Below are 70,682 nucleotides of genomic sequence, written 5' to 3'. Positions count from 1 at the left end.
ACTTACTTTTCAATTTGTGAATCGATGATAGATTTCTTAGGGTGTTCTTGTGGTCGTGGTGACCGGATTTGCATGCCTGATCTACCGATGAGTATAACATGTTTTATTGATTGTGCCCTTAACCTGCTTGTGCTGATACAAATGATCGTGATAGGATCTTTCTTGTGTAAGGTGGGGGGTTTCGGGTGCCAAACCAGAGGTGTATTTTTAAAGATGCTTTTTACTAGGATCATATCTATGTTGCTTTGCTATCCATGCTCAGAATTACAACATATGCATAGTCTAGGTTGCTCTAGATTGGTTACCTCTGCTCTATCTGTTATCTGTCTGTACATGCTTACTAAATTGGATCTAAGTCTCTCATAAACACCAAATTAATACTAACAATGCTAGTTGAAATAGATCTTGTGCTATAAGTTCCACGGATTGATAAACCTTGGGAGAGTACTCTGAGGGAAAAGCTACAACTGATCTGTGCGCTTGCAGTTCAAACTAGCATGCCAACTACCATCAACAAAAACAACAGAATATTTTTAGATGTTCAGTAGCCCCATGAAGTCTACATTCCAATGAATTAAGAATCAAGGCAATCGGAGATTCCTACAAGCGGTTATGGCCAAATCATCGAACATCGCGGATCCTGAAATCAGTTCTGGACAACACGGATCCTCAAATAAAACGGGCATAACTCTCTCATTTGAACTCCGTTTTAGATAAATGACCACTCATTGGAAGGTAATTTAATAAAATTTCAGTATATGTTCTGTTCTAGACACAAGGGAAAATTCATGAAGAAGAGGTAGTCACAAGGCAATGAGAACTAGACGAAGGAGATGAGGATGACAACAATGAAGAGTGCTTGGATAATGCTTTCATGAAGCGTACATGATCAAATTAAGAAGCTTAGAATACAAACAAAACCTTTGGAGCACTGGCACATGAAGACACAAGCAGGCTACATCCAATACAAGGAGATGTTAGAAGCAAACCACGAAGGATTACAAAAGATGACATCAAGCTGCCTAGGCACTTTGAATTCTTGCGCAAAGGACCATGGCTTTGCATTAACATGATCGAGGTGACAAGTCTAGCTATATGACTATAACTAAAGTGCTTTGCAGGAGGCAACCCATCTTTTTTATTTACTTTCTTTATTAAGATGATGGTGTATATTGTGCTCTTTAATCGAAACCATCAGGTAATTTTGTATCATTGCTCTTACAAATTCTGCAACCACATGTTGTATGCTTTAAATAATATTGAGGGAGCGTTTTGTTATTTGATCTCGGAAAACTTATAGACCCTTTTTTGTGTGCTACTAGTGTTTAGAGTCTTTTTCTTTGTGTCTTTTTAGAGAGAAATATGAAGCATGGCACCACCCATTTTGATTCTAAACTTGTGGCTAGTTAATTTAGGCTAACTTTTATTTTTTGTTAGATCACCATCACATCATATTATTTTCCACCTTGCATTGCATTGCATGATTTATTTTGTTTATAACCTTTTGTTGTAATCCTTTTCCACCTAAGCCTTCCTATCAACCTCGTTGAAAACCAGAGCCAATAGAGGTAGGGTTAACTTGTGTTGATCACTTTGCTGCACCATTCAGATTGGCTAAGTCTATTTCTATCTTCTGTTCTAACTGAAATTTTTTGACAAGCCTACCTAATACCTTTAGCCATCCTAAAACCTTAGGTTTTGTTTTTCATAAAAAATAACCCTTGCTTTTATTTTTGTTTTGAAATCACCTTAGATAGAATTTCTATACTTTATTTATCTCTTCAAAAAATTTGTTTTAAGCCAAAAATATAGGATACCTATGAACCTACCCTAAGCCTTGTTAGTCTATTTGTTGGGGCTTTTCGATGAATGATTTTCTTGTTGATATTTCTTGACTTCTTATGGCCAGCCTTGCAATGTCATTCTAAGCAGGTATTTTTGAATCAGCTAATTGTAGAACAACATTGATAGTCTTTTTGACCTTGCTAACCCTTGTTTTTGCTAACTCTTTGCATTTGCATTTTGCATTTCACATCATCAACACTTTTGTTATGTTAACATGTTTGGTTTTTTGAACTTTTGGAGTGCTTGGATTCTTTGGCTTTAATGTGGTGTCTTATTCAAGAATTTCAGCAACTTAGTAGCAAACATAGTGTTTAAAACTTTGTGTAATCTCTATCAAGTTTGGTCCCCACCTTTCATGTTACTAACTTCATGCATTCACACTTGCACGCACGTACACTCATTAGGTTTTTGTTATTATTTTACTGAATTAGCTATGCCACAAGTTAAGGTCTTAGGGATGTCTTTGGTCTGTTAGCAACTATTTCTACTCCTGACAGTCACCTCGGGGGTAGTATGTGCACTTGAATTGTTTTGCAGACATGATGAAGTGCTTTCATGAAAGAAAAAGTGAAAAAATTAAAGGACAATAATGGTGACAAAAGTGAAGAAGCGTAAAGACAAGCTCTGGACGTGGAGCACAAGAATTTCAACAATCATAAAATGCTTCATCTTCTTCTTCCATGCTTAGCACAATGCTTAGCATGGGGGAGGACTTGGCGGATGAAGATAAAAATGCTATATGGAATACAAGGATCACGGTTGCCAGAAGATGCTCCTTTTTCTTCTTCTATGCTAAGCACAACGCTTAACAATGGGGGAGGCTACCTACAGTTCGTTATAAGCATCGAAAGGATGGTAAATTCTTCCTCAACCTTCTCTTTGTTCATCTCTTTCTAAAATGCATGTGTATATAAGCATTCAACCATAGATTCAATGTAACCTTTTTTATATCTCTCAATAATAACATGGCTACTAGGAGTACAACCTAGTTTCTGTTTTCAATAAATCATGATCACCATCACCTTGTGCTTACAACGATGTTAGTAATTTTGGTATAATCTTGCTTATGGAAAAATGATGAAGGTTGCCGCTTTGTTTTACCTACACAATATTTTATATGACTTGACTATTTGCTCTCTATTTAATGAACCTAAATTGATTAATTACCAGCTCTTTTAATTGTGGAGGTTAAATGGCTAAATTCTAGACCCACAAACTCAATGTTGCTCTTTGATTTAAGTTTTTCTGATAACTTGATAACTTGATTTGTTTTTATTTAAAATTAATTCATATGCTATCTACATTTGTGAATCTCTTACAAATTTCTACCTACCAGAGCCTATATATATGCATGATCTTTCATGATGAAACCTTTAGATTGCAAACTTATATTTTGATGAGTTAGATTAAGATTGATTTATGTGGTATGAGACATAGAAGCTAGCAATCTCCTTTATGTAAACATTTTTCTTGCTAGCCTTTCTGTCCATGCATTGTAAGTTTCTACACTGAAAATTTCACAAACCTTGCTAGGCATCCAATCTAAACTCAAATTATCATTTTGTGACTACCTCCTTAACCACAATCTATTATTGAGTATCGATTTGGAGGTCCACTAGCGTGAAGAATAAAAATCGAAGGAAATAGAGGCCAGGAGGGGCCAGGCCGATTGGCGTGGGTGGTTTTTCCCCTAGACTTTCTAAATTTTGGCGTATCCATCAAAGGAATAAAATAATTTTCTGATGAAGATTGAAAATTTTGCTACTTGCCTTACACCAGTTTATCTTTCTTTCTCTTTCATGCTCGAGGACGAGCATCATCTAAGCATGGGGGCATCATCGCAGTATCTCTGACTACTGCCGAGTAAAGTACTAAGTTTTGAGAAAAAAGAAAAAAATGAAAAAGAAAGAAAATAAAAAGAAATGAAAAATAAAAAATAAAGGAGAAAACGAATAAAATGCTCCTTAGTTCTTTGAGACTCATTAAAGCTCCCAGGGCTCTCAAGATTAAGGATTGATCCATACTCATTTTCCAACCATGTGCAATACGATTACGAGAACTTCATTTGTGTCTCGCGATCACCCTATGCCCTTGCACATGTCCACTATCTAAATGTGTGTGTTTCATCCCTCTCCCTCTCCAACATTTATTTCCTATGGTCTTTTTGAAAAGTCTTAGTAATCCCAATAGATCTCTCTCTTAGTTTGACAATATTTCAAATATAATATTTTGCTAGAATTGATTCTACCTACCAAGCTCCACATAAGCCTCCCACTTTCATATATGAGTAGAATAGGTTGAAAACAATCTAGTATAGGCTTGAGTGAATTGATAAAATGAGTGTTTCCATGAACTGTTGCAAGAGAGTTTCACTTATGTTGGATTTGTATCTTTTTGAAAAACTTTTCACAACAGAACAAGGTAAAGGCCTGAAGATCACATAAGTTGAAAAGCATTGTATTTATTTTATTGTGGCATATTCTTTATTGCTAGTCTATCTTCCAGGATGAAAAGTAGTCGATCACAACTTGAACTTTAATACTAAATACTTTAGAGACCAATGTGTCTATGTATGACTAAGTGCAGGGATGACATCGAAGGGCAATGCTGATTTCTTGATTAAGCAAGTATCTTGGACTTACTCAAGAACGAGCAAGGTTTAAGCATGGGGAATTGTTGACGCTCGTTATTGCCACATTTTTAGTGCTCTTTAAGTAGTGTTTTCATACATATTTTTACTAACTTGCCACTTGATATTTAAATAACCTCATGTTCGCATATGTATTGTATTTTGGACCATATTGCAAAATCACATGAAATACAAGTCAAATTGGATGATTTGCACAAAGCCCACCTAGAAGTGCAAGCCCAAAGGAATCAAGCCTAGTTAAGGAAGCCCATGGAACACTTAATGGGCCATGTGTGCTTCCATAGCCCAACCCATGATCCTTAGGTGTCCACATTCAATGAATCTCAGGCTAAGGAGACTTAAACATGAAGAAATTGAAGTTTTGGAAAGTTATCCATGAGATCAAGTCAACCCTAGAGATATTCGCATAGCCCAAAATAGTTTGATCTTTGGTGCAGATTCAGAGACCTAAACGACCTCTAATGAAGAAAGTTTGACTACCAAAGTTGTAGCCACCATCGAGGGTTTAGATTTGAACATATGGAAAGTATAATTTGGATTATGGATCAAGGAGATATGGCCCCCGAAATACATGCTACGCAGAGAAGTCCGAAATCAGACAGATTATCTTGCGACACTATTTTAGGGACCTTACCTTCGTTTTCAGGGAAAGCAATGAATACCAAAGTTGAAGATCTTTTTGTGCTACACAATTTAGGCACCAGATTTGAAGTCCAAACGTGGGAGATATGGTGTCGGGAAGGAACGGTTGCGTAAAAGGAAATTTTGGGCGAGTAAAATATTATGGAAATCAAGTTTGCTTAACTCCCAAGAAAGGAGCTCATGCAAGGAAAGGTGGAACATACCCCAAGGCTCCCTAAGGGTATAAATATGACCCCTAGGTGCCCTTAATGGAGGATCAATCCACCTGAACTCGATGAAACTAAGGGCATTCACCAGAGGAAGCTGAGGGCTGCTACAAGTCTTCGAAGTTGTCTAGTAGATGGCTTAGGCCGACCCTAGCCACCATGGCCTCCCTGCACGGTTGTGCCATGGTGGAGTTCAGGAGCTAGTTGCGATCATTAATGGTATGTACTCGGAGGTAATGATCTAAATACATCTATTATATGAGCAATGTTCTTCATGTCATCCCATCTGTTAGCGACTCAATGGCTCCTTTTATGCTCTTCTATCTATGATGAATATCTTTATTCCTTAGTCTAATTCATGATTAGACTACATAGCATGCTTTATATAATCATGGTGATTAGATCTAGTATGTTGATCCTTCTTGATAGCTAGACATGTTCACCTGTGTTCGTGCCCTTAAACTGCCTGTGCCGATAGAGAGGATTGTGATAGAATCTGGCTTGTGAAAGGTGGGGAAATTCAGGAGGTTGACCAAAGGTAGTAGTTTAAAGATTGTTTTGGATGAGATGCATGTTGTTCTTGCCTTTTAGCTGGAACTACAACTAGAAGATGATAGGCTCTTGTTGCCCCTGGTGGTGTTATCTTATATATATCTGTGGATGCGATCAATCTGTATTTTCATGATTCATCTTTACAACAAGGTTACCCTCCATATGCAATCTATGCTTCATGTTAGGATTAGATCCGTTGAGCTAGATAGAATACCTTAGTCAGTTTCCTGCCGATCCATGGATTAATAAACCTTGGATGAAATAATCTAAGGGAAAAGCTATGATGATACGTGCGCATGTGGTTCATAAATTGGCACGCTAACTGCCGTCAACACACGCGCGGCTATGGGTGGCTACGGGGCGAGCCACGCTAGCTTAGCGCTGTTTTCATCCTCTGAAGTGAAAGGAGCAAACCACGCGGCGGAGAGGATAAAATTCTTATCTTATCCTTGAGAAGAATTTCTAGGGGTGGGTCACCCCGTGACGTGCTATATATATGGCATCACCCACCCCTAGAAATAGCTCCCATTTTTAGTGGCAGGTCGCCTCGTGGCCCACCCATGCAAACGCTTCTCCAAGGGCGGGCCAGATGCTACAGTAGCCCCCCTATTTTGTATGTGCAGGTGGCAATTTCGCCTGCCCCTAGAAAAACAGGGCGCCCTTACAACTCGTTTTTGTAGTAGTGTTGTCTATAGATGAAGGGCTTGCATTGACAAATTCAGTGCTTAGTAGTCTACCTCTGTGTATGAGGTCTTTCTTTGCTGTTCCTAGACTTTTTCTTAAGAAGCTATACAAATTCATATCTAGATTAAACTGCTAGCAAAGTGAGCAGTTGATTGGGTTCAGGAATTTGTGTCGTCCTTAACCAGCTAGATCAATTCAGATCCAGATCGCCTTGCAAAATGGAGTATTTTTTGTCGTCCTACAGAACATGAAGGTTTAGGGATAAAATATTGCTTTTGCTAATTAAATGTTTATTCAAATTACTTGCGACTGACGGGATATGGAAATAGTTTATTATATTGGAAACAAATAGTACTTAGGTTCTAAACCTTTTAGCATAAGTTGAGTGGAAAAAATGGAGACTTACATTTTTGGGATAGACTTAAGAAGGCTAAAAGGGATTTCCATGTTGGGACCTTTATAATGAAATTAAATTGCCTCCCGAATTAGGTTATGGGACGCATCGTGGGAATGCAACATACCAACAACAATATCCTTATTTGTACGACATAATATGGCACAAACAAGATATTGGGAGCATAAGTCCTCACTTTCTTTCCCACCTAATTTATTCTTGTGGCTTGTGTTGAGATATTATAGCACCAGAATTAGTACCATGGAATATGTTGCTTACATCATATTAAGTGATTTAGTTCAAATAAGTGTGTGTATGCATTCATACTGGTGCATTCTGGTGTTTCTTAAGTGCAAATTTTTTAAAAATATATGTTATGCATCTTTTAGATTTTTTAGAGAATTTATTCTCCTATTCCTAGAGCTTTTCCAATTTTTGGATGGTTCTAGAAGTCGGAATAGAGCTTTTCCAATTTTTGGATGGTTCTAGAAGTCTCCAAGTAGTTGATTTGGATTCCTCGTGTCCAAAACCATCTCAAGTAATTTTCCTGAAATTTTTGAAGTTTTCAGAGTATTTTTCGTGATTTAATTGCGACTTCTGGATTTTCTAGAATTGTTTTCAAATCCGAAATTAATTTCCCAAAATTAGAAAAATATGAAAATAAAATCGAACTCCAACCCCGTTTATAAATACTTTTTGGTGATCCCTTGACATCCTTTTTCCAACCCGCAAACCTCACCTCGTTTCGACAATCATAGCTCCTGCTAATGTCAAACTTATTAACGTTAAACTCCAACGAGAACTTGGCGAGCAACTCCGATGAAACTCTTCTTGGTCGAAGACTCCAAGGTGAGCACACCATCGAGTTGGCCTCATCATCCTCGTTTTGCCATTCAACTGCAATTTTGGATGCCGGTCCCTGATGATACCATATTTTTTCTCACTTTCTGTTTCCTTTTCCCTACCGGCTGGCCATGGCCACCTTCTCCTGAGATTTTGCTCGCCAGCCCGCTGCCTCCTAGCCCCTGGGCGGCCGCGCGCACGCCTACTGCTGCCCGCGCCCAAACCCCACCACCCCCACACGCCCGCGCCCGCCTAGCCTAGCGCCGCGCGCCTCGCACGCCCCGCCGCCTCTGCCTGAGCGCCTGTGCACCACCACCTGGTGCCGAGCCGCGTCGCCGCCCGGCCGCCGGCAAAGAATCCCATCCACTAGCGCACGGTCAAGATCGGGAAGAGGATGAAGGAAGAAGATGGCGACTTTGCAGTTTGGCTCTTGAAGAAAGTTCTAATCTTGCAATTCAGTCCAAGTTTAAGTTTTAACATGTTTGTGCCCTAGGTTTTCGCGGTTAAGCCCCTGAAAGTTTTAAAATCTCGCCAGCAAGTTCCTAAAGCTCAGTGAAGCCATATCTTTTGTGTTTTAGCTCTGTTTTGAGTAATTTTTTTTGCTCACATGTTCATCTTAATGTGTAGATTGGTTTTGTACCACTTTTTAGTTCTGTTAGAGATGTTTCGTGTACTTTTTTCTTATTTATTGTATTATTTTTTTTGCATGTGCTTGTGTGATGCGTAGAGAGCGTGATGTTCAAGGAATTTCCTAAAGACCAAGGCTCTGAAGACTCTGAGCAGTAGCAAGGCTTTGAGGAATGCAAATGTCCTTGGTCATTTATATTTATACCTAAATGATACGCAATTTATTCATAATATTTATTTATCGCTTGCATTAATACGATGGTTCCCGTTAAGGATGATGCCTAGCTTCTTTTGATTGTACCTTGCAGCCGGGTTGTTTAATAAACTTGATGGTAGATGATGCTTAGTTTGCTCAACTAGGTTGGTAAATAAACAACATGGTTTATTTATTTATTTACTCTATGTTCATGTATGTTTATTGAATTGCAAGACCATATCTGGTAATTGGAACATGGAGAGCTACCTAGGAAAACAGTGTAACCACAATTATTACATGGCTGACTTTGGCTATTAACTAGTAAACTGGGTACATTATGATCTTATATGATACATGAAAAGGGCAAGAGGTGTTGCATTGTTGGTGTATAGCTCGGTCATTTTGGGTGGTATTTTTAACTAAGGTACTGCACTCACTAGGGAGGATTATGTTATGCTTCGACTTGAAACCTCAGCGGATTGTCTTGTATTACAATAAACTCTGTGAAGATCTCATAGTGAATCCCTAGCCACTCACCTTGGCAGTGTTTAAGAGCCTTGCAAATCCGAGCAACATGGGAAACACGAATTGTGGGTAAAATTGTACAACCTTTGTAGAGTGTAAAATTATTATAATAGTTGTATTCGCGGTCATGAGCACTCTGGATCCTCACATGATTAATTCATTTGAATTTGAATTAACTTGTTTTTATTTTCTTATGTGCATGCCTTTGGTATATTGATGCTCAATAATGATAATTAGCTGTTGAATCAAACTTGACCAACTAAAAATGCTAATTGCAGTTAATCTTGTTAGCCTTCGACCATATAAAGCCTTGCATGTCATATTATTCTTTTCTCTTGTTGAGTACGGCATGTGCTTACGCTTGTGTTTTATATATTGCATCTACAACGTATGGATTGCTGCTTAGACCTAGAAAATTTAGAGGATTTTACAGGAGATTTTTTAGGAGTTCTAGACGAGTCACACGGTTAGTTGCCTGTGTAACTGGAGCTTTTGTTTACGTTTCTTAGTGAAACGCTCGTTTATTCTTCCGCTAAAATTTTTAAGTCATTCTGAGATGTAATACCTCTTTCGTTATGATGTGGTTGTGGTTATTCACATGAAAGTTTATTATATATGTGAAATTTTAATCGTAGCAATGCACTCAATTTTTCCATTAAAACCAGGTGCGACGTATCCACACCGACGAGGATGGGCCGTTAAAGGCCATTAGATTTTTAGTAGCCACCAAGAGCAACGTCCCACAACCAAGACGCATTAAAACCAACGAACGCCTCGGGCAACCTCGCCTAGCGTGCACATCGTCGAGCATGCCAACAGCTCGGAAACGGCATCTCCGACGATAACATCGTAGACCTGGGAAAGAAGCTCGCACCCCTTTGCTAAGATAAGACCAAACCTCTCTTCATCCCGTACACCGACAATCTGAAGGAGAGGAACGACAAACCTCGCAGCCAAGTCGCCGGAGCATGCTGCACGCGGCGGAGGGGACGACGCCACCAGAGATCTCCTGGAGGAGACACATATCGTCTGGAATCAACGACAACTCCATCTAGCAATCTAGCCTACTAGCAAGCCTATAACCCTGAACTAAGCCTATAACTGTAGATAAAAAACTACTTCCTCCGTTTCAAATTATAGATCGTTTTGAGTTTTTTAATTCATATATATTATTATACATTTAGACATAAAGTGTATTTAAGTGTATAATAAAATCTATAAATTAAAAAAGTCCTGTCGGGCATCGGCACGTCGATTTCCCGCCCCTCCGGTGTCCAGGTCAGTACCGGAGATCCGCTTCGCAGTGAGTCCACCACTCTCAGAACTATAGAGGGGAAAAGACAGCTCTGGAAATGAAAGACTTCAGCTTCCATATTGACGCCATCAGACAGCACAAAGATGCCATGATCAGGTGGCTACTCCCTCCATCATAAAAAGAACTAGTCATTCTACGAATTTTTGGACAGAATAATAAGGAAGTAAAATGATCTTGTTTAGTCCTATTTATTAACTTATTTTTTGATAAATTTTGAACCCTAAAATGAATTTTTAGGACGGAGGAGGGAGTATCTTTTTTGGAACAAGTAGGTTACACCACTCTATCTTCTATAAATGATGTACTCAACTAGCTCTGTAAAGATGTTTAAGTCTCAACCCTTGTTACAATCAAGCTTTAAACAGTTTTGAAGAATTAACTAAAAAAGGCAATCATGTTTGGAATCACGCCAAGCCTTCAATTAATTCCTACACTTGAACCTCTAAAGGTTAGTTCATTACAATTCTACCAAAAGAGAGCATGTCAATGGCAAGTCGAATTTTGGTTGAATTCATCCTGGCTTTGAATTCAAGTGAAAATTCAACTTGACTTTTACTTGAGTTCAAGTCTTCAGAACTGCATTATTTACATTCTCATACAGCAGGTAGCCATTACTTTTTATACAGAGACCCTTAAACCAAACCACAGTCCATTTAGCAGCAATGAAGACACACTCATAACTGAAAACACTTCACATTCTAATACAAGTAACCATTATTTCGGTCATTGTAAATTTTCCTACCATATACTAATTCATTTAGACGTCCATAGGTAACTATGAGATATTTATTTGTCTAGGGGCCATGATTCGATGCACTGTAAACCACCATTAAACTTGTAACCATGTCTACCTGAAACTCTGAACGTTGTAACTTGCCCACCATAATGCAGCTTTAAATCTGAGTCGCCCCTTCCAGAATACAGCAATGCTTCCTGGAGCTCCCCTTCCTCCCAGCAGATGCTCACAATCACATCCCGCCGAGCCTTCAACCCTTTAACACAGCCCCTGGGCCACTTATTGCGTGGGAGCGCAGGGAGCAGATAGAGATCAGTGAGAGTGCTCTGAAGCAGCATTTCAGCTAAGGCAGCTGTGAATCTGCAAGGGTACAGAATTAGATATTCCAAATAATAACAGCTCAGTTACAGGAACTGGATATCAGCAACTTCCTTATGTTCTTTATCATAACAGTTTTTTTAGTAATAGCACAAACTTCATTATTATCAGCTAGAAGCACGCATAGAATAAACTAGAGCTATGTATCTGAAATGTGAGAAAACTTGTACCCAAAGTTAGCATCGATCTGGAAAGGGGGATGTGCTGTCCACAGGTTGGTATACAGTCCACCATTGAGGCCAAACTTTTCAGTTGGGGGAACCAGATTGATCAACTTTAATATCATCCGATATGCATTTTTGCTGTCCATAAGACGTGCCCACAAAGCCATCTTCCACGTAAGTGACCATCCAGGGCCATCTTCCCCTGGTAAGAAGCCAGAGTGTATTAGCTTAATAACTCAGTAAGTACTTTTCTTCTGTATAATGCATTTCATACAGTCATAAAAAAGATCAGTGCGACATGCGTTCATCTCATCTAGCTCATACCTAAACAAGATGAGAACCATTACAAAATCATGTTTAATTTTACAGTCTGAATTTTCTATTGTTCCTTGAATTTCTAAACTTCTGTTATTATGTAACCATTCACCATTGTCATACTAATCACACAAGACTTCTCTAAAATAAATGGGCAGTCTAGATAATCTGGAAAGTCTAGAGACGAGATTTGTGCTGTGTATGCCGTATAGTAGCCTTCTTGTTATAATGAGGTTAAACTTGTATAATCTTTCCTTCCTGTCAGTTTTTAGACTGGAAACCTTCCGAGAGATACCCCAAGATAGGAACAATCACAACATATTGAATACATAACAATAAATGCACTATGATTCGGGTTAGAATTCGTTTTTCTTCAAAACAAGTAAAACATGGGACTCCTCATGTCTTATTCCTAATGTATATAAAGTTCTTTGAGGTTTATAGATGTATATGCTACAGGCATCTTTACTGTATTAGCTCAGTTGTACTGAACAGAGAATTCTGATGCTGTTTAGGTATTGTAATTGAGGGAATCAGACATTATAATCAAATGCATTTACACATTGTCTTTTGCAGACCTCGTTTGTGAAGGCTATTGGCAGCAGCTTGGCAAATATCAGGATTCCTCTCCATTGTTATTGTATGACCAGGGTAAAGACCAAAGAGATGTGACTGGTGCCTATGATGGACATCTGGGTCCTCAAAATCTAGTGCCTGCATGCAACAACAATCTACGCATGAAGCAAATATGCTAGAAGACTGAATTTGAAACTAGATAAGGGAGCCTGTAGTTGTGAACATTACCCACTCCATGATTGTGCAATCTTTAGCAATCATAATTGGAGGGAGCCGTGGGAGCGCTTGGTTGATCCTCTGAACCAGAGTAGTATCATATTTCCCTAAAACCTATATAGCAGAATAGAAGCAGTAGAAGTGATAATTTAGTTGACATTAAATTCATAAAACAAACCTATTTAACCACAACATAGTTTCATTAACTGATCTAGTCACAATGCATGCAAACAGTACCTCAGCTGAAGCAATAACTGCAAGAAAAATCTCTCGGATGATTGAGATGTCCATCGTAGTAGAATAGCTCACACTAGCATTATGACCACCAGTAGCAGGAGCAATGAAAGAATGCTCTGGAGAAGTAGAGGGGTTTGTTTCCAAATAGCCTTGAGGCCCCTCAATCAACCAATCAACTAGAAACAGAGCACATCCTTCCAGCAATGGATATGCATTCTCCAGAAACACCTACATGTTGAAAACAAGTAGCATTACGTAACTGTGGATCAACTAATACAATTCTTGAATGAACCTTGGGAGCCCCAGAAGTTCCATTTTTTAGTTGTATTAAATAAATTAGTTATAAATTAAATTAAGCTACATCGATCTTCATGAACCTAAGTCACTGTTCTGGCCATAGATATATTGCAGCTATATTCACATAGCAATAGATCAATGAAATTCTCAGTTTAAAGTGATATAGGTTAAACTTATACAAGAATGTGTGATCACTAGTACAAGAACATTATGATAGTCTGGAAGAGGCTACAATTTGATAGCGCAGACGGTATTATCATACTTTATCCAACGAATACTGGTAGTGTTCCCAAATATGCGTACAAAGCCAAGCACCCCCCATTGGCCACACAGCATACTGAGGATCTCCATTTGATGCGGATGATTTTGCCCAGATGTCTGATTTGTGGTGAATTACCCAGCCGCTTGTTTGGTAATTGGTCTGTCACAAATGGATATCCACATATGAAATTGAAGAATGATCTGCAATGGTATAAAACATACTGTTTTGTTCTAGGTAAATTGCTTCAGAGTTTTCTTGCATCATGGTCTAAGTATGCGATAAAAATACAAAATGGTACCATGTTTTACATGTACCATTCTTCTGTTATAACACTGTAATTAACTAGAACTTGGTCTCTGGCGACTACTTTTTATACAATGCACTCATATAAAAACATCTCATTGTCACAGATGGTAGAATAAGTCTCTATGTGTGTGTTGTATGGTTAGTGGTGCATGTGCACACCCTATCTATGTATTAGCTATGTTATCCCTAAAATACCCCTGCTACCTACCCCTTCCTTATCTCTATATGTACCCCAAACTGCTATCTACTATGTGTGGTTAATGAAAAGAGATCATTTAGGGCCAACAATTGGTACCTAGAGTCAGTTTTCTCTCTCCCACCAACCCCTCCTCTCCTCCCTCTCTCTCCTTAAACCCTACCCGCCGCTGGCGGTCGGCGGCGGCGGCGCCCCCTCCCCGGCGCCGGCGACCCTTCTCCGACGCGGATCCGACCTCTCCCAACGCGGATCCGGCCTTCCCCCACACGGATCCGGCGCGGGTGGCGGCGGATTCGGCGTGGGACGCGGCAAGCGGCTCGGCGTTTACCCGGGATGGAGGCGGCGGCGACTTCTTCCCCCAACCCAGCGGCTTCCTTGACATCCATGGCGGGTGCCCATAGCACAGCCGACGTGGCTCCAACACCCGGTGCAGCACGCACTCCGGCGGCTCTCGCGCCTTGCACGCGAGCAGTCGCGGCTCGATGACATTGAGCGTGTAGAGCCGGGAGGAGGATGTAGTGACGTTGAGGCGTGCGGACCGGTGCAAGGAGGAGGAGGAGGCGGAGCCGCGTGCGGCGCGCCGGGAAGAGGAGCGGCAAGCGGTGGCTGCGCGCAAGGCAGCGGCGGCGCGTGCGAACGAGGCCACATGCCAGGCCGTGGCGGCATCTCGAACTATGGCAGCGAAAGCTGCGCAGCAGCGTAGGGAAGCCGAGGAGCTGCATGAGGAGCCAACGGCGACGCGCGAGATGGCGCGGCGTGATGAGGAGGAGATGAGGCGCGCGGCGCAAGGCCGCCGGGGCGCGGCGTGATGAGGAGGAGATGAGGCGCACGGTGCAAGGCCGTCGAGGCGAGGTCCAGGCCGCTGGCATCGAGGCACAAGGCGGCCATCCTGAGCCGCAGGAGGCGAACCGACGGCAGGACGCGGAGGTGGAACGGTGGGACAAGGACCCGCGTCGAGGCGTGGACGACGACCATCCCCAGAGCAGGAGGAGCTCCGTCCACGAGTCCGGCCTCGACTCCGACTACGACTCTGACCTCGACTCCGAGCTCCGACCCCCGAGGGTAGACCATCATCCAAGAGACCGTCGGCAACATGCAGTGGCCGATGCTCACCAAGACCAACTACATGGAGTGGAGCTTAGTGATGAAGGTGAACTGCAGGTACGGCAGACGTGGGATGCGGTTCGGTATGGCGATGTCGATCGCCATGAGGACCGGCGAGCGCTGGAGACGCTTCTCGCCGCGATCCCGATGGAGATGGCGGACAACCTCTCGAATAAGAGGACCGCCAAGGACGCCATTGCCGCGGCTCGCATCGATAGTGACCGCGCCCGCAAGTCCACTCTCCAGAAGCTTCGACAGGAGTGGGATCGTCTGGCTTTCAAGCCAAGCGAGGACGTTGACGACTTCGCCTTCCGTCTCTTCGGCTTGAGGCAGCAGCTGGCGCGGTATGGCGATGACGACATCAACGAGGAGAAAGCCGTTGAGAAGTTCCCGCGCGTCGTCCGGAAGTACACGCAGCTCGCCATCTCCATCGAGACGCTGTTGGACCTCTCCGCGCTGACGATCGAGGAGCTGACGGGGCGGCTCAAGGCGGTCGGCGACCATGAGGAGTTGTCGCCTCGCGGGCCAGTCACCATCGGTGGCAAGCTCCACCTCACCGAAGAGCAGTGGCTCGCCCGCCAGATGGAGCAGAAGAAGGGGAGCCTTCTTCCTCGATAGGTGGCCACAAGCACAAGCCGCGCAAGGCGCCCAAGGCACGAGAAGGCGCCGAGAGCGGCGCATGCGGAGGCACCAAGGGTGGTGCTACCGGCAAGCGCAAGGCTGCACAAGACGACACCTGCCACAACTATGGCAGGACTGGCCACTGGGCCAAGGAGTGCCGCCAGCCGAGGCGCGGCTAGGCTCACGTCGCACAGGCTGCGGAGGAGGATGAGCCGGCTTTGTTCCTGGCTCACAGGAGCATCGAGCTACTTCCAGCGGCACCGGCTTCCACTACTCTCCTTCACCTTGATGAGCCGCGCGCACAAGTCTTCCTCGGCGACGGTTCCAGCAATGACAAGATCGGTGGCTGGTTCCTAGACAGTGATGCTACACACCACATGAGCGGGCGCCGGGAGTTCTTCTCCAACCTAAACATCGATGTGCGCGGCTTCATCAAGTTCGCCGACTCTTCGGCCGTGGAGATCAAGGGCAACAACTCCGTCATTCTCATCGCCAAGACTGGCGAGCACCAACTCCTCACCGGAGTCTTCTACATCCCCGCACTGAGGAACTCGATCATCAGCCTTGGGCAGCTGGATAAGAGCGGTTCGCACGTGGAGATCTTGGCGGAGTGCTCCGCATTTGGGATCGACGACAGCGCCTCCTTGCCAAGGTGGAGAGGGGGAACAACCGCCTCTACGTCCTCTACGTGGAGGTGGCTCAGCCTCTCTGCCTTGTTGCCCGCCGCGACGACGAGGCTTGGCGGTGGCACGAGCGCTTCAGGCACCTTCACTTCGAGGCCCTGAGGCAGCTTGGCACTAAGGAGATGGTGCAGGGCATGCCGTGCGTCGACCATGTGGAGCAGCTCTACGACACCTGCGTCATCATGAAGCTGAAGTGATGCCCCTTCCCTCACCAGGCGAGCTTCCGAGCCAAGGAGAGGCTCAAGCTCGTGCATGATGACCTCTGCGGGCCGGTGATGCCGACTACTCCAGGAGGGCAACGCTACTTCCTACTACTTGTCGACGATGTCTCCCGATACATGTGGGTGGTCCTCCTCGACACAAAAGGAGCTGCTGCGATGCCATCAAGCACATTCAAACTGCTGCGGAGAACAAGTGTGGCCGCAAGCTTCAAGTGTTGTGCACCGACAATGGTGGCGAGTTCACGGCAACTGAGTTCGCGGCGTACTGCACCGACGAGAGGATCTAGCACCACTACTCCACGCCGTACACCCCGCAGCAGAACGGCGTCATCAAGCGACGCAACCAAACGGTGGTGACCATGGCTCGAGCGCTTATCAAGTAGAGGGGGATGCCGGCCATCTTTTAGCAAGAGGCGGTCATGACAGCCGTGTACATCCTCAACCGCTCGCCCACCAAGGCTCTCGACGGCAAGACACCATACGAGGCTTGGCATGGGCACAAGCCGGTGGTCCCCCACCTTCACGTCTTCGGCTGCCTCACGTACATCAAGGAGCTGAACAACGTCAACAAACTCGATGATAGGAGCACCCTAGGGGTGTTCATCGGCTACGCTGAGGGAGTGAAGGCCTACCGCATCCTCGACCTGGAGACACAGCATGTGCGCAAGGAGCGTGACGTTGTGTTTGACGAAGGACGAGGTTGGGCGTGGGGCAAGATGGTGGACGACGGCTCGACTACGACGTACAACGACTTCACTGTCAACTACGTCCACTTTGAGGGAGCTGGGGGAGTGGCCAGCTCTTCTTCACCTAGCGTGCCTACCCCAGTCCCCGGGTCTCCACCGACTCCGGCGAGCTCTTCACCGACGCCGGCAAGTCCTCCACTGACTTCGGCGAGTACTCCTCAAGCTGTGACGAGCTCTCCAATGCCACCACCACAGCCGGCCATGCCACTCTCCTACGATGGTAGCTACTTCTCCTAGCACGGCTGCACCAGCATCGGCTCACAACGAGCATAGCCCAGTGGAGTTCGCCACTCCAATCTCCCACGACGAGGACTGCGTCGACACATACCACGACAGCGAGCCTCTGCAGTACCGCACCATGGACGATATCCTCGGTGACCAGGCAGTGCCGGGACTTGTATCGCATGACCTGGAGGCGGAGCTGCACCTCGCGTACGCCGAGGCAAGCCTCGCTCCTTCGCTGAGGTTGAGGGACACGCGGCATGGCGCGCCGCGATGAAGCTAGAGATGGACACGGTTGAGAAGAACCGGACTTGGGAGCTGGCTGATCTCCCTCCCAGTCATCGCGCGATCATCCTTAAGTGGGTGTACAAGCTGAAGAAAGATGAAGCTGGTGCTATCGTCAAGCACAAGGCTCGATTGGTGGTGCGCGGGTTCGTGTAGCAGGAGGGGATCGACTACGACAATGCCTTCGCTCCTGTTACATGGATGGAGTCCGTGCGTCTCCTCCTCGCACTGGCAGCCCAGGAGGGCTAGCGTGTCCACCACATGGACGTCAAGTCTGCCTTCCTCAACGGCGACTTGAAGGAGGAGGTCTACGTCCACTAGCCGCCGGGATTCGTCATCCCCGGCAAGGAGAACAAGGTTCTCCGCCTGCACAAGACCTTCTATGGCTTGCGGCAAGCACCGCGAGCTTGGAATGCCAAGCTGGATTCCACGCTGAAGATCATGAGCTTCAAGCAATACCCGCACGAGGCGACCATCTACCGGCGGGGCAAGGGAGGCTATGCCCTGCTGGTGGGCGTCTACGTCAACGACTTGGTGATCACGGGCACCAAGGACGAGGAGGTGGAGACGTTCAAGGACGAGATGAAGGTTGCCTTCCAGATGAGCAACATGGGTCTCCTCTCCTTGTACCTGGGGATCGAGGTGTACCAGGACAGCTCCGGCATCACTCTACGACAAATCGCCTATGCCAAGTGCATCGTTGAGCTAGGAGGGCTCACCGACTGCAACCCTGCTCTCACTCTGATGGAGGAGAGGCTAAAGCTAAGTCACGACAGCACGGCTAAGGAGGTTGACGCCACGCAGTACCGGCACCTTGTAGGGAGCCTTCGCTACCTTGCCCACACGTGGTCGGACTTGGCATTCTCTGTCGGCTACGTCAGTCGGTTCATGCAACGACTGACAATGGAGAACAAGTAGGCTATCAAGAGGATCCCGCTACATCGCGAGTACTCTCGGCTGTGGCCCACACTACCCAAGGTGTCCTGCCGTTGCGCACTTCATCGGCTACAGCGACAGGGACCACACCAGCAACATCGACACCAGCAAGAGCACGAGCGGGATGCTATTCTTCCTCGGCAAGTGCCTCGTCAGCTGGCAGTTGGTCAAGCAACAGGTGGTGGTCCTGTCCAGCTGCGAGGCCGAGTACATCGCCGCTACTTCTACTTCTACTCAGGCTCTTTGGCTCGCTTGGCTGCTTGGTTATCTTCTTGGCAGAGACACTGAAGCAGTGGAGCTCAAGGTGGACAGCAAGTCCGCTCTAGCCCTGGTGAAGAACCCTGTCTTCCACGAGCGAAGCAAGCATATCCGGGTAAAGTACCACTTCATCCAAGGCTGCTTGGAGGAAGGGAGTGTCAAGGCGAACTACATCAACACCAAATTCAACTCGCTGACCTCCTGACCAAGTCACTTGGAAGGATCAAGTTCCAAGAACTTTGCTCCAGGATCGGGATGGTTCAGCTGCCACTCAAGGCACTCAAGACTTAGGGGGGAAATGATAGAATAAGTCTCTATGTGTGTGTTGTGTGGTTTGTGGTGCATGTGCACACCCTATCTATGTATTAGCTATGTTATCCCTAAAATACCCCTACTACCTACCCCTGCCTTATCTCTATATGTACCCTAAACTACTATCTACCATGTGTGATTAATGGAAAGAGATCATTTGGGTGCTGGATAAGTCTTGCTGTTGTACTAGTCCTTGTGGGGCTACAACATCTGTTTGCTGCAGCACCTACCTGTTGACTGCTTTGTTGTGGGGCTGCAGCATCTGCTCTATTTGCTGCAGCACCAGTTTGTGGACTGGAGGATACTGGGGCTGCAGCATATGCTTGCTGCAGCACCACTTTGTTGACTACCTTTAGGGTACGACAGTCCTAAGCATCTTAGACTAGATAGGACAGCACCAAAGGTATCTTAGACTAGCATATGCCTTGATGCTTGGCTGGTTGGCTGCTAGGCCAGCTATAAATATGTATCCCCAACCCTTGGTTGGACATGGTATTGTGGAAAGAAAAACCAAGAAAATTGCCCCAACTCTTCCTAGTGCCATCCTCTCGATGAGAGTTACAGTTCAGATCCTAACAACTGGTATTAGAGCCGTATTATCCTGTAGCTTGAACATCTCCTGCTCACATCCCTCCCCAGCCACCCTTCGTCCCCAACCGGTAGTAGAAACACGGATGTCCCTGCTCACTCCTCTCCCCCTACGCAGACGAGCAGCAGCTCGTCGGAAGCAGCCTCTTCCCCACGCAGCCCCCCGGTGGCGCGCTATGTCCGCAGGACAGTCTCAGCACTCGGTCGCCTTGAGTGCGCGGCGTCGGCAAGAGGCCGAGCTCGCTGTGGCAGAGGAGCGTATCCGAGTGGCGGTAGAGATCGCTGCGGCGGCGGCAAGGGCGTCGAGGCTGGTGGCGGCGGAGCTGGCTGCAGCGAAGGCGGAAGTGGAAGCGGCGGCGGCGGCAGATGTTGCGCGTGCGGCGGCAATGGAGCTTGAGACTCTACGTGGCGGTAGCATCAGCAGCACTACCTCTGCCGATGGCGGTACCAACGTAGAGGTCGTGCTAGCAACGGAGGTGGCGCAGGAACCGGCATCACAGTGGGCAGCCGCCGCGGGCGCAGTGGCGGCAGCCCAGATGGGCGTGCACACGCCAGCAGCGCTCCCGGCGGGGGTGCGTGCGACGACCGTGTTCCTAGCAGACATGGTGACCGCGACTCCTAGGGCGACCCGCACATCGACCTCGCACTGGAGGTCCAGCGATTGCAGGAGAGGGCTGCCCAGCTGCAGGCAGAGATGGAGTTCGATCGGCGGCGCAGCGGCCGGGTCCACGGAGAGCGCGGCCTTTACAGGAAGCGTGGCTCTCCCTCCTCGGACCACCGTCATGGTCGCCACAGGGCCCAGGCTGTTGTCAGGGAAGTCGGCCCCAGTGGTGGGTGGCCTACCCTCACCAAGACCAACTACGTCGAGTGGGCCATGGTGATGAGGGTGAGGCTCCAGGTGCGGCACATGTGGGAGGCAGTCTGGTACAGTGATGTTGACTACGATGAGGATCGATGGGCGCTGGACGCCCTCATCGCTGCAGTCCCGCCCGAGATGCAGTTCTCGCTTTCCCAGAAGCGGACTGCCAAGGAGGCTTGGGATGCCATCGCTGCGGCACGCATCGGCAGCGACCGCGCCCGCAAGTCCACACCGCAGGCACTTCGCAAGGAGTGGGAGAACCTGGCCTTCAAGCCAGGTGAGGATGTTGATGACTTTGCTCTCCGTCTCAACACTCTATTGCAGAAGATGGTGCAGTACAACAACGACACCTATGGCAAGGAGAGAGCTTTCGAGAAGCTCCTCCGCTGCATACCCGAGAAGTACAAGCAGATCGCTCGCTTGATCGAGTCTCTACTGGACCTCTCCAGGATGTCGATCGATTAGGCGATAGGTCACCTCAAGGTCGTCGACAGCGACGAGTCACAGCCTCCCTCAGGGCTTGTCATCATTGGCGGGAAGCTCCATTTCACTTAGGAGCAGTGCGAGGCCCGCCAGGATGATCGGAAGAAGGGGGAGCCTTCTTCCTCGATAGGCGGCCGCAGGCGCGGCAAGCCGCGTAAGGCGCCTAAGGCGCGATGAGGCACCGAGGGCGGCACGCGAGGAGGCACCCAGGGTGGTGCTGGCGGCGCGTGAGGAGGTGCCCAGGGTGGTGCCGCCGGCGAACACAGGCCGCCACGAGACGAGGCATGCCGCAACTGTGGCAGGCTTGGCCATTGGGCCAAGGACTGCCGACAGCCAATCCGCGGCCAGGCTCACGTTGCACTGGCGGAGGAGGAGGAGCCGGCTCTGCTCCGGGCACACGCAAGCGTCGAGCTATCTCCAGCGGCATCAGCCGCAGCGGCTCTCCTCCACCTTGACAAGCCGAGGGCACACGCCTTCCTCGGCGACGGCTCCAGCAACGATAAGGCTGAGGGGTGGTGCCTCAACACCGGCGCTACCCAGCACATGACTGGTTGGCGAGAGTTCTTCACCGAGCTTGACTCTAGCATCCGAGGCACCGTCAAGTTTGGGGATGCCTCCGGCGTAGAGATCAAGGGCGTCGGCTCCGTCATCTTCACCGCCGAGTCTGGAGAGCACAGGCTGCTCACTGGAGTGTACTACATCCCCGCGCTGAGGAACTCTATCATCAGCCTGGGATAGCTGGAAGAGAACGGTTCGCGCGTGGTGATCGACGATGGAGTCATGAGGATTTGGGACCGCGGTCGTCGCCTTCTTGCCAAGGTAACCAGAGGCGCAAATCGACTCTACATCCTTAATGTGCAGGTGGCACAACCCTTCTGCCTCGCTGCTCGTCGAGACGACGAGGCGTGGCAGTGGCACGAGCGCTTCGGGCACCTTCACTTCGAGGCCCTGAAGTGGCTAAGTGCCAAGGAGATGGTGCGAGGCTTGCCATGTCTCGATCACATGGAGAAGTTCTGCGATGTCTGTGTGTTGACAAAGCAGAGGCGGCTCCCCTTTCCCCAGCAGGCGAGCTTTCGAGCCAAGGAGCAGCTTGAGCTCGTGCACGGGGACTTGTGTGGCCTGGTGACACCGGCCACACCCGGAGGACGACGCTACTTCTTGTGCTCGTCAACGACCTCTCCTGCTACATGTGGGTGATGGTCCTCGGCAGCAAGGGGGAGGCTGCAGACGCCATCTGGCACACGCAGGCTGCTGCGAAGTTGGAGTGCGGCCGCAAGTCGGGCGTGCTGCGCACCGACAACGGTGGCGAATTCACGGCGACTGAATTCGCGTCGTACTGCGCTGATGAGGGCATTCAGCACCACTACTCCGCACCATACAGCCCGCAGCAGAACGGCGTCGTCGAGCGGCGCAACCAGACTGTTGTGGGGATGGCTCGGGCCCTCCTCAAGCAGAGGGGGATGCCGGCTATTCTCCGGGGAGAGGCAGTGGTGACGGCTGTCTACATCCTCAACCGCTCGCCCACCAAGGCGCTCGACGGCAGGACGCCGTACGAGGCTTGGCATGAGCACAAGCTGGCGGTGTCCCACCTGCGGGTCTTTGGCTGCCTCGCGTTTGCCAAGGAGCTTGGCCACATTGGCAAGCTTGACAACAGGAGCACTCCAGGAGTGTTCATTGGCTACGTGGAGGGCTCGAAGGCCTACCGCATTCTCGACTCGGAGACACAGCGTGTGCGCACAGCGCGCGACGTTGTGTTCGACGAAGGGCGAGGATGGGCGTGGGACAAGGCGGTGGACGACGGTTCGACTCCGACGTACGACGACTTCACTGTCGGGTACATCCACTTCGAGGGAGCTGGGGGAGTAGGCAGCTCTTCTTCGCCGAGCGTGCGTACCCCAGTCCTCGAACCTCCACTAACTCCGACGCCTGCTACTCTGGCAGCGCCACGCTCTCCAGCCGCGACTCCGGCACCACCACAGCTGGCGACGCCACGTACTCCAGCACCGACAGCCACCCCTCTGGGCACGTCTACTCCGACACCAGCTCATGTCGAGCACAGCCCGGTGGAGTTCGCTACTCCGCTCTCTCACGACGAGGAGCGCATCGACGCGTACCACGCCGGCGACATCGACACCAGTAAGAGCACGAGAGGGATTCTCTTCTTCCTCGGCAAGTGCCTCGTTAGCTGGCAGTCGGTCAAGCAGCAGGTGGTGGCGTTGTCCAGCTGCGAGGCCGAGTACATAGCGGCCTCCACTGCTTCGACTCAGGCACTTTGGCTTGCCCGATTGCTCGGTGATCTCCTCGGCAGAGACACTATAGCGGTGGAGCTCAGGGTGGACAGCAAGTCCGCTCTGGCCCTGGCAAAGAACCCCGTTTTCCATGAGCGGAGCAAGCACATCCGGGTGAGGTACCACTTCATCCGAGGCTGCTTGTAGGAAGGAAGCATCAAGGCGAGCTATATCAACACCAAGGATCAGCTTGTGGACCTACTCACCAAGCCTCTTGGGAGGAGCAAGTTCCTTGAGCTCTGTTCCAGGACCGGGATGGTCCAACTTTCCCACAAGACGACGCACAAGACTTAGGGGGAGAATGCTGGATAAGTCTTGCTGCTGTACTGGTCCTTGTGGGGCTGCAGCTTCTATTTGCTGCAGCACCTGCCTGCTTTGTTGTGGGGCTGCAGCATCTGCTCTGTTTGCTGCAGCACCAGTTTGTTGACTCGAGGACAGTGGGGCTGCAGCATATGCTTGCTGCAGCACCACTTTGTTGACTACCTTTAGGGTAGGACAGTCCTAGGCATCTTAGACTAGATAGGACAACACCAAAGGCATCTTAGACTAGCATATGCCTTGATGCTTGGCTGGTTGGCTGCTAGGCCAACTATAAATATGTATCCCCAACCCTTGGTTGGACATGGTATTGTGGAAAGAAAAATCCAGAAAATTGCCCCAACTCTTCCTAGTGCCATCTTCTCGATGAGAGTTACAGTTCAGATCCTAACATTGGGGCCAATAACAGATTCTTATAGTTGTTGTCAAAGTTACAAGAATTAAACTGTTTGAAGGACATGCGCATGGTGCCTTTCAGATGATGACTGTAGTTTATAAGGTTGGGTTAATATAATCCTCTCAAAGTATGAGGCACGAAAACAAGAAAAAAAGTAAAATATGACTTAATGATTTTGAACTGTTGCATTTAAATTAAGCAAAGGAACAACTGGAATGTACTTTTGCTGTTTTAGCTCCATTAACTGCAAGAGATGCTATGAAGTCAAATAGTGGTTCTTGGCATTCACTAAGGTTGCAGGGAAGTGCTGGCCAGTAATTCATCTCAAGATTAATGTTCAAGGTTGGAGCGGCCCTGTAAAGGAAGCAGCATTATTATTTGTTCCTAAAAATTTATTGCATACATACAAGCAATATGGCAACTGTAGGAACTGGAATCAAGAGGTCCAAACTTAGGAATGATGTTGAGTAAATAAATTAGGTTCACAGCATTTTAGTAATTGTACTCACAAAATATCACTGTATAGTTTTTTGGTAATGATGTATTTCAATTAATCCAATAAGATGATTTGTTAATAGTAGATAAATTTTCTTTTCAATAGGGGAATTTTATTAAATTCAAGGTTTTTACATCGAGTTGATACAAGTTTCTTAACTAAGAGATGTGAAGAAGCTTGGTGTATAACATGAGATGTGAAGATAAAGTTATAAACTAAGAGTGTTCGCAAATGAGAAACAAACATTATCATGGTCTCCAAGAAAAAACTGTTACTAAGATTAACAAGGTGAGTTTGAAACTAAAAGAACATATTATGCAAAAATCACATCATCAAAGTTCACGACATAAGCTTACATGCATGTCCATGAAACTTAATTTGTAAATTATTTGCCATTGCACTTAAACTGCATAAAAAGTACAAACTATTTTCCACAGACATTAAGTGAATTTTTTGTGAATGAAATAAAAGATGGTGTCTGCTTAGAAAAATTATGCATAAAGCAGCAGCAAAAAAAATTAGGCAGCAACCAATAACTGATTAAAAAAATAATTAATAAAAAGGAACTTACTCCCATGCAGGTGTGACACTTTGGTTCCATATCCCTTGCAGGTTAGATACTTGTGTTCCAGGCCGAGAGCAGGAAATGAGAAGATAGCGACCATACTGAAATAACAGTTCAACCAAAGATGGATCTTCATCACTTTTGAAACTACTTACTCTTTCTGCTGTTGTTTTTATGGCTTCACCAACTCCATTCAGGCTTGTGTTTCCAAAGGTTGACAATTGTGATAACTGTAAGGTAACGCGGTGAAAAAGACCCTGAAAATCTATCAAATGAGCAGCTTTTAGCTGAGAAAATGTGAGATTCCTGCTTATGTTTAATGTCCTCAGGGCTTCTGATACTGGATCAACTTTGGAGTCTGAAGGACTGACAAAAGGCCCATCAAACGATGAAGAGGCTGTAATAAGCAAAACAACCCAATCTGCATTATCGATTCTCAAGTTTTGACCATTTATAACTGCTGCTTTTGCCCCATCACCACCCATCTGCAAGCTGAGGGCAGCTGCAAACTTGATGCCAGTATTGTCAATTCCAGTTTTGTCCAATGTGGGTCTTCGTTTAGGGCAGCTACCTTCCATGGTCACCTCTGTTTCATTAACTACATGGACATTGTGGATTAACTGACTGCTTAAGGACACTGTGAAGGATACATGTCCTGATTTGTTTGCTGAGATTTTGGTGACAAGGACCTTGTGTGGATTTGAGCAGAAGTGCTCTCTAGTGTGCTGAACATCCCCAACATTATATGTTGTGTACACAATTGCAGTATGTAAATCAAGCTCCCTTTTGTAGGACTTGAACTCCTGATTGGATGTTTCAAACTCCAGGTTTATGTCTCCAAGTGGTTGGTAGACCTTCGCAGAAGGAAAAAAGATGAGATATTCTTGCTTTCTGGTTGAATGAACATGTCATGCAGATAATCAGGGAATTGCTGCACATACAGTAACTCATCCCGTCAATGTACATTTGAAGATTTTGAAACAAGGAAATGGAAACTCAGAACTGGAACATATTGTCCCTTCAATTGCATGGCATAATATTCTCAATTGGAAAGTCAATAGCAGTCATAGTATAACAAGTCAATAGGAATTGTGATACGGGTTCATGAAGTGTCATAGGATGTTCGTAATAATGGCAAAATAGAGGGTAAAAATGTCTGCATGCCATCAAATAAATGATCTATCATGTACGAGCTGCATATGAGTGGTAGAATACATTACCGAATGCTCGTAGCACAGAACAAAAGAATATAGTACTATCAATAGAAAGTTTAAAAATATATCAGTAGCTGCACTAATGGTTCAATGAACCGTCCCAAGGTGGCACGTAGTCAAGCATAGATGCTATGTTGTATTTTTTTTTTTTTTTGGCATCACTGGCTCAACATAATCAATATCGTGTTTTCCTATGCAAAACAGATGACTGGCAAGCTGACACATGGCGTACCTCGTTCGGGCCATCAGTAAGGCTCGAGGCTGCAGCAGTGGCTTCAACAAACCGTCCTTCATCAACGAGTTTCCTGACCACCGGGAGGGCAGCAGCCACTTTGGAATCAGCGTAATTTCCAGGCACACCGGTCCATAGAGTGTCATCTGCATGAACATTTCAAGCAAGCATGTTATTGGCTCCCTCATAACTCTATTCGAAATTTTCATGTAATCCACGGAATGGAAAAAAATAACCGGTGCATATGCATCCTTTGGTTCAGCCATTTCATCAAGCACCTCCAACGCCCCGTTCTTGCAGAGACGCCACACATCGAATGTGACCACAGAACCTTGTGCCGGCAGAGGTCACTTACGGTTGAGCTGGAGCTTCTCCGAGGCAACGCCGCCCCAGACCATGGCGCCGAGGCTGCCATTCCCGATCGGCGCCGCGTCCGTGAAGTATTCCGCCGGGGACGCGAACACCACCTTCAGCGGGCGCTCCTCCGTCGACTGGCCCATTGGAGAGGGAGAGTTGCGGTGGCAGGAAAGATGAAATTCAGGAGTAGCACTGGAGCAGGGGGGTGAGAGCGCTTAAAAGCTCGGCAAGCTTCCGTTCTCGCTTGGTTTCTGTTTCTTGGTAGTTTTGGCGGCAAGCCGCCGACGGAGAGAGAGGGAGAGGACAAATGGCCTCACATCACATATTCACATGTTCACGCTTTTGGTATGTTGCGTCGTTGCTCTCGTCCCCTCAGTCCCTGCTCTGAAATTTTTAGACTGCAATGAAATTACTATTTTTCTCTGAATCATAGACCAAATCACGCGATACGCTCCGTCAAATCCATGTCATGTCGACTGTCTGATTCGAGCCGCTAAAAAAAAAAAGACATACAGAGGTAGAGATACTTCTGTGTCAAATAAAAGCGCCATCCACTCCATGAACATCGTACATGTCGACAGAGATAGAGAAGCACTCATCTCCAACTGCAATCGTGTCATCAAGGAGTAGAGTGCACGGTACATCACTGCCCATATGCCTTCCACAAAATCGTGTTGCATCAAGTGATCGGCATACGTGTCGAACCAAAAATGGTGAACACAAACCATCTCTGTAAGTTAGGATGCTGAGTGCACAATGCAAGTTTCCCAGATGAGACAATCATGATTGCACAAGCGAATTGGACATCATTTTACGGCAAGGCAGCACACTAACTAATCTTGCCTGCTCACTCAGGAATTCAGGAATAGAATGCGACAGAGAAGGTTACTCAACCTAACGCAGAAAGAGTTGCTCAGGAGTAGCATTTGTTCACATGGTATGAATTCCTACCTAAATTTCACCAAACATAACATGTCCAGTACGTTGCAATTTAGGTGAGAAGCATTCATAGCAAGCAACAACGTGAAAGGATTCAAGCAACAGATCAGTGGAGTGTTGAACTGCCAAGAAGCATGCATGCCGGAGATATTTTTGCATGCCTGTTCTCGAACTGGAAAGAGGCCAGCGATAATGAACAATAGCGCGCTGAGTGACGAAAACTAAGATGGGTGATGTAGGCGCGATGCCAAAACCTAGAGGACCTTTCATCTCTTACCTGTTCTGCAGCACGTTTTCATCCAGAGGAAATGTAGACAGAAATCACAGAATGCACATGCCCAGTGTAAGATGGTGCGATGTCTACACATGTACGCACTGAAACGCAAATGAACACATTGTATAGCTCAAGCTGAATGTTGAAACATGAACAGCAAAGCACAAGTTTGATATGTGCGATGGTTTATTGAGATTGATTATTGGCTGACTCTTCCCAGAAGACTTCTTGAATCTTCTCAGCCAATTCTACCTTCCGATTGAAGCATAGATATGCGCTATCACAGTGGCCAAGTCTTCAAGCACTTCAAATCCCTGCCGAACCTGTAGACTTGACCCGAAGAGAGGCTGAAGGGGGCAGTCCGGTCTGCGTAGTGTAGCCTTGCAAAGGAAATCTGCTCACTACTAGACCACAGCAGAGCTTCACGGAGGCCCCCTTCCTTCCAGCTGATGTTTACAGTCACACCACCTCGGGCCTTCAGGCCTTTAACACAGCCATGAGGCCACTTGCTGCGTGGTAGAGCAGGGAGCAGGTACAAGTCAGTCCCAGTGCTCTGTACCAGCATTTCCGACAGTGCAGCTGGGAACCTGTAAGAAAAGACCATTAGGACATGCACAACTTGGTGCTCTAAAAATAGCAGTGCGACTAATACTAGGTTTTTTCTTGAGTAGCTAATAGGTTTTAATTTGTTTCATCACATGTTGAAGGGCCTAAAGGCCTCTTCAAACTGATGGTTTTAAAGAGGCCTGTGGAACAGAGCAGCAACTCCACATCACAAAAGCATTATGATAATTTCAAGAAAAAATATGTACTTTTAATGAACTATCACAAAACTGCATTTCGACAAGAAATATTTGCAAATCAATATGTCATTGACATGTCACATGGTAGTTTCCACCCCATCTTTGTTGGACGTGTCAACTATGACCTGCTCATCATGATGTGGCAAAGGAGCAGTCAACCAGACAAAGGAGTTCATGCCATTTGGATGATGGATTTCCAGGCCACTTTGGTTTCTTATGCGCCATAGCAGACACAACTTATCATATGTCACAGGTAGGTCCAGCTAAACATATTCAGTAAAACTTGCGAAAGGTATGCCAAGCAGGGGCGGATCCAGAATGGAGCTGCGCCCTGGGCTGAGCTGCTGATTCACGCCTCCTGACCTCCTTTCTCTAATTGAGATCATAGTTTTTTAAGGCACCACATATGTTAAAGAGGCTACATGGGCTCGCCCCAGGCTGCAGCCCGGGCAGCCCGGGCCCTAGATCCGCCCCTGATGCCAAGAAATGTAGCTTTTCTCATAAATCTATTGACTGAATGTGTTGTTTTCTAAAAGCTTTCCTTCGAAGTGCAGTTTTCCGAAAGAATAGCGCACTATGGCCTTTTTTTAGAAAAGGGAATATGTATTAATATTCCAGCCTCTGTACTGATTGATGGCACACTATGGCTTGCAGTTCTACATTTTGTATGACCCTATACGTATAGCTGGTAGTGTAGCAAATATCTAGGGTAGGTCTCTTGCCTCCCAAGTCTTGCACCCCTATATATGCGCCCACTCGGCTCATTGCAATACATCCCATGATTTACACGCATTCTATCTTTCCTACTCTATAAAACAGCGATGGAGAAGGGATAAAGAAGAATAGTCTCGGGCATCGAGTTCTACACATGTTGGAACACATGGAAGGAGCGAAACGCAAGAACATTCCACCTTGAAAGCCATTCTAACAATAGTTATTTTTGAGGATTCAAGAGGATGTGAGGAGAGCTTTCCTTGAGTTGGCTCTGGATCATGTGTTTTCCTTTAGTAGTTTTGTGATTGTCTGTGCCTGTGTTGTATTGCTAGTTTATTCTTTTGTTGCTTGTTTCAGCTGGCACACTTCACTCCACCCTTTGTCTATTAAGCACCTTCAAATTCTCTTCTTTTAAATAAGCCTCCTTTCCACAAAAAAAAAAGTGCAGATTTGTGTAGCTTAATCAAACCTAGTTGATTTAGTTCTTTTAAACTTACTCAGCATAATCCCTACAATCACAAATATAAGTAGTTTTAGGTGTGTCCTAAGTCAAAACTTGACTTTTGACTATCAATAGCTGATCCTACTGCTGGATAAGTCTTGCTGGTTGTCTTGCTGCTGGTCTTCAAGGACCAGCTGCTGTACTGGTCCTGCTGGTCTTCAAGGATCAGCTGCTGTACTAGGCCTTGTGCAGCTGGTCCTGCCTAGGACTGCAGCTGTTGTTGACTGGAGGACGGTGGGGCTGCAGCATATGCTTGCTGCAGCACCACCTTTGTTGACTACTTTTAGGGTAGGACAGTCCTAGGCATCTTAGACTAAATAGGACAGCATCAAAAAGGCATCTTAGACTAGCATATGCCTTGATGCTTGGCTGGTTGGCTGCTTGGCCCCAACCCTTGGTTGGACATGGTATTGTGGAAAGAAAACCCAGAAAATTGCCCCAACTCTTCCTAGTGCCATCCTCTCGATGAGAGTTACAGTTCAGATCCTAACAACTGGTATCAGAGCCGTACTATCCTGTAGCTTGAACATCTCCTGCTCACAACCCTCCCCAGCCACCTTTCGTCCCCAGCCGGTAGCAGAAGCACTGGCTGTCCCTGCTCACTCCTCTCCCTCTACGCAAACGAGTGGCAGCTCGTCGAAAGCAGCCTCTTCCCCACGCAGCCCCCCGGTGGCGCGCTATGTCCACAGGACAGTCACAGCACTCGGTCGCCTCGAGCGCGCGGCGTCGGCAGGAGGCCGAGCTCGCTGCGGCAGAGGAGCGTACCCGAGTGGCGGCGGAGATCGCTGCGGCGGCGGCAAGGGCGTCGAGGCTGGCGGTGGCGGAGCTGGCTGCAGCAAGGGCGGAAGCGGAAGCGGCGACGGCGGCAGATGCTGCACGTGCGGCGGCAGCGGAGCTCGAGACTCTACGTGGCGGTAGCATCAGCAGCGCTACCTCTGCCGATGGCGGTACCGACGTAGAGCTCGTGCAAGCAAGGGAGGCGGCGCAGGAACGGGCGGCGCAGTGGGCAGCCGAGCACCCCTGCGGGCGCGGCGGCGGCAGTCCAGACGGGCGTGCACGCGCCGGCGGCGCTCCAGGCGGGGGCGCATGCGACGACCGTGTTCCTGGCGGACATGGTGACCGCGACTTCCAGGGCGACCCGCACATCGACGTCGCACTGGAGGTCCAGCGATTGCGGGAGAGGGCTGCCCAGCTGGAGGCGGAGATGGAGTTCGATCGGCGGCACGGCGGCCGGGTTGACGGAGAGCGTGGCCCTTATAGGCAGCGTGGCTCTCCCTCCCCGGACCGCCATCATGGTCGCCACGGGGCCCATGCTATTGTAAGGGAAGTCGGCCCCGGTGGTGGGTGGCCTACCCTCACCAAGACCAACTACGTCGAGTGGGCCGCGGTGATGAGGGTGAGGCTCTAGGTGCGGCACATGTAGGAGGCAGTCCGGTACGGCGACGTCGACTACGATGAGGATCGACGGGCGCTGGACGCCCTCATCGCTGCAGTCCCGCCCGAGATGCAGTTCTCGCTTTCCCAGAAGCGGACTGCCAAGGAGGCTTGGGACGCCGTCGCTGCGGCACGCATCGGCAGCGATCGCGCCCGCAAGTCCACACTGCAGGCACTTCGCAAGGAGTGGGAGAACCTGGCCTTCAAGCCAGGTGAGGACGTTGATGACTTTGCTCTCCGTCTCAACACTCTGTTGCAGAAGATGGTGCAGTACGTCGACGACACCTACAGCGAGGAGAGAGCTGTCGAGAAGCTCCTCCGCTGCGTACAAGAGAAGTACAAGCAGATCGAGGAGGCGATAGGTCGCCTCAAGGTCGTCGACAGCGACGAGTCACAGCCTCCCTCAGGCCTGTCATCATTGGCGGGAAGCTCCATTTCACTCAGGAGCAATGGGAGGCCCGCCAGGGTGATCGGAAGAAGGGGGAGCCTTCTTCCTCGACAGGCGGCCGCAGGCGCGGCAAGCCACGCAAGGCGCCCAAGGCTCGACGAGGTGCCGAGGGCGGCGCGCGAGGAGACGCCCAGGGTGGTGCCGCCGGCGAGCACAGGCCGCCACGCGACGACACGTGCCACAACTGTGGCAGGCTTGGCCATTGGGCCAAGGACTGTCGACAGCCAAGACGCGGCCAGGCTCACGTCGCACTAGCGGAGGAGGAGGAGCCGGCTCTACTCCTAGCACATGCAAGCATCGAGCTAACTCCAGCGGCATCGGCCGCAGCGGTTCTCCTCCACCTTGACGAGCCGAGGGCACACGCCTTCCTTGGCGACGGCTCCAGCAACGATAGGACTGGGGGGTGGTGCCTCGACACCGGCGCTACCCAGCACATGACCGGTCGGCGAGAGTTCTTCACCGAGCTTGACTCTAGCGTCCGAGGCACCGTCAAGTTTGGGGATGCCTCCGGCGTAGAGATCAAGGGTGTCGGCTCCGTCATCTTCACCGCCGAGTCTGGAGAGCACAGGCTGCTCACCGGAGTGTACTACATCCCCGCGCTGAGGAACTCTATCATCAGCCTGGGACAGCTGGAAGAGAACGGTTCGCGCGTGGTGATCGACGACGGAGTCATGAGGATTTGGGACCGTCGTCGTCACCTTCTTTCCAAGGTAACTAGAGGCGCAAATCGCCTCTACATCCTTAATGTGCAGGTGGCACAACCCTTCTGCCTCGCCGCTCGTCGGGACGACAAGGCGTGGCAGTGGCACGAGCGCTTCGGGCACCTTCATTTCAAGGCCCTGAAGAGGCTCAGTGCCAAGGAGATGGTGCAAGGCCTACCATGCCTTGATCACGTGGAGCAGTTCTGCGATGTCTGTGTGTTGACAAAGCAGAGGCGGCTCCCCTTTCCCCAGCAGGCGAGCTTCAGAGCCAAGGAGCGGCTCGAGCTCGTGCACGGGGACTTGTGTGGCCCGGTGACACCGGCCACACCCGGAGGACGACGCTACTTCTTGCTGCTCGTCGACGACCCCTCCCGCTACATGTGGGTGATGGTCCTCGGCAGCAAGGGGGAGGCCGCGAACGCCATCAGGCGCACGCAAGCTGTTGCGAAGGTGGAGTGTGGCCGCAAGCTGCGCGTGCTGCGCACCGACAACGGCGGCGAATTCACGGCGGCTGAGTTCGCGTCGTACTGCGCTGATGAGGGCATTCAGCGCCACTACTCCGCGTCGTACAGCCCGCAGCAGAACGGCGTCGTTGAGCGGCGCAACCAGACGGTTGTGGGGATGACTCGGACCCTCCTCAAGCAGAGGGGGATGCCGGCTGTTCTCTGGGGAGAGGCGGTGGTGACGGCTGTCTATATCCTCAACCGCTCGCCCACCAAGGCGCTCGACAGCAGGACGCCATACGAGGCTTGGCATGGGCGCAAGCCGGCGGTGTCCCACTTGCGGGTCTTCGGCTGCCTCGCGTTTGCCAAGGAGCTTGGCCACATCGGCAAGCTTGACAACAGGAGCACTCCAAGAGTGTTCATCGGCTACGCGGAGGGTTCGAAGGCCTACCGCATTCTCGACCCGGAGACACAGCGTGTACGCACAGCGCGCGATGTTGTGTTCGACGAAGGGCGAGGATGGGCGTGGGACAAGGCGGTGGACGACGGTTCGACTCCGACGTACGACGACTTCACTGTCGAGTACGTCCACTTCGAGGGAGCTAGGGGAGTAGGCAGCTCTTCTTCGCCAAGCGTGCCTACCCCAGTCCCCAAACCTCCACCGACTCCGACGCCTGCTACTCCGGCGTCGCCACGCTCTCCAGCCGCGACTTCGGCTGCGACGAGATTCTCGCCGGCACCACCACAGCCGGCGACGCCACGTACTCCAGCACCGACGGCCACCCCTCCGGGCACGCCTACCTCGACACCAGCTCATGTCGAGCACAGCCCGGTGGAGTTCGCTACTCCGCTCTCTCACGACGAGGAGCGCATCGACGCGTACCACGACGACGAGCAGTTACGGTACCGTACGATGGAAGACCTCCTCGGCGACCAGCCGGTCCCGGGACTGGTGCCTCGCGACCTGGAGGCACAGTTGCACCTTGCATGCGACGACGGCGAACCTCGGTCTTTCGCGGAGGCCGAGAGACACGCGACATGGCGCGCTGCGATGCAGTCGGAGATGGACGCGGTTGAGAAGAACCGCACCTGGGAGCTTGCTGACCTCCCTCGTGGTCACCGTGCAATCACCCTTAAGTGGGTGTTCAAGCTAAAGAGGGATGAAGCCGGTGCCATCGTCAAGCACAAGGCTCGCTTGGTGGCACGTGGGTTCGTGCAGCAAGAGGGGATCGACTTCGACGATGCTTTTGCCCCCGTGGCACGAATGGAGTCCGTGCGACTCCTCCTTGCGCTGGCCGCCCAGGAAGGCTGGCGCGTTCATCACATGGATGTCAAGTCGGCGTTTCTTAACGGCGACTTGAAGGAGGAGGTCTACGTACACCAGCCGCCGGGTTTTGCGATCCCCGACAAGGAGGGCAAGGTGCTGCGCTTGCGCAAGGCCCTCTATGGCCTGCGGCAGGCTCCGAGGGCGTGGAATGCCAAGTTGGATTCCACGCTCAAAGGGATGGGCTTCGAGCAAAGCCTGCACGAGGCGGCCATCTACCGGCGGGGCAATGGAGAAAATGCCCTGCTGGTGGGTGTCTACGTCGACGACTTGGTGATCACCGGCACCAAGGATGCGAGGTGGCGGCGTTCAAGGAAGAAATGAAGGCCACCTTCCAGATGAGTGACCTGGGGCCTCTCTCCTTCTACCTGGGAATCGAGGTGCACCAGGATGATTCCAGGATCACGCTTCGACAGATCGCCTACGCTAAGCGCGTCGTGGAGCTAGCCGGGCTCACCGACTGCAACCCAGCTCTCACTCCGATGGAGGAGAGGCTGAAGCTGAGCCGCGACAGCACGACGGAGGAGGTAGATGCTACGCAGTACCGGCGTCTTGTAGGGAGCCTTCGCTATCTCGCCCACACACGGCCGGACTTGGCATTCTCCGTCGGCTACGTCAGTCGGTTCATGCAGCGACCGACGATGGAGCACCAGCAGGCCGTGAAGAGGATCGTCCGCTACGTGGCGGGGACCCTCGACCACGGTCTCTTCTACCCGAGGTGTCCCGGGACGGCACACTTCGTCGGGTACAGCGACAACGACCACGCCGGCGACATCGACACCAGCAAGAGCACGAGCGGGATTCTCTTCTTCCTCGGCAAGTGCCTCGTTAACTGGCAGTCGGTCAAGCAGCAGGTGGTGGCGCTGTCCAGTTGCGAGGCTGAGTACATCGCGGCCTCCACTGCTTCAACTCAGGCGCTTTGGCTTGCCCGACTGCTCGGTGATCTCCTTGGCAAAGACACTAGAACGGTGGAGCTCAGGGTGGACAGCAAGTCCGCTCTGACCCTGGCAAAGAACCCCATTTTTCATGAGCGGAGCAAGCACATCCGGGTGAGGTATCACTTCATCCGAGGCTGCTTGGAGGAAGGAAGCATCAAGGCGAGCTACATCAACACCAAGGATCAACTTGCGGACCTACTCACTAAGCCCCTTGGGAGGATCAAGTTCCTTGAGCTCTGTTCCAGGACTGGGATGGTCCAACTTTCCCACAAGACGACGCACAAGACTTAGGGGGAGAATGCTGGATAAGTCTTGCTGGTTGTCTTGTTGCTGGTCTTCAAGGACCAGCTGCTGTACTGGTCCTGCTGGTCTTCAAGGATCAGCTGCTGTACTAGGCCTTGTGCTGCTGGTCCTGCCTAGGACTGCAGCTGTTGTTGACTGAAGGACGGTGGGGCTGCAGGCTTGCTGCAGCACCACCTTTGTTGACTACTTTTAGGGTAGGACAGTCCTAGGCATCTTAGACTAAATAGGACAGCATCAAAAAGGCATCTTAGACTAGCATATGCCTTGATGCTTGGCTGGTTGGCTGCTTGGCCAGCTATAAATATGTATCCCCAACCCTTGGTTGGACATGGTATTGTGGAAAGAAAACCCAAAAAATTGTCCCAACTCTTCCTAGTGCCATCCTCTCGATGAGAGTTACAGTTCAGATCCTAACACCTACTAGATTCATCATGAAAAGTAGTTTTATAATATATAACCTTTTCTATTTGGAAGAATATATTTTTGCAGAAATTGATGATCAAACCTTCACCTTGTATACTATATCAATGTCCTAAACTGCTTATATTTGAGATCAGAGAGTATTATGCTATGCTATATAAACCAGATCCAAGCTGAATGATCATGTTTACCCGAAATTTGCATCAATTTGGAAAGGTGGATGTGCAGTGAACAGATTGCTGTACAGGCCTCCTTCCCTTGAAACCTCATGTTTTGGATCCACCAAAGTGATTAGCTGCAGTATCATTTTGTATGCATGTTCACTGTTGTGAAGATGTGCCCATAGGGCCATCTTCCATGAAGTAGACCAACCTGGGCCTTCATCACCTGATCAATGGATAAGTCAGTACAATATTAGCAAGGACAAAATGAGGTATTTCTCAGACTAAACAAACTGAACATTGCAAGCAGGGTCATAAAACTGTTCAAAAAATTACACACTGATTCTATATATAACTGAAAAAGGAAACCTCTAATCTGTCAGCAAACACTTGCATCAGCCTTTGCAAGTGTCATGTCAGTTCTGAGCAGGAAAAATGAAGAAAATAATTTTAATGTATCAAATGAAAGCACACTGTCCAAAGAAAACAATTTTGACACCTGATATTTCTAAACGTATACAAGAACGATGACTTTGAGATTGATTTCCCTTTGAGGAATCTGTTTTCAGTAGTTCTACTCAAACCAAAAACAACAAAAAACTAAAACATATTCTTATGCACATTCACTATAAAAAAATGTACCTCTTTTATAAAGACTATTGGCAACCGCTTTGCAGAGGTCAGGTGTTTGCTCAAGTGACATAGAATGTCCAGGGTAAAGACCAAACAAGTGAGAGACATGTCTATGATGAACCTCAGGATCCTGAAAGTCTTGTGCCTGCACATAGAACACAAGTATTAAAAAAAATGACTGCACTGAATATACATCAGTTAGGAAATTGAATGATAGATAAAAGAAATAGCAGCATTCACTAACCCACTCCATGATTGTACCATCTCTAGCAACTTTCACTGGTGGGAGATTTGGCAGTGCCTTTTTTATTCTCTGAACCACATTAGTGTCCGATTTCCCTAAAATCTGGTAACAAAGAGTAGTTTTTCATAATCTATAGTTATTGCCAAAATAAATAAATGATTCAAGAAAAAAATAGAAATTAAAATATGATTCATAGCATACTTATTTTAAAACTATATATGATTTATTTAGTATGGACATGATAAGGACTTTGTTTTTCTTTTCGAAAAGATGAATGGCTTACATCAGCAGATAATAGAACAGCTGAGAAAACTTCACGTATAATTGACATGTCCATAGTTGTTGAGTAGCTCACACAGGCCTTCTTACCATCTGGAGCAATAAAATAATGTTCTGGAGAAGTAGAAGGATTGGTTTCCAAATATTCCCTGTGTCCCTCAATTAACCAATCCAACAAAAATGAAGCTGATCCTTCCAATAGTGGATATGCTGTTTTCTCTAAAAATTGCTGCAAGGAAAAAGGAATAGATCAGAATCACATGTTCAATTTGATAGTGGCGCAAGATATTGCCAGAAAATGGAATTACCATCAAGGGATCACTAAATAAAATTTGTGACGACACTACTCTTTTAATATCTGCCTATGGAAACACTAAGGGGGTGTTTGGTTCTTGGTTCTTTAGGGCCTTCTAAAATTCCTGTTACATTGAATGTTTAGATACTAATTAGGAGTATTAAACATAGACTAATTATAAAACCAATTGCACAAATGGAGACTAATTTGCGAGACGAATCTATTAAGCCTAATTAGTCCATGATTTGACAATATGGTGCTACAGTAAACATGTGCTAATGATGGATTAATTAGGCTTAATAGATTCGTCTCGTGAATTAGCCTCCATCTGTGTAATTAGTTTTATAATTAGCTCATGTTTGGTCCTCCTAATTAACATCCGAACATTCGATGTGACATGAATTTTAGTCGGGACTAAAGAACCAAACACCCCCTAACAATTTTCCCTTTTTAGTGTTGGACACGAAAATAATGCATATTTTGTTCCTGCATCATTGCTCACTTTGTCCAATGTAAAACTGTAGTGCTCCCAAAGGTGAGTGGCAAGCCATGGCCCACCCATTGGCCATAGAGCCCACACAGGATCACCAGCATCCGGTGATGTTTTTGCCCACAGGTCTGTGACTTGATGACTGACCCAGCCGCTAGCTTCGTAATTCACCTGTCAGGAAAGAGTATAAAAAATAGATGTAGAAAAACATGAAATCTCTACCTAGAATTTAGGATGCCTTGTTAGAATTTAGGAAATAACTATTGTCTGTCAATGAGACCCACATCTTTTTATTTACACTGCTTCGATTATAACTGCACACTAGTATAGACTTTCAATAATATCAACTCAGCCTCCTATTAGTTTCTAATACTAATTACTGACACTGTCCCTTAAGATGGGACAATGATATGAACCATGCGCTTTCATCTCTACAGGCAAATCATCATGTTACATAACCATCAAGACTGAAAGCAATAGAGATGCGTGGAAATAGTAGATTAATTAATTGAGAGACAATACAGTCACATATATAGGGGAGGAGGATCCTAGGCGAAAGGAAACCTAAGGGATCAGGACTCCTCCCCGTATCTCTATCTTAACCAATACAAACAGAGTCCGGCCGGCACTAAAACAGCCAGGCGCAGGACCTAATCCTTATAGGACTAGGACTCTTTCTAACAACCCCCCCCCCCCTCCGCAGTTGAAGCGTCCGTGGAGCGAACGTTGAGACTGGACCGAAATTCAGTAAAGACCGAAGATGGTAGTCCTTTGGTGAAGATGTCAGCGAACTGAGACGTCGTCGGAACATGAAGAACGCGAACATCACCAAGGGCAACACGCTCTCGGACAAAGTGAAGATCGATCTCCACATGCTTTGTTCGCTAATGCTGGACAGGGTTAGAAGACATGTATACCGTGCAGATGTTGTCAAAATAAACCAGAGTTGCCTTGCGCAACGGAACATGCATCTCAGCAACTGACGGAGCCATGTAGCTTCAGCAACGGCATTGGCGACCGCCCGATACTCAGCCTCAGCACTGGAACGAGAGACCGTATTCTAACGCTTGGACGACCATGATACAAGATTGTCCCCGAGGAACACGGCATAACCAGAAGTTGATTTGCGAGTGTCTGGACAACCTACCCAATGTGCATCAGAGTAGACAACCAGCTCGGATTGAGAGGAGGGGCGTACAAGCAGTCCCAAATGAAGTGCCGCGAACATAGTGTAGGATACGCTTAAGGGCAGCCAGATGTGGTTCCCGCGGGTCGTGCATGTGTAGACAAACCTGCTGAACACCATATGCAATGTCTGGGCGAGTGAAAGTCAGGTACTGAAGCGCTCCTGCCAGGCTGCGAAAATCAGTAATGTCCTTCACTGGGGCACCATCTGCAGGAAGCTTTGGATTCACGTCGACCGACGTAGTGCAAGGTTTGCAATCACTCATGCTAGCTCGCTAAAGAATATCAATCATGTACTGCCGTTGGGAGAGGAAGAGACCTGAGGGGGTGTGCTGGACATGCATGCCAAGGAAATGATGTAACTGACCGAGATCCTTCATTGAGAATTCTTGCTGTAGAGCGTCGATAGTGCGCTTCAGGAGAGATGCTGAAGAGGTAGTCAGGACTATATCATCGACATATAGCAACAAATAAATCAGATCATCATCGAGGCGGTATATGAAAGAAGAGGTGTCCGACTTGGCTTCAACAAACCCAAGCTTAAGAAGATAGGAAGCAAATCTGCTATACCAAGCCCGAGGTGCCTGCTTGAGGCCATAAAGTGATATGTTCAGGCGACATACATGATCTGGACGGGCAGAGTCCTCAAATCCAGACGGCTGAACACAATATACTGTCTCAGTCAGGTTCCCATGCAAAAAGGCATTGTTGATATCAAGCTGATGAATCGGCCAACCATGCGAAAGAGCCAGTGAGAGAACTGTACGGACTGTTGCAGGCTTGACTACTGGACTGAAGGTCTCTGAAAAATCAATACCTGACCGTTGAGTGAAGCCACGGAGCACCCACCATGCTTTATAGCGCTCAAGGGAACCATCAGCCTTGAATTTGTGCTTGAACACCCACTTCCCTATCACAACATTAGAACCCGGCGGTCGAGGAATGAGATCCCAAGTGTTATTGGCGAGAAGGGCAGAGTATTCTAGTTCCATGGCGGCACGCCAATTTGGATCAGCGAGAGCAGCACGATAACTCCGTGGTACTGGAGACAAAACTGAGGTCTCGAAGAGAGCAGGGAACCGGATGTCGCGCTTGCCCCTGGGGACCATGCCATGTTGATTGATCACCGGATCAATGGGCACGGCGCCAGCAGGAACAGCAGGCAGCGAGGCCGGTGGTGCGGGGACGGGTGGCGAAGACGAGGCCGGAGGCAGCGCGGGCTGTGGCAGCGCCCGAGAGGTGCCCCCTCTGGCAGGTGTCGACGAGGAGCCAAGGGGGCGACGAGCGTAGACCTGACCGCGAAAGCGGGCAGCAAAGACATCAACGGGTGACGACGGCGGCGCGGGCTGTGGCAGCGCCGGAGAGGCGCCCCTCAAGTAGGTGTCGAGGAGCCAAGGGGGTGACGAGCGTAGACCTGACCACGGAAGCGGGCAGCAGAGACATCGACGGGTGACGGCGGCGGCCCCCCTGGAGGCGCAGCCTGAGGCAGGCGCCTCCCACGGGCCAGCACCGGGGAGGAGCCAGAAGGGGGCGACAGGGCTGCAGGGAAGCCGGGGGGCGCTCCTGTGGGCGCCAGGCGGCGAGACAGCGAGGCTGCGGCGTCAGGATCGCGCAGCGGGCCGCCCGGCGAGGGGTCCGTCTGGTCGAGGCTAGGCAGGAGGCTAGACGCTGGCTGGGAGGCAACCCGAGCCACGCCGGCGTGGGATCCTTGTGCTGGCGAACCTGCAGAAAACAAAGGGGGCGATAGCGCGAAGGGAGCTGGAACTGGATCAGTCAAGTCATCCAAAAAATCAAAGGCCGCACGCGTGGGGGAAGACGCCTCCAAAAACGGAAAGGAGGATTCGTCGAGGACCATGTGGCGCGATATGATGACGCGGTTGGAATGACAGTCAAGGCAAAGATAGCCCTTGTGATGTGGGGAATAGCCAAGGAAAACACAAAGGGCGGAACGAGGAGAAAGCTTGTGCGGAGCGGTGGCGGTGAGGTTAGGATAACACTTACAATCAAAGACGCGAAGATGCTCATACGAGGACGGAGACCCCAGTAAGGTGTAGTGTGGCGTCGACAAGGAGAGGGTTTTGGTTGGAAGGATGTTAAGAAGGTATGTGCCAGTACCTAGTGCCGCGGCCCAATAGGTGGGAGGGATGCTTGCCTGAATCAACATGGTGTGAATGACGTTGTTAATGGAGCGAATGATGCGTTCAGCTTTACCGTTCTGGGTGGAGGTGTAGGGGCAGGACATGCGCAGGTGGATGCCATGGGACAGGAAGAACATGCAGGCGCGGAGATTATCGAACTCGCAACCATTGTCGCACTGAATGCCCTGGACGGTGGCGCCAAACTGTGTGCGGACATAGGCAAAGAAATTGGTGAGCGTAGAGTAAGTGTCAGACTTGAGCTGTTGGGGAAACGTCCACAGGTAATGGGAATAATCATCCAAAATAGCCAGATAATACTTGTGACCAGAGACACTGACAACGGGAGAAGTCCAGAGATCACAATGTATTAATTGAAAAGGATGAGTGGCACGAGAGGACGAAGCATGAAAAGGTAGGCGAACATGACGACCTAACTGACAAGCTTGACAGAGAGTACTGCGATCACTTTTATTACAAGGAATAGCCGAGGAGTGCGCTAATTTGGAAAGAGCCTCATGGCCCGGATGCCCAAGCCACTGGTGCCAAAGAGATGACGTGGACGCATAGAGAGCAGAAGCAGGCAGCCGCAATGGGTAGAGGGGACCGGAGCTATCACACTTGACGATCACGCTCCGAGTGGGTAGATCCTTCACAGAGCAGCCAAAAGGGGTCAAATTCCACAGAGTAATTGTTGTTAGTGGTAAACTGGCGAACTGAGATCAAATCCTTAATAAGGGACGGAGAAACCAAGACATTATTAAGGCGGAAGTTAGGCGACAAATGAGCAATGCCAGAAGAGGTAACAGGGATGAGATGCCCATTACCAACAACAATATTGGATGGAAGATGATGTGAGGAAGATGTGGGAGAGACTACCAGCGTCAGATGTCATATGGCTAGAAGCTCCGGTGTCGAGGTACCACTCATGTTGTTGCGGTTGCTGCAGAGACACGGTCTGGAAATTGGTGGCCAGGGCCTGCTGATCCCAACCAAGAGGTGTCGAGGAGGTGCCGACGTAGCTAGGGACCGGCCCATATGAGGCTGGAGGGACCCCCCACTGACCCGCCCATTGGCCAGGGGAACCGACGAAGAGAGCCTGGGGCTGCTGCTGGGCAGTCCCAGCAGGAGGACGTGGGGCAGACGGCGAGTGCTGACCAGGCCACATGTAGATGGCGCCAGTCCAAGGGTTGACATAGCTGTAGCCGGAGGGAGGCTGGCCCGGGGAGGAGGTGAGGGCGCCGGCTCCAGAGTTGTTGCTAGAGTTGTTGTCTCCTGTCTTCTGGCCGCCGCGCTTCCCACGCTTCAAGCGCTGCTGCTGCTGTCCAGAATTAGAGCCGCCCCCCGAGCCACCCGTGCCGCCCCCGGAGCCACCTGCATCTCCCCCGGACTGCGCTGGGGGGAACGCTGGGGCGGCTGCTGCGAAGGGGGTGGCTTGGGTCCACCAGAGGCGCTGAAGCCGAGCACCGCGGCGAGAGCAGTGGCGGGGGCAGCCTTGGCCATGGTGAGTTCCTCGAGAGCCAAAGCGGACCTGCATGAAGCTAGGAAGGGGGTTGGTGCGGCGGATGTGAAGATCGAGCGCGTTCTCGCGCTCGTTGAGGCCCCGGACGATGTTGAGGACGAGGGTCCGGTCGGAGACGGGTTCGCCAAGATCACGAAGATCCTCAGCAAGCTTCTTGTAGCGGCGGCAATACTCAACAATGGGAAGATCCCCCTGAGAGAAGGCCCGGAACTCCTGGTCGGCGTAGAGAGCGCGAGTCGTGCGGTTCCCAAGGAACTGTGACTCGATGGCGAGCTAGAGGACGCGGGCAAGAACGCCGCGCTGTGACACCGTGTCGGCGAGGTCGTCGCTGATGGTGCCGAGAATCCAAGTGCGAACGACGGCGTTCATGCGCACCCAATCCGGCGAGGCAGGGCGACGTCATCGGAGAGGACGTGGCACTCCAGGGAGAACTTGGTGAGGGTGAGCATGAAGGATTCATGCCACCGGGCGTAGAAGGTGGAGTGGACGTCGAGGAGGAGCGGCACGAGAGCTCGGATGTTCTGCATGGCGACGGCCTGGGCGTGCAGATTGAGCAGAGTCGCGGCTTCATGGTGGAGAAGAGCCGCGTCAAGGAGGGGGGTCAGGGGCGCCTTCTTCGGCGGCACAGAAGGAGGCAGCGTCATCCTCGGGCGATGGGGCCGCAGCCGCTCCACGCTCGCAGGCGGCGCGCTCCTGGGCGGCACGCAGACGAGCATCGGCCACGTCGCGTTCTTGCTGCGCAAGAGCAGCCTCGCGATCAGCATTAGCCGCGCGGGCGAGAGCGGCCGCGCGTTAGGCCTGGGCGACGCGCTCGCGTTCCTCGTCAGCAGCCCGAAGGTCTTCAGCGCGCTTGAGATCCGCAGCAGCGTCGACGATGGTGTCGGGGTCCTGGACCTTGCCAGGGTCGACAATGGCAGCACCAGAGGTGGCGCCAGCCATGGAGCAGCGCCGGGGGAGAGGGGCGAGCTGGAGTAGCACCAAGAAGGAAGCGCGCTAGGGCTACGCCAGGAAAACGGCGCGCTGGAGCGGAAGCGAGATTGAGGAGAAGAACCCTAAACTCGTGATACCATGAAAGCAATAGAGATGTGTGGAAATAGTAGGTTAATTAATTGAGAGACAATACAGTTACATATATAGGGGAGGAGGATCCTAGGCGAAAGGAAACCTAAGGGATCAGGACTCCTCCCCATATCTCTATCTTAACCAATACAAACAGAGTCCGGCCAGCACTAAAACAGCCAGGCACAGGACTCATCCAGGCGCAGGACCTAATCCTTATAGGACTAGGACTCTTTCTAACAAAGACTACTGCAAAATAGGCAATTGCCACCACTAACACCATTACTACACTAGTACCGCCACCACTGCATCCACCATAAGCAAAATTACCTTGGCCACCAGAAATGCACCCACTGCCAGAGCCATAAAATAGAACTTTATCATTTAACATCTTGTCGTTGGCCTTGGTCTCTACCAACTCTACTAGGAAATACCAGCACAACGTTGGCATCGTTGGCATCGGTCCCTTTCCACCACTACTAACTGGAAGCCCCTAGCAACCTCATCCTCCACTATGCCTCGACATTCAAGCCCCCAGCTAACACCTCAACTTGCAGTTCCCCAGCATAGATTTTTACAAGATCAACATCTTCCATAGATAATCACAATAACTGTGACAAAACAATAAGGGCAACACTCAATATTTGGTCAGACAATCATACAAGAGGACAAGGTTTAATTGCTCCCAAACCTGTAAAACCCTTGGATCCTCGCCTTTACCTAACTTTATATTTCATTTTTTTATTGCTTTGATTCCTTATGGTAGAGTTGAGAAGAATCACAAGAAAGGTTTAAACTCCTTAATGATGAGGCTAACAAGAAAGGTTTAAACTCCTTAATGATGAGGCTAAGTTATGGTGCCTCTGGTTGACAAAGGGCTTAGCACCTTATGGCCTGTTTAGACCCTGGCAGTATGGTCATTCCTCCTAATTATGGTGGCATGCTGATTTAGTATTTTTTTTTCCCTTCTGTGAGTGTTGAGTGTGTTTTTGTGTGTGTGGGTGTGTTTTGAGTCCAGATTGACCCTTCAAAGTTGCTCTTTGTCCTACTTTACGGGGGTGGGGATCCTTGTCCATCTAGGATTTGCATATGAATCCTTTTGACCTACAGGTCCCCGTTCTAAAAGAATTTGAATACTAGTAGGATATGAATAATTTTTATTCACAGGGACGATTGGAATTGTTTTAACTTGAAAGATGCAAGAAGCATAACATAGAATTTGCCTATTACTAACTTCAAAATCTGCATTCAGATTTACACCATCATATTATAAGTTAATAGCATATGGATTGAGAAAAATTCTCCACAATCCTGATGTAAGCAGCCAACACATTATGTATTCTCACTGATATACTAGTTGCAACGGTAAGTTCAGTAGAGAGTAGAAAAAACAATGTTAGTTTTCTCAGTGGTATACAAGGTAGAAAATTGCAACGTTCAGATATTTCTACCAGTTTACTTACTTTTGCTGTCTTAGCCCCATTGACTGATAGGGAGCCAATAAAGTCAAACAGTGGTTCTTGGCATTCACTAAGGTTACATGGAAGCGCTGGCCAGTAATTCATTTGCAGATTTATATTTGGATGGGGAGCTGCACTGAGAAGTCAAACATACATAATGTTAATTCAATCATGGGCTGGTGGAAAATATTGGAAACAGGAAATATGTAAGAACAAGATAATGCACACATAAGAACCCATAGTTTATTTCCAAAAAAATAAAATGAATCAGTACTAACTAGAAAAAAACAAAGGAAACAAAACGTTTTTTAATGTAATGTGGAAAACCAGCATTGGGAAGATGTGCAAATTTGACAATTTTCTACATGATTGTTTGACACTAAATATTTTCCCCTTTTTTCCTTTGCTAAGGTACTGACAGGATAGTGACTTTAAACAACTCTAGAAATCAAATTATTATTGATGTCAACAAATTAAAATATATAATACTAAGGCTCAGTTTATGTGGTCCTTAAATAAAGCTGATGTGGAAAAGTGGGTCTGAAAATTTAAGAAGTTTGTGTGGCACACAAACTAAAGTTACAAAATATTCACTTATGGGGGGGAGGGGCGGGTTATTCTTCTCAGATTTCTACTAATTAGTTTGTGTTTAGAGCATTACAGTATCTCCAATAGCAACTTGACCTAGACAATAGGGCTTAGCCAAACACCAAAACACTTTGCCAATAGGGTGAACTTTTGGTGAAATCATTATTCTGCTGCTGCTATTTCCATATTTATAGCTATAAACAATAATACTCCACGAATCCATAATTTAATAGTGCAGATAAAACAAAATATGCCATTGTAAAAACCTACTCCCATGGTGGTGAAGGGTCATTGCTCCATATCCCTTGCAGGTTGGAAATCTGGGTTCCCGGCCTTGAGCACGAAATGAGTAGATAGCGGCCAAATTGAAACAGAAGTTCTACCAGAGAAGGGTCTTCATTGTCCTTAAAAGTAATAATTCTGTCTACTGTAGACTTCACAGAATCATTAAGGACTGCCGATCTAGTGCAGTCAGCTCTTTGAAAAGCATAATCTGACACAGTAGCATCCTGAGAGCCAGCCTCTGCTGACTGACCTAGTCTATTCTCCCAAAGCTGATAATTACAGTCATGTGAAAGTTGCAAGGAAACACGCTGGAAAAGACTCTGGTAATCATCCATGTGGTACGCTTTTAGCTGGGAATATGACAGGCTCCTAGCCACACTTAATGTTGTGAAAGCAGATACCGTTGGATCCAGTTTAGATTCTGAAGGTTTGATAAATGGCCCTTCAAATGAAGTAGCAGCTGCAAGAAGTAAAATAACAGAGTCGGCACCATCAAGTTTCAGCATCTTATCCTTTAATATTTTCACTTTGCTATTAGCACCATTTGTTTGCAGGTAAAGAATGGCACAAAATTTAATTCCAATGGGATGATCAGAGGTCTTGTTGTCTTTTTGAGGCCGTTCACCTGGACAGCTACCCTCCATGATTATTTCATTTGCATCTGTTACACGGATCTTATGGTCTAGTGGAGTAGTTAAAGACACTGTAAAAGAAACATTTCCTGGTTTGTTTGCAGAGATTTTAGTCGCAATGACTTGATGTGGGTTTGAGGAGAAATGTTCCCTTGAGTAGACTACCTCGCCAACAGTATATGTGACATTGACTGTTGCAGTGTGAAGATTTAGCTCTCTTTTGTAATTCGTGTGCTTGATATGCTTACCAAAGATCAGATCAATATCCCCAAGAGGTTGGTAGACCTTCAGTAAAATCATAGGTTATATTTCAACTTGGGTATGTCTCCAAAAGGAAAATCCAAAAATACAATTTATACCTGTGTTTGGTCACCAGAGAGATCATATGCAGCAGCTGTGGCTTCAGGATACTTTCCATTGTCAACAAGGTTCCTTACTTTAGAAAGAACAGGAGGTGCTTTGGGATTTGTATAATTACCAGGTCCACCTGTCCATAGAGTGTCATCTGCGACAATATCTTTTCTTTGAGATGTTCACAAGTATTTTTAATGAAAAGCAATAAGCTCTAAAAAGATTAAAGGTAACTAAAAAGGTATTTGCAGAAATATGAAACATAGATTTTAAATTCAACAATTTGAATGCTCCAATCAGAAACATTAAGTGAGGACTGTCCCCGCCAGAAATAGAACATAACTAGGCATGCTTTGCTCTTTAACAAAAAGAGGTATCAATGCCTAAAATTTGTTTCAAACACAGTTTGGGAGCACAATTGAAAAGTCTCCTACATAATTATGTCTGTTTTGAACTTAATTTTAGGGGAATCATCATGTGAAAATCTGAACAAGCAAATCTATTGAACACATTTGAATGAAACTTATGAAATTTCAAAAATTCTAAGAAAAAAAAGCACATCAGAGTTTAAATTTGAACCACTACATCATGCATAGTTTTCAGGAGGTTAAAAGCCTTTCAAGATTTGACACCCGGACCCACGTCATTGACTCAGATTGACCCCACATGTCATTGTGATAAGAGTGTCAATTCTTGAAAGGCTCACGAATTGTAATGTCAAATATCAAAATCTCTTGTTTCCTTTTACCAGATTAGCAGTTTTACCTGGCATGCAGCCCACATTTTCCTCAGCATATTAGCAAACCAAACACCAAATAGCGGCAGCAGAATAAGATAAGCAACCGTACGTGGCAAATGCATTTGCAGTGCTCTATGTTTGTTAATGAATCAACCAATTCTATTATTCTTTTATTCTCTTATAGTCTTACTTTTTGTGTATTGCAGCTGATTAATCAGGTATGAACCTTTATTGTACAAATCTTGTATCTTGGCTGGCCTAGGCTGCTTCTGTTCCCATCCATCCTGCCTAGAGCATACTTCAATGGCCATGTAATGTGTCGAATTGTTTCAGGAATAAAATAGAATAAACAAGCAAGCATCACATGATCTGCGGCTCTCTCCAACCGACGCCCCGCTGGCCCATCAGGCATCAACCATCATTCTCAAGATGAATCTGATGGAATAATGGGCTTGGCCCATTGCAAATTTCAGAAATTTCAAATAAATCTCAAAGGCCCATGTGGGCATAAGTGGTGCAAACCTTTAGTCCCACATTACTAGTGGAGGAGGATGACCAACATAAATATGGAGGTTATCTCCACTCCTCCAAGCTATGTGTGTGGGGAGAAAAGGAAAGCTCCACGCGCGCACTCGCCTTGCCAAGCGGGGGCGATGGGCGCCGGCGCGCGACGCCTACGTGAATGGTCCGTCGAAATCCAGCCCCTCTACCAAAGAGACATCTAGTCGAGCTAGGGTTTTTGAGGGTGAATAAGGTTTTTGGGAAGCGCTCTGCGCGACTGCTCAAGGTCTTCACCACGGCTCGTCCTCCGTCCAAGTCCGGCGTTGCGGCGTACCATCATCTTCGATGCTGTCTGCTGCGCTCCGTCCGCAACACCATCGTCATCCACTCAGCACCACTCATCATCACGGCTACACCCGCTTAGTACGTACGCCGTGATACAATCTGTTATTTCATCATGTTTTCTGAGATCATGATGTTGTGCTTGATGTTGCCTAGTATGTTAGAGAATTGCATGCTAGGTTTTGTTCTTGTCATGATAAATCTACTTCGGAATTTAATCCTGCAGTTGTCTAATTTTCCAACAGAATCACAATCACCCACAGCCCACAATTAGATAAGACTCGCTCATGAGTTATTTAACTGCCACCATTTATCTCCAGATTAATCAAACCCAAGGCTGAATAGGGAGCAGAGAAGTTGACTACCAAGAACCCAAGATTTTTTCGAACTAAACTTGAAGTAGAGGAGCAGGGCAGATGGATCATGGATAGAGTGGAAGCGGTCGACTTACGGTTAAGCTGGAGCCTCTCGGATTCGACGCCGCCCCACACCATGGCGCCGAGGCGACCATTCCCGATAGGCGCCGCGTCGGTGAAGTACCTCGCCGGCGACGCGAACACTACCTTCAGGGGCCGCGCCTCCTCATCCGCCGCCGCCGCCGGCCACCCGGCCGCCGCGGCAACGGCCTCCGCCTCCGCCGGCCGGCGCACCCAGACCCACTCGGCGCCGGCGTCCGAGCCACAGTCGCCGTCGCTGTCCATGGGGGGCAAGCAGAGGAGTACAGCTACAAGCAAGTGACCTGTGACTCTGAGGCTGTGACTAGGACTCTGACAAGTGACAAGCAAAGTGGCGCGTGGCGGGCGACGCGGCGTGAGATGAGCGCGAGGTCAAAGTACCCGGACCCGTGTTTTGTAGGTGCACATGAAAAATAATTTTGCATATTTATCCACGCAGTTTAAGTTTAAGCAAACGTATCTGGTGGAAACTATCTCCCTATCTACCTGTACAACCTTGAAACTATCTATCTACCTGTATAACCTTGAAAATTATGAAACAAGACCACAAGATACTAATCCAATGGATAGGATCCTTGACCTGCCTGCGGAGTTTGGTGTTTCCACGAGTTTTAATGTTGCAGATTTGAAACCGTAAGCGGGCGAAGATGAGGAGTTGCCATCAAGGACGACTTCAGTTCAAGAAGGGGAGGATGATGAGGACACCACGAGTACATCTACACCAGCAGCACCTCAGGCGCCTCCAGTTGCTCCTCCACCTCAGGCGCCTACAGTTGATCATCCAGTTGGGCCAATCACTCGGGTCCGTGCGAGAGAATTAAACTTCATCATGCTGTTAAGGAACGAAGGCCCAGCGGAATAACAAGATGGCCCAACAGGGCAGCCCAGGTGGGGCACCTAGGGTTGGGAGCCGCAGCCCTCCCCCTAGTCGTGCGCGCCCCCCTCCTGCCGTGGCGCCTCCTCCGGACTCCAGGGGCTGCGCCCCCTTTATTTAGTCGAAGTCCCTTTTGTTTACAACTTGAGTTTTGTTTTACATATAGCTTTAGCTACTCTCGAACACGCGCAAATACGCGCTGTCCTCGTGTGATTCAGAACTCCACCTTCGAGTGATATTGAGATTGCTCGCGTCTTTTTCTTGTTCGTTTTTTCGATTGCGTGCAGGAAACGATCTTCGTGATTAGGCTGATCTCGCACTGGCGAGGTTGGTAACCATCGGGAGTTGGTTCAGCGATTGCATTCGCGCTTCGGGTTCGCTCGTCGTAGTCGGATCGTGAGGGTCTACTTCCACCAAATCGAAATTATCTCCACTCACCGAAAGATCGGGCACTCCGCCTCTATCACCTTGTCCCGCCGCCGCCACGCCATTGCGCCCCTAGCGATTTGCCTAGCGCCAGTGTCCTGCCGCCCGCCCATGGCTCGCCGCCCTACTCTGTCTTCACGTGAGCGTGCGAGGGAAGCGTTGGCCGGGCTTGACCGTGGGGCCAGCGTGGCCGCCGACGAGCTTGAGCTCCGTGCAAGGGGCCAGCTCCCCATGGCCTCCGGCAAGGGAGCCTGTCCTAGGGGGCGGCGCGCTCTCCCGCGGCCACGACCGCTGGCGGGGTCGAGCTCCCGGGGCGTCACGCCCGGTGCCTATGGCTAGCGGGGTGAGCTCCTCGCACCCGGGGTAGGCGAGGTCCGAGCGCGGCACGCTCCATGGCTGGGGAGCGAGGTCCTGGGACGGCGCCTCCATGGCCGGTGGTGGCGAGGTCCAAACGCGGCGCCCTCCATGGTTGGCGGGCCGAGCTCCAGGGCCATGGGGGAGGGGAGGTCCAGGCTCGGCGCCCTCCATGGCTAGTGAAGCGTCCCCACTTAAGTAGAGATAAATGTGATACAAATATCAGTCCTAGGAGGCTGATAACACATTTATTCAACAGATAGTTCAGAAACCGTACAACTCCCGAAGGAGCCGGCGGGCAAGCCACACCCAAAGTAAAACTAAACCGATAACGATACAAATCCAAGTTGCAGTCCAGTCGGACTCCGGGCTACAATCGGAACTAAGCGTCAGCGGAAGCATCCTGCAAAAGGCCAACACCACAGGCAGCGTTGGGTACAGACACGACCTCCTACTCGAGATCCTCGGCGACGTAGTCCGGGTCCTCCTCTGAAGCAACAAAACAGGGGTGAGTACAAAAGTACTCAACAAGTCCAACCCCATCCACGGAGGGGGATACAGCAGGAGTATGCACAAGATATAACAAGGATGAGGTTAAGGTTCATTTGCAATAAAGCTAGATTTTCCACACATGCAATGGTTCATTTTCAAAAGAGTTTTTGCAAAGCATTTTCTTTAGTAACCGAACATTGAGTGGGGTTGATCCTACACAAAGGATCCAAGTTTTATCGCTACCAGACTCCCCGTCCGCCATAGCCCACGGCACAACTGCTGGACACTTCCAAAATCCACCACACGCTATAAAAACCATCCATCTCCAAATGCTAGTTATATGACCAAGCCGTAACTCGTCCAATGCCTTGGACACGGCTACCCGGATAGGTTTTAACTCTGCAGAGGTTGTACACTTTTCCCACAAGTAGGGTACCGCAGCACGATCACCTTAGCGCTGGTGCAGATCCTAACAAAGCCATTACCCACCTTAGCTATAACTGATTAGTCCACATGGAAGTAACCATGGGGTTAATGACCTACCAACAAGGTCTTTACTGGGACCTAAGTCACAAAGATCTTACTCCTTTTCCATGGCTCCCGTTGCTCACCAGCTCACCCGAAGACTAACAGTTTAGCTAGTGGGATTTATGCTAAGCCGTTGCCCACACAACGGTCGAGTGGTTGCACGATGATTGAATTAGGCAAGATGACACATCAACTCGGTCCTTAACCATGACAAGATGGATAACTCCCAACCTTGCTCAACCATTAAGGTACGAGCTCAACATTCTGGCATTTCACACAAGAAACACCCATCCATCTCATCTAAGCCTTTCTTTCCTTTATACCCGAAAACCCATTTTCTCATTCGAAAATACTCACACATTTATTCTCTAAATAAACCATTGTAGTCATGATTGAATTTGAGTAACAAGGTCCTAAGCATTCTAGCAGTAATTATCATCCAAATACAGCAAGTCATATTTAGAGATAAGTATGGGACAACAAGTAATATTCATAACAAATCAAGGGTGGCTATCCAACCATGTCTTGCAATAAAACAATATGCACTTTTGTAAAATAGGCCAATAGGTTGTGTTTTGACAAACTAGGAATAAATATGCATCAAAGGATGAGATTGTACTTGCCGTTCTCAAAGCCCTCCGGAAGCTCCTGCTCGCGGTACTGGTCCTCAGGCTCGAGCTCGCGGTCGAACTCCTCCTCGTGCTCCTCCTCAGGTACTCCGCGATCTACGGCACACACAAAAGAGCACATAATAAATAAAAAGAAAATAAGATTTTACTCGTTGAGCTCCGAACAGAGAATGCGAACGGAAAATAGGTGGGATGAGTATTTTCATGAAATTTGAATATGCCTCAACGGAAGTATATGGGAGGAGGCCGTGGTCGAATTTGGGATCAATTGGAGGAAGTTTGGAGCATGAAATGACAAGTTAAAGGGGTGTTAGGGCTTAAAACAAGGTTTTAGGACTAAACTGCAAGAACCAGGGACCTATTTGTAATTATTTCTGAAAGGTGGAAGGGTGTATCCGCGAAACTTCTCTAAGAGAGGTGGGAAGGCCGGTTTGCAATTAGGAGAAACTAGGGGGTTAGATCGAAATGGGAGGGGATTTATCCTTTCTTCTTCCTTGGACCGTGACAGGAAGATGGAGGAGGGGGAGGAACTCGGTGGGGGGGCCATCCGGTTGGGCCTCACCGGTGGCGGGCCGTGTGGTGGGGAAGGTAGAGGGGGTTCCATTTGAGGCGTCACCTCGGGCGAATGGTGGCCGGAGCTAGGGGGCCGGCGGTGGGCAAGGAGGCGGCGGGCGGACTCCTGGCGGCGGCGCGTGGGACGGTGGGAAATAGGGCGGCGAGCGGTGGGGGAGCGGCGCCGGTGGTGGTGTGGAGGCAGCAGGGGCTCGACCCCCTTTTTATAGATGGCGGAAGAAGCTCGATGGCCGGCGGCTTCCAATGGTGCCGAGATTCCCGGCCGGTGGCGTGCCGGAGTGGAGGTCTTCGTGAATGGCGTGGTGGGGGCCGGCTCGGTCGACGAGGAGCACAGCGAGTCCATCGAGGTGATGGCCGGCGTGACGTGCAGCGGGACGGCGGCGACTAGCGACCGGCGATGCGATGCATGCAGTCAGGCGCGTGCGGGCGGCGTGGCGCGGGTGGCTGGGCGCGGCGCGGGCGCGCGGGGTGGCGTGGCACGGGTGGCCGGGCGCGTCGCGGCAGGAGGCGGGTGTGGGTCAGTGCGGGATCGAGCGTGCGGGGCGGCCAGGCGCATGGGTCGAGCGGCGCCAGGCGGGCGGTGCCAGAGAGGGAGCGCCAGGGAGAAAAGGAAGGAGAGAGGGAAAAGGAGGAAGAAGGCGGAGAGAAGAAAGATGGAAGAAGGGGAAAGGAAAAGAAGAAAAAGAAAAAGGAGGGGGAAAGGAGAAGGACAAAGGGAGGAGAAAATCGGCGAAGTTGCGGAATTGATCGGCATGCGTGATGGATTTGACGGGCACGCGGTGAAATTTGCGGGGAACGGAAAAAGACGGCTGATGACGTCGGGTGCTGGGACGGCGTGGTCGCCGGGAAGGAAAAGATTTCTCGGGAGCTCAACGGTCGGAAAAATTTTGAAATGAATTTTTAGCGAGTGATTTGAGTTGGTAAATTTTACGGGCGTTACAGCCAGGAGGCGCGAGGTCTAGGGGCGGCGCCCTCCATCGCGTGAAGATGGAGTAGTCGTGGCTCTCCTTGACATTGCACTTCTTCTCGTCGCCGTTGAGCCACAGGCAACGGAGGGCCACGGGCGGCGGCGGGACACTGGCGTCGGGCAAATTGCCAGTGGCGCACGGGCGTGGCGGGGGCAGGACACGGGAGTCGCGATGGAAGGGCAGAAGGGCAGGGAGAAACGGACGTTTGACTTCAGGGGGATTCGGAAAAGTGGCCGGTGGAGAGGGGGTCTTAACTGTAAAATAATCCCACCTCTGACCTATCCATTGAATTAGTATATTGTGGTTTTGATTCATAGTTTCCAACATTGCACGGGGATGATTGTTTCGACCACGTACGTTCCCAAGAATAAGGCTGGTTTCGTGCCTTCCCAAATTATGTGACGGCAGGCAGAAAACCTTCTGAAAAAGAGTGCATACATAATTGATTTGAGATGTTTTTCAATAATTGATTTGAGATGCGCATGCTATCACCTGGAAATGCCATCTGATCATATACTGAAACGAAACTCTCTCAAGGCGGTGAAGGACGATCGCTAAGATAAGCTCAATTTGCTACACAATCAAGCTAACAGATCCAAAGCAACGGAGCATTTCTTTTTTTTTTCTTTTTTGAAACGCAAGGGCATTTCTTTGATGGATTTTTGTGCACCCACAACTTACAGATGCAAAATTTTACAATGCTCCCAAACAGGACCTAATAGTTTGGTCTCACGAAGCTATCAATTTCAGCATTCCAGTCGGTCTGAAAACTAGATCCAAATCATGGATGCTGGTAAGTAATACGGGGAAAGTACTTAAGATCTTTCCTCGGATGCACTTTTCCATTACAGAAACAAGTATCACGCAACATATCTTGCCAGGAGAAAAAAAAATGCAACCTATATGCCCTGTAAAAATTGTACAGATACTAAATTCCTAATACGAAAGGCAAAAAAAGCGCATAATCGACAAAACAGGAAATAAGACACCATCATCTCGAGACATATATGCATCAGCAAGCTTACAACAAGCCTCATAGAAACCATCATCTCGAGCCATATATGCATCATGCCAGCTTACAATACAAGCCTCACAGGAGGAACATGTTGACATAAAAGGAAGAACTTTAGAGCTTCAGAACAACCCTTTTCAATCTGAAAAAAGACACTCCCTATTTTGTACAGACAATTCGATCACAAGCTACATTCCACAGCCATTCATCAATTTTTGGTTGTATTACAATTCGCTGCACCACACTGCTGTAGCTGCCACAAGCTGCGATCTGGTGCAGCAACCACCAAAAATTATGTTCTAACCTCCTATATTTCTCATCTGGAGGCCATGGACCAGAAATTCAAGATACAGGATGGCGCGAGCGCAAACCAGCTTATGAAAGCCATCGCCGTGGCAGTCTCGAAACTTGCACAGTGATTCTCTGCACATATGTTGAGATCATTACCAATGAGAACAGTGATTCCTGCTGACGCACATGCTGCGCCCAGGGTTAGTGTACCTGTGATCTACAAACAAATATAAAGGGTCATTAACTAGACAGTACACAAAAAATATAGTTTCTTTTACATGTAAAGAAACAAATGCACATGACCATCACAATTTTTTTTTTCTTTTGTTGATATGTCTACACCGTTTCAATGTTCAACAAATGATAAGACTGATATTTTACAGAGTAGACTGAAAATAAATGACTCACCCCATCTCCGATAGTAAATATACATACAGCTCGAGCATTCCTTAAAGATCGCTTGACAAGAAGTGCATAAATGTCGACGAAGGCTAGCGAAAGGCTCCACAAGCACTGCAAAATGGCTGCGGCGACAAGGTAGCTGGTCAAAAGAAAACCATCAGTTCATCTTGTAGCTGAGTAAATACACAAATACATATAAATTATTCAGTAACAAAAGGAAAAAGTCAGTATTGCCACTCAACTCGCAAAGACCCATCCCTTCACCCAAAACCATTGCATAAATTGAATAGCACCCTCGACCAGCTCATGTACTCAAATCAAGGCCAGAACCAGAGACTGGCTGGTGTGGTGTCACCAACTTTTCCACAGTCTTAATTCCCAAATTGCATACTGAAGATTTAAACTATAGAAGATCAACTAGAAGCCTACACACACATCGGAAAGTGAGAACCAAGCCTGGACCATCAAAACATGTGCAAACAAAGCTGTTAACAAATACTCCACCCCGTCACAAACAAATCATTTTGATATTTGGTTACATTTCTATTAGTGTGTTGAGTTTTAATATTTGAAAATGATAATTAAATTTTCCTTGACAAGTAGTTCCATAAAACTAATATTATATTTTTGTTATGTTTTATAAACATATTAAAAAAGAAGTATTAGTAAAAGTTGTGTTTTGGAGACTGTCAATGCCCAAAATGTCACATATTTTTTTACTGGAGGTATTTATTCTAAGGTGGTACTGTCATGCTGGCAGATGATATCCCTTAAATTTACCTAGTTAGTACACCTCCCATGCTCACCACTCACAAAATAAAACCTCTCCGCTCCTGAAAACTTGAATCATCACAAGCCACTTCAATTCATAAGCTAATCTGCTAGCCAGGATAGTGGGATGCCACATCAATCTAAAAATGGAGTAGTTTATGGCATGTGGCTGTGCATTGGAATCTACTTTAGAGCACATCCAGCAGCTTACTTATATCCCATCACCAATACATTCTCTCCCTCACCAATAACTTTTTTCCCTTTTTAGCAGCAAGTGCTGCAGCAGGTTACCAAAACAACTAATCCCCAATATATGGACCCCAGCCGTCAGTGCCTCACCATTTATCCCTCCCTGGTCTGGTCCCCGCTTCTTCATCCTCTCTCTCTCTCTCTCTCTCTCTCTCTCTCTCTGCGCATGGCTGGGCACCGAGCTGCAGCCAGCGGTGGGGCGGATCTGCGGCTGGCGACGGGGGTAGGGGCAGTGGTGGCACAGAGCTCACTCCCATCTCCTTTGCCGTGCTGATTGAGCCCCCATCGAAGCTGGTGGCGAAGCAAGGGTTGGGCGGTGGGTCACAGTCCACCGCCGTCCAGCTCTTCCTCCTTTCTCTCTGTTCTTCCTCTCTCTTCTCCTTGTCAAATGTCTGGCATTCTGGTGTCAACAGTAACTGTTGATAGGGTAGAGGATAGCATTCACCTACATGTGGGTAGAGATATAGAGTTTATGGTAACCACCAAAAAAAAATGTGGTATAGGTGATTGGCTTGGTAGTCTGCTGGAGCTCATCCATTACTAAAATGACAGGTTTTTGGTATTGGGGATGGATATGAGTAATCTGCTGGAGATGCTCTTAGGGCTCTATTTAGAGGGTGAAGTGAACAATCAACTTTAGTGACAGTTCAAGCTTGAGCGCAGTATAAATAATTTTCATTAGAAACACAAGGCAGTTCAACAAACAGAAGAGAAAAACTTGGTTTCATGACACCGCAAGAATACAGTTTTAGAAATATATCATTGAATTGGCTCGGTACACTTTAATACCACCGAAAGATCAAGCTGTTAAGAAATTTATCACTGAATATTCCATCCATGCTTGTCTTCATCGCGAATCTCAAGCATCCAAGCATCTCTTCCGGCTATCCTGTGCTTGTCTCATCTCCATCATCCTGCCATGTGCCGTCTTCATCACGAATCTCAAGCGTCCAAGCATCTCTTCCAGCTATCCTTCTCTCCCCTGCTCCCAAATCATGAGCTTGGTTCAAAAACTGCGACAAGGAGGTGATTTGGTGCATGGCGGCTTCAGGCGAGGCGTACTGCAGCACAGTGGCTTCAAGCGGAGGCTTTCTGCGGGGCGGTGGCTTTGGGCGAAGGAAGGATACGGCACGGTGGGTTCGGGCGGAGGAAAGGCAACGGCATGGTGGCTTCTAGCGGAGATGAACTGCAGCACGGCAGCGTCCCAAGTCCAATGAAGCTTCTCCCCACTGGCGCCCCAGTAAAGCTCCGCCAGTCCTGAGCAACAACATAGCTATTGCTTGCCATCGACCAAAATCTGAACACAAAAGATCCAAATGCTACTGGGGTGCTCAATCTGGTTGATCTGTAGCTTGATTTTGGTGGCCTGTCGTTTGATTTGGCCTCTGGCAGTGGCACGCAAAGCAAACCCTATGTAGGCATCCAGCGGACAGGAAGGCGGCACCAGCGAGGAGACAAACATTCAACGGATAAGATGACTGGTTGGATGGAAAAGGTCACGGAGTCGTAGATTTCTTAATGCTTGATCTTTCAGTGGTATTAAAGTGCACCAGGTCGATTCAATGGTATATTAATAAAACGGTGTTTTTCAGTGTCGTAGAACCAATTTTTCCAACAGAAAAGGGTTTAACTGAATGACTACATAGATAGTGCACAAATTATCTTCTGAATGCCTAGAAAAATAAGCATGCACAAATTATATTCTATTTTCACATGCTTGTTTATGTTAAGCAAGATTAGAGCTAATCAGTGAAGATATCCACAACAAAGACTTAATTGGATTTGAAGTATTGCAAGAATTACTGGAAATTTCATTTCGGAAGATTAGGCAAGTACAATGATCATTTTATAGAAAACATTCCAAAAACAAAGGCCTCTTCATGAGGCTTGAAGCTCTTCACATTTCTGCTACCTCTTTCATACAGAAACAAATCAAGGGGATGCCCAAGACAGGAACATAGACAAATAGTAATACCCAGATTTTGTCTAGCATCAATATTAGAATTGAAACTGTAATAGTAATACTATAACAACAATGGTTTCATCCCTGCGAAAACATAATGCTACAACAGCAATGGTGTCATCCCTGCGAAAACATGACCCTGTAATTGCTTATGGAGTTACAGGGTAAGGCTTTTGAGGGATACAAGAACTCCTCATTGCTCTATTAGTCTTGTGAATAGAAATAAGATGTTGCCAAACTCATTGTGCTTTTCAAAGCAAAGAAACTATGCTAAATGAATGAGTGCTATGAACATTCATAGACACACCACCCAGTTATAATCTGAACTAAATAGTACACAAAGTTTAAAGACAGATCGAAAGCTAGCTTACTGGGCAAATTTATCACTCTCAAAATCAGATCATGCAGTTTGTAAGTAACCAAGGCCATGGTACAAAGATTTGAGGAAACTAGTTTCCTTTTCTGATTAAACAGAGATTCTGAAGTGTTATCCTAGTTATCACAAGCGTAAACTCTGGATATAGTTCAATCAAAAACATCATGTCATCGCACAAACCGTTGCACAGGATAACATTAATATACTGTAAATAACACAACTAATCTATTCAGAGTTGAAAACTAAGACTTGAGAACTCTCCCAGGTCAAGAAACATGCAAGATTACTGCAATTCCTCATTGTTTTTATTAGTCTTGTAATCTTTTATATGTAAATAAGATGGCGATGCCCTACTCTTCTGTTCGAACTAAAGAAAACATGACTAAGTTATTCCAAAAAGCGACACATTCATAGACACACAACGTGATCGGATTCTGGTTGTAATCATAGCAGTAGTCCATCACAGTTTCAAGACTGATTCAATGTGAGTTTACTGAGAAAATTCTTCGTTCGTTACATCTCTTCACGTAGTTAGCCGGAGGTAAATCTAGGGAAGGCCACGGGTACAAGATTCCAGAATAGCGCCACTTGTCAAAATTTACCTTTCCTTGATAAAATAAAGTTTCTTGAGCTTTCCTAGTCAACACACGTAAGCTCGGCATACAATTCAATCAAACACATCACGCCATCGCCCAGCCCCTTGCACAAGATAGCTTCAATATAACGCAAATATCAACACGACTACATTGCTGAAAGCTGAAGCGCAAGGCTCGAGAAATCTCGCAAGCTAAGAAACATGGGAGATTGCTAGCATTTCTAATCCCGCCGTACAAAGAAACCGAAGAAGTCGATCACGTTCCCCGAGACGGGAGTCGAGAGGGGATCCAAAAGAAAAGGGATGCGTCGGACCTGAAGGCGGAGACGGACGGGAAGTCGTTGGTGGACGCCATGACGGCGAGTGCGGCGGCGGCGAAGAAGGCCTGCGCGAGGCGTAGACCCAGCCCCGCGGGCGTCCCCGGCGCCCCCGGCGGATCCTTCATCCGCACCCCGCGCGGGTGCGCGATGCCCTCCCCCTGCCCCTGCCCCTGCCCCTGCGCCTGCGCCGCCGCGGCCGGCGCCGGCGGCGGCGCCTCCACCGGGTGCACCGCCGGCCGGCTCGCCCGCATCGCCTCCGCTTCCGCTCGACTCGGTCAGCAGCGGCGCGCCGGCATCTGATCTCGCCGGGGCCGGGGCGGGATTGGGAATCGGAGGAGCCGGGGTTTGGGAGATTCGCTGGTGACTGGTGAGGGAGGGGGTTGGGATGACGAAGACTGGAAGATAGAGGAGAGGGGAAGGAGCACGGGGCCGTAGGACCGATGTCTCTCTCTCCTCTGCGTGCTTTTTCTTTTTCCCAGAAATGGTTTGTTTACTTGGCCACATAGAGTGGGGCCCGCAAGAAGAATTCTAGTCAGTGGGTGGTGCTTTTATTCACAGTCGATGTCGATGCCTTATACCTTTCAAGTTTCATCAATGCGTTGATAGAAAGTCCTGGGGTTTGGTGGGTTGATCAAGCGCAATGGAGGAGAAAGCACGGAATGTGCTCGCTCTAGCCTATATATATAGCTAGTTATCTTTATTCTAAGTTAAATCTTTCCAAAAATCTAAATCGAGGGAGAGCTCTCAATTTTGATTTAACTCGAGAGCCCTCCCAATTGGTACCATGTGAGGAACAAGAGGGGATTTCGAATGCCAAAAAAGTAGGAAAAAACAGGGAGAAGTAACAAATAGAGAGAAGAAAGTAGCAAATGCATATATCTCTTCCACGCGACGCCCTCCTCCTTCTCCGGCGAGCACCTCATCTCCTTTAGCGAGCTCTAATTCAAATTATGTTTTGGGGTTGGAATTAGAGTTTCGGGATTTGAGGTTGGGCACCGGCTCTTAAGGGATAGCTGGGGAGGCTATCGGATAGGCGGTGGCGGTGGGGTATGGGCAGGATGGCGAGGTGTGGCGCTTCCGGCGTGAGGGTGGAGGAGGCTGGTTGGGAGAGTCAGTGCCGGAGGCATCGCCAGCAGGAGACATCGCGGTAGCCATGGTCAACGGAGATGGTCGCGTGGGTGGCGGATCTTATGGTGATGGCACCACGACATTGGGAAGGGTGGTAGGGGAGAGCTCGGATATGAAGGGGATAGGGTATGGGGAAAGGGAGGGCAACGCCGGCAAGGTGTTGGTAGGTGACGAAGTGGGCCTAGGGGGCACAAATGGAGAAGGAAGTCGGGGGCACTCGGAGGAAGTCGAAGGGGTGGGTGTGATGTTCTTTTTTCAGAGAGATAAATATAGGCCGCGGGGATAAGGGCTCTCAGTTGTGCTCTATCGGGAAAGCCTACTCCCTCCATCTAGTGGTCTCCTAAATTTTTTAGTTCTTAAATATGAATAGAAAATTAAAGATTATAGCGTAAAAATTGATCACGAATTATCATAACATATACTTTCTAGTTGGAATAAATTATTTATAGAGATATTATTGTAAAAAATTTGGCTCACGATAACTCTAGAGCTGGTTGTGTTCTGGGTCAGAGGAAGTAGTTTATATTTGTGAGGAATTTTCCAAGATTGTACACAGTGGTTACTTATAAATATCAAAGATATATTGAGGAAATATATTAAATTTATATGTGTCGTTTATACATTTTGTTCAAGCAAATCAAGAATAACAATAGAGGTATCATGGAAATCTGCCATCGGGTTAATCCTCTAACTCACCACTGGTACTTATATTTTAAGCTGATTGTTATTTTAGTGGTAAATGACACATCTATCGACAGCTTGGCACCTATAATCGCTTCATCAATCTCTAAGATTTATCATTCCAGACTCTGGAAGGCATTCATAGTGGTATGGGGTAAGTGAATATGCTCATGAGGCTAGGTGTGCATGCCGGTGATTATTTTGGAGATGATGTGCATAGTTTCCACGTGCATAATTTGAATTTCAACTTGTTTTACAGCCTCGTAGAATGACTACTTTTATATCAAAATTGGCTTCAATCACATCTACAAATTTAATTTTTTATTTGAAGTTTTTATATCAAAACGATTGACTAGAATTTTAGACAAGGATCCAAAGAAAAAATATATCATATTGCTATATCAACAATTAGTATTTGGTGGAATGGCAATGCAAGGAAGCTGCATGCAAGGTGTAGAGTTATGGGGTTGACTCCCATCGTCCCAAGAACGGCAAGTTTGTGAAAGTTGTGTAGCCGTGCTAGAAATGCAGAGTGAGAAAGAATGCAGATACGGTGTTCTATTTCGTAGACTCGTGTGGTAGGAACAAACTCAGTTATGTGTTTACATTCACATACCTCCCTCCGATGGGCTTGGTTGTTTGTGCCTGGCACTTGCATGCATCAAGCCTTCAGCCTCTAAAAGAACATGTGCCATCATAAAATCTGCTCATGATATAACCCCGGTCTTCTTAGTAATAGGGAGTCAGATCGGATTCACATGGAACTGTATTGGGATAGCACTTTTCCCGTATATTAACTTGAATATGAATATGAATTCAGATGTTTTTGAATATGAATACAAAAGGGATAGTTTGAATTTGAATTCACATTCGGATATCCACTGATTTGGATGATAGCAATCAATAAATATATATTTGCTTTATCAATGGTTTTAAAAGAACAAACTTGACGTAAAACATACATGTAGGATCAAGTATAATAAACCTACATGACGGATATTGCTTGTTAAAAATATTTTTAAACAATATTTTCATTAAAAATAAATATCAATAAAGAAAAGAAAACATATAAAACTATTTTACATTAATGAAAAATAATGTATTTGAATGTAATTAATGTTAATAAATATACCAATTTCAAACTAAATCAAAATAATATATCTGTAGCATGGTTTAGAGATGTGTTTATTCTATAGCAAATACGAATAATATCTGACATCCATCAATATCATGATAAACAAATTGGAATATATCCACTTTAGTTACCATATATTAGAAAGGATGCGGATACATATATCCATATTTATGTTTCAGTGGATACTTATATTGGTCGCGTACCACTTTTCACCCCTACTTATAAAGGCAGGACTTCCTTCTCTAATGTGGATTACTAGCGTCTTCCACAAGATTAGTTGGGCTCAGAATTTTTTGTACTCAGTATCTGCAAATTCAATGCTACATTAAACTGTTGCTATTAAAAAGAAAATATATGGATGAAACATGATAATTCTTCTTATGTTTCAAGTTAACCAAATAAAAGCAAGGGATAGTTAAAAAATGTATATCCATCAAACAAAGTTGTCTTTGAACAATTTATATGGTGTAAAAATTTATATTATAAGCCCACTAGTGACTGTTGTAAGATGCTTTTATGTTGTTGGAACCAGCGTACATTAAACCATTTGATTCCTCAAATTGGTCACTTAATTTAGACTTTGAGCTCCTACTTTGCGCCTTTGAATTATTTGTAGATATATGGTATTCAAAAAGCATGTAGTCAACTACTTTATTTAATAATAGTTGACTTTAGGAAAAACTATTCGTGTTGATATATCGACATAATGCCGCTATATTTGTTGGGAAAAATATATTCATAATTAATAATTGCAAAAATGTTTATTGCCATTTCACTAAAATATCTAGCTACTAAAATTGTGTAGATAATTCTGTATCGACATCCAAAATGTCATACAATGAGGGAAACAAAAATTCTAAGCAGAGAGACCTCTTGATTTAGAGTTTAGACTTAAATCGAGAGCCCCTCCATTACATTTCGAGGGAACCATTGACACCAAGCAAGCAAAAAGTGACTCCTCCAGTTAACTCCCGCACCCAACGATGACGATGGCCGACGATTGCGATGCCCGGGGCTGTTAGGGTCCGGGGTTTGGGGTTGGGTGGATGGTCTCATGGCTGCCAGACTAGAGGGATGGCCAAGGAGGTGGCTGGCCCTGCGACGGTCGCAGGGTATGGTGTTGGCGGTAGTTAGCGTGCCAGTTTGTGAACCTTAAGTGCACGGATCATCGTAGCTGTTCCCTTGCAGTATTCCATCCAAGGTTTCTCAATCCATGAATCAGCACTGGCTAGGGTTTTCTATCTAGTCTAACGGACCAATCCTAACATGAAGTGCTCATTGCATATAAAGGCAAACCTAATAGATATGAATGATGGAGCATAGTGTTGACAACATTTTTTGACATGTGTCAAAACTGGCATCAAAAGGAAGCAAAGATGCTGATGCATGACAAAAGGGCAACGGCTAGTGAAAATGATCAATAGAGTCATAAAGGTTCAGCCGATGAAAGGTGACGGAGACCCAGCCGATGAGGACGGGAGGTGTCAGTCGATGAGGACGAAAGATGTCAGCCGATGAAAGGTGACGGAGACCCAGCCGATGAGGACGGGAGGTATCAGTCGATGAGGACGGGAGGTATCAGCCGATGAAGGGTGACGGGGACCCAGCTGATGTGAGCAAGAGGATTCCAGCCGATCGGAGATATTGGGGTTCGACTGTTAAAAGGCAAGAGAGTCTTGATCGGCGAAGATATTGCGAGGCAATGGATGTAGAGTTGGTCGAGGGAGGCCAAATTCGTTTTCAAATCTTGTACGAGTATTTTTATTTAGATAAGTTTGTTTCTTTAGTTACAGATATTGTATTGCGTCGTAATCGACTAGGACTAGGAGTCTTGAGTTTAGGATATAAATAGAGACCCTGCGAGGTCTGAAAAATGGGTACATACAAACAAACAAATCTACTTTATTCGTAATTTACTTTCAAGTCGGCGACTTCGCCAAAGTTCTCTTGTTCTTCATGAGTTCTTCCAAGCTAGCAGGGCTGCATCATCTTGATCTTCGGCTGGATTGTAAGTTCCGCGTTTATCGAGTAATTTCTAGGCTTTAACTTCCGGTGCATCGCTGTTGTTTCATCTAGATTTAATTCATCAAGTTATTGATATTTGCTAGATCTGCAAGTTTATATGTTTAAATCTTGTTGCTTTAGCTTTTATCACCATTATCCAGCTTGGAATAGGTTCCGATCGGCTTCTTATCCTGTTTTTCAATCAAGAACTGTTCTATAGCCGATTAGATCTGTTTCAAGTGTTGTCCGCATGGCATTGTTTAGGTTGCGTTTCAATAGTTCCTTTGCATTGATTATGCATACATCGGCTGACTTAGCCGATCGTCTTTTTCTGTATTGGCTACCCAGCCGTTACGATCTCCTGGAGCTAATCGAAACATCAGCCGATTCGCTCTCGGATTTAACGTCTTCTTTGCCCTTGTCAATTAGCAGGTCAAATTAACTGGCACGCCTTGGGTCGAGAGGGTTACAACCTGTACTTTAGCGAAGTAGATGTCTCAGGTTTCGTGTGTTAGTACGCAAAGGTCACCGCCCGATTTTTGCGTCAACACATAGGTTGATCACATCCACGGGTGTATATGATATAACACCACCGAGGGCAACGAGAACCTATCATCTTCTAGTTGTAGTTTTAGCTAACGAGCAGCCACATCATGCATCTTATCCAAAGCAATCTTTAAACTACTACCTCTAGTCAACCTCCCGAAACCCCCCACCCTACACCGGAAGCAAACCCTGTCATGATCCCCCCTATCGGAGCAAGCAGGGCACGACCACAAAGTGAACGTGTCTAGCTATTATAAAAGGTCAACATACTAGATCTAATCACCTTGATTATATAAAAGCATGATATATAGTCTAGCTATGAATTAGACTAAGGATAGAGCTTTTGCAAGAGAATCTCACTTATCTCATCTCATCATGTACGCTTGATGAAAGAAATGGCCAAGTATCTTTTCATTGTTGTCATCCTCATCTCCTAGGTCTTGTTATCAGCTTCTTGTTGCGGCTTTTTCTTCATGGATTTCCCCCTGCGTCCAAAACAGAACATATACCAAAATATAGCTATATTGAAAAGTTTATGAAATCACCTTTCCAATGAGTGTTCATTCATCTAAAATGGAGTTCAATGAGAGAGTTATGTCAGTTTTATTTCAGCACCGCGTGCTATCCAGAATTGATTTCAGGACGCACGATGTTCGATGATTCGGCCATAACCGCTTGTAGGAACCTCCAATTGCCTTGCCGCTTGATTTGTTGGAATGTAGACTTCATGGGGATCCTAAATATCCAAAAATATTCTGTGTTTTTTATTTCTTCTGAGGTCGCGCAAAATCTTGATGACAACAATAGCTTCTTGTTAATTAATCTTGGAGATGTTGATGATCTTGATCTTGTGGTCCTTGGGGTATTATGTCGTGAATCCTTTGGCTTCAAGGTCATCATCACTACTGCACCAACGAGTAGCATGGCGGCAATGGTGTGTCTTCTCCATAATTTTTGCTTTAGACAAAGTGATGGTGTCGTACATACATCTATGGGCCAACAAAATTAAGAGCTACAATAAGTACTCGACAAAGCGAAAGGACTACCTTGATGACTTTCTCAGCTTGAAGGTGGGTTCACCCGTTAGACGCAACGACTTGATGGTTGGAGATGGTCCTTTAGGCGCGGCCTGCACATCCGCAACAGGATCTTGGCTAGCTTTAAGTTCCACCTCCACTGTTTGAGTTGTTCTAGCGTTGACAGGGTTCGCCACTTGCCTAGATAAGTTGTCCTCAATGATAGCTTAGGGCTCTGAATCATCCTTGATTTCAATTACCTCATCGGTGACCGGCGACTTGTCTTGAGCAGTTGGAGCCACTGCCTTCTCCGCTTTTGTCGCCAGCTTGAGTACCTGAATACCAACAATGTCATCTTTAGTATACATTGCAGACGCCTTTCGGCAGGATATGGTAATTAGGATCTTGTCCTTCCTCAAAGGTAATTACCTTGGGCGGGACGTCCTTGGCGGATATAACCAACTTCTTTACTTGCCACTTTGCAATAACAAAGCATTTCTTCCATGGCGGTGTAGGAAGGACATCTTCAAAATCCTCCTTCACAGAGCTCTTGCTCACTCTGGAGGACGACCCAGCCTTATCAGACAGCCGGGCCTTTATTTCAAACTGCTTCGCAGCACCTGAGCTGGTACCGCTAGAGGACTCGACTACTACTTCTTCTTCTTCTTCCTCCTCATCCGCTCTCACATCCTCCAGCGTAATCAAGCGTGGAGTAGCGTTAGAGATGCCTTCAAGCTCGGGCAGAGGAGCCGAAGAGAAGTACAAATCTACATCTTCCTGTAGACAACAAGAAGTTAGTGGGATAGAAAGCTCAACTAAGTACTCGAGGGCTTGTTGACGGCTCTTAAGTATAAATTCTAGGCCGTCAACTCCTGCATAAACGCCTAAAAGATGAGCATCAACCTAGTGGTAGGGGTTTATTACTAACCATTTCCACAAGTGTTGGTGAATAATTGTATGCAGGTCACTTATCCTTAGAAAGGAGGAGGAAACACACCCAAGTAGCAAAGAAACACAACTCCAGCCAATCAGGAAAGAACACACGGATCCATGGGCCCACCAGAGGGGGTAAACCACCTTAATTTGGCGCGTGCACCTAGTACCGACTCAAGGACCCATCAAGCAGCGTTCCAGACGAAAGGCGGCATGAGAGGTGGTGCCCGAGTTCGGCCGAACCGGTGCTGGCTATCCTCGTGCTCAACTTCCATGTGGCGGCCCTTGGTGACTTTGTAAAGGCGGTTGTGGCCATTATCCCGAGAGTTACCACCTAAAAGTCTCGGATCTTACTAGGTGGCACGAGGAGAAGAGTTGAAGGAGAATATTCCCTTGAGATTCCCTTGAGATCCCTTGAGATGCTTGGAGGATCTCCACTCTCCCAAGGCACCTCCACTTTATAAATAGTAGAGGGTGGGGCCTCATTTGAGGACACACAATGCCATCCAAGAGTGCTCCACTACAAAGGCAAAGCCTCGCCTAGCTTGTGCTTAGAATAGGGAGAGCGTGAGGGGTAGTTCGGGAGGAGTGCCGAGGTGTTGGCACTCCCCTCCTTGTAGGGATACGAGGTAGGCTACACTAGCTTCAAATCAAAATTTCTACCGCGTATAACCAGGAAGAACTACCGTATAGGGATCACGGGATTACCACTCGACGCACTACTGGTGCGGAAGATGTAGATTTGCGTCGATGCAGTGAAGACGATCAACGTAGTCGTACGTAGTCGATCACGTCAACGTCCAGCAGCTCCTCAGCAGCTCGTCCACGTGCAGCAAGATCGCCCTCGTGCCGCGGCTCATCGTCGGCTCGTCGTGGCTCGTCGGCGGCTCATCGTGGCTCGTCGGCGGCTCGTCCAAGTGCTGCAGGCGCAACACCTCCAAGGTATCCACACGTGTAGGGAGGAAGCGTCGCAAGCCGGACTGCTGGATCCGCGAGCTACAACAGGCGAGGGCGTGGGACGCGCGGCAGGTGTGTTTCGCCAAAAGGTGTGAACCCTAGGGCACCCCCACCCCTCTATTTATAGAGGTTCCTAACGGGCCTCTGGGTCCGAGGCCCATTAGTACTTCTAAACCCAATCCAACTCGGATCAGATCCGAATTGGCCTTCCAGCCTCTTAAGTGTGTGACCCTATGGGTTCGGATACGTATAGACATGGCCCGAGTACTCCTACTCGGCCCAATAGTCGGTAGCGGCCTCTAGCAAGACGTGCCAACTCCTATACGCACACGAAGATCATATCAGACGAACCATCACAACATAATATACATGCTATTCCCTTTGCCTCACGATATTTGGTCTAGCTACAAGCCGACCGCTCTTTCTCGATCCTGTGATTCGGAATCCCTTTGTAGGTTAACTCTTAACCGTACGTAGCATGGCCATGCATTTTCGGATCCAATCACTCGAGGGGCCCAGAGATATCACTCTCAATCAGAGAGGGGAAAATCCCATCTTGATTGACCATGTCTCATAGCATGCTTCTTGATAAACCCGAAAGCTACCTTTATAACTACCCTGTTACGGCGTAGCGTTTGATAGCCCCTAAGTAGGTCGATCCACATCTAGAATACATGCGACAATCTCAGGTCTAAGGACAAAGCGTATATGTTGTTTAAAGAGAGAACTACTTCTCGTGTTGGGTCAGTCCTAGCACATGTCTCCACATGTGTCCACATTATTAGTTCAACATCTCCAAGTCCATGACTTGTGAAACATAGTCATCAACTAATACATGTGCTAGTCTAATATTCATGTGTGTCCTCACATGAACTCCGACTAGGGACAACTTTAGAATAACCATACAAGTAAAGAGTTTCACATACAATTCACACAATTGCAAATCAATTCAAGTAGCCTTTAATGGATATTCAATGAACACAATATACAAATCATGGATACAAATGGAATATCATCATCTCTATGATTGCCTCTAGGGCATACCTCCAACAGTCTCCCACTTGCACTAGAGTCAATCTAGAAGGTACCTAATACCCATAGCTCTTACATGCGCATCATGCTTAGCCTGTGGGAGTGGTTTTGTCAACGGATCAGAAATGTTCAGATCCGTGTGTATTTTGCATATCTTGATCTCACCCCGGTTAACGAAGTCTCGAATGAGATGAAATCGCCGCATTACGTGTTTGTTCTTCTGGTGGTTCCTTGGCTCCTTTGCTTGCGCAATTGCCCCATTATTATCACAGTATAGATTCAATGGGCTGGACGCATTCGGGAACACACCAAGCTCAATGAGGAAATTCCTTATCCAAAGACCTTCCTTCGCGGCTTCCGAAGCCGCGATGTACTCGGCTTCTGTCGTAGATTCGGCCACCGTCTCCTGCTTGGAACTCTTCCAACTAACAACACCACCATTCAGTGTGAACACAAATCCTGATTGTGACTTTGAATCATC

The 70,682-nt window shown here is 47.7% G+C and overlaps 4 protein-coding genes across 5 annotated transcripts; all 4 read right to left on the bottom strand.

Annotated features, from left to right (window-relative positions):
- Nucleotides 1-10,963: 10,963 nt before the first annotated feature.
- Nucleotides 10,964-27,684, bottom strand: LOC101755941 (alpha-L-fucosidase 2). 2 transcript variants are annotated; one of them, XM_004983218.3, is made up of 10 exons: nt 27,346-27,683; nt 26,991-27,136; nt 25,551-26,398; nt 24,705-24,837; nt 13,661-13,819; nt 13,102-13,329; nt 12,877-12,978; nt 12,651-12,786; nt 11,764-11,959; nt 10,964-11,575 (listed from the first exon to the last, which is right to left on the bottom strand). In XM_004983218.3, exons 1-10 carry the CDS (start codon nt 27,488-27,490, stop codon nt 11,266-11,268), a joined length of 2,403 nt encoding a protein of 800 aa, XP_004983275.1. In that variant the 5' UTR covers nt 27,491-27,683; the 3' UTR covers nt 10,964-11,265. The 2 variants fall into 2 exon arrangements, with proteins under 2 accessions (XP_004983275.1, XP_004983276.1); XM_004983219.3 differs by lacking the exon at nt 13,661-13,819 and having other exon boundaries at nt 27,346-27,684.
- Nucleotides 27,685-28,559: 875 nt separating this feature from the next.
- LOC101755534 (alpha-L-fucosidase 2) lies at nt 28,560-50,297 on the bottom strand. The gene is made up of 10 exons (XM_004983217.4): nt 49,943-50,297; nt 47,918-48,063; nt 46,912-47,843; nt 46,057-46,189; nt 38,705-38,863; nt 37,912-38,136; nt 37,629-37,730; nt 37,394-37,529; nt 36,782-36,977; nt 28,560-29,147 (listed from the first exon to the last, which is right to left on the bottom strand). The coding sequence occupies exons 1-10, from the start codon at nt 50,190-50,192 to the stop codon at nt 28,841-28,843; spliced, it is 2,586 nt and encodes an 861-aa protein (XP_004983274.1). The 5' UTR covers nt 50,193-50,297; the 3' UTR covers nt 28,560-28,840.
- Nucleotides 50,298-51,381: 1,084 nt separating this feature from the next.
- Nucleotides 51,382-51,774, bottom strand: LOC105915144 (cell death-inducing p53-target protein 1-like). Its single transcript, XM_012849023.1, has one exon. It carries the CDS (start codon nt 51,772-51,774, stop codon nt 51,382-51,384), a length of 393 nt encoding a protein of 130 aa, XP_012704477.1.
- Nucleotides 51,775-55,786: 4,012 nt separating this feature from the next.
- Nucleotides 55,787-61,244, bottom strand: LOC101755127 (CASP-like protein 5A3). The gene is made up of 3 exons (XM_004983216.4): nt 60,764-61,244; nt 56,502-56,634; nt 55,787-56,310 (listed from the first exon to the last, which is right to left on the bottom strand). The coding sequence occupies exons 1-3, from the start codon at nt 61,018-61,020 to the stop codon at nt 56,119-56,121; spliced, it is 582 nt and encodes a 193-aa protein (XP_004983273.1). The 5' UTR covers nt 61,021-61,244; the 3' UTR covers nt 55,787-56,118.
- Nucleotides 61,245-70,682: the final 9,438 nt, after the last annotated feature.

The sequence above is a fragment of the Setaria italica genome, chromosome IX (assembly GCF_000263155.2).
Source record: "Setaria italica strain Yugu1 chromosome IX, Setaria_italica_v2.0, whole genome shotgun sequence".
Taxonomy (NCBI): domain Eukaryota; kingdom Viridiplantae; phylum Streptophyta; class Magnoliopsida; order Poales; family Poaceae; genus Setaria; species Setaria italica.
Note: the sequence above shows the minus strand (reverse complement) of the source record. Positions and strands in the feature narration are given on the sequence as shown.

What these genes read in the sequence shown, in the direction of transcription:
- LOC101755941 (XM_004983218.3), bottom strand. Translation starts at nt 27,490, where the DNA reads ATGGGCCAGTCGACGGAGGAGCGCCCGCTGAAGGTGGTGTTCGCGTCC. An exon ending in GGAGAAGCTCCAGCTCAACC is followed by an intron (nt 27,137 to 27,345) that starts GTAAGTGACCTC and finishes ATGTTCATGCAG; the next exon opens with ATGACACTCTATGGACCGGT. An exon ending in CAGTTATTGCTTCAGCTGAG is followed by an intron (nt 12,979 to 13,101) that starts GTACTGTTTGCA and finishes TCTGCTATATAG; the next exon opens with GTTTTAGGGAAATATGATAC.
- LOC101755534 (XM_004983217.4), bottom strand. Translation starts at nt 50,192, where the DNA reads ATGGACAGCGACGGCGACTGTGGCTCGGACGCCGGCGCCGAGTGGGTC. An exon ending in ATGGTACAATCATGGAGTGG is followed by an intron (nt 37,530 to 37,628) that starts GTTAGTGAATGC and finishes TTCTATGTGCAG; the next exon opens with GCACAAGACTTTCAGGATCC. An exon ending in CAATAGTCTTTATAAAAGAG is followed by an intron (nt 36,978 to 37,393) that starts GTACATTTTTTT and finishes TCCATTGATCAG; the next exon opens with GTGATGAAGGCCCAGGTTGG.
- LOC105915144 (XM_012849023.1), bottom strand. Translation starts at nt 51,774, where the DNA reads ATGGAGGGCGCCGAGCCTGGACCTCCCCTCCCCCATGGCCCTGGAGCT.
- LOC101755127 (XM_004983216.4), bottom strand. Translation starts at nt 61,020, where the DNA reads ATGCGGGCGAGCCGGCCGGCGGTGCACCCGGTGGAGGCGCCGCCGCCG. An exon ending in CCGTCCGTCTCCGCCTTCAG is followed by an intron (nt 56,635 to 60,763) that starts GTCCGACGCATC and finishes TCTTTTGACCAG; the next exon opens with CTACCTTGTCGCCGCAGCCA. An exon ending in TATTTACTATCGGAGATGGG is followed by an intron (nt 56,311 to 56,501) that starts GTGAGTCATTTA and finishes ATTTGTTTGTAG; the next exon opens with ATCACAGGTACACTAACCCT.